The sequence below is a fragment of the Capra hircus genome, chromosome 10 (assembly GCF_001704415.2).
Source record: "Capra hircus breed San Clemente chromosome 10, ASM170441v1, whole genome shotgun sequence".
NCBI lineage: Eukaryota > Metazoa > Chordata > Mammalia > Artiodactyla > Bovidae > Capra > Capra hircus.
Window position 1 is genome coordinate 84040727 of NC_030817.1, and position 71813 is coordinate 84112539.

A 71813-nucleotide genomic window follows, 5' to 3' on the forward strand; every position below is an offset into this window, starting at 1 on the left:
TCAATGGATGCTAAAACTCATGGGCAAATGTATCATGAGAAGCAAAACACGTAGTCTCATAATAGCTTCTCATATGATACCATTTTACAAAGGGAAAGAGAATAACTTTGCACTGGAGAAAACTGGCAGACACCACCTCTAGGGGACCAAGGATAACTTCACCAGTGAGGGGACGAATCATCGTGTCCTTCCTGAGATGACGCCCTGGGAAGGAGAGCATCATTTCTGTGGCAGCCCGCCAATGTTGAGTAACCCAAATCTCATTGAGAGGAGTCATCAGACAAGCCCATATCCAGGGGCATCTGCAAAATAACTGGCTGATTCTCTTCAAAATGTGAGGTCATGAAAATTTTTAAAAAGCTGAGAAACTGTTCCCAGTTAAAGGAGATTAAAGCAACTCAGCAACCAAATGCACACGGGACCCTGCATTGGAGCCTGGATAGGGAAAGGATATTAGTGGGTCAGCTGGTCTGAATAAGGTCTGTAGATGAAATACTACCATAGAATGGCTAATTTCCTGATTTTTGATAACTATACCGTGATTATAAAAGAGAAAGACTAGGTAAACACATGCTGAACTATTTAGAGGCAAAAGTCTCTGAATTTACTCTCAGATGCTTCAGTAAAGTTATATATGTACACATACATGTGTAGCTCACACCTGAGAGTCGAGAAGCCAGAGGTCTGATTTTTCACTCTGCTTTAAACTAGTTGGGTATCCGTGAACGAATCCTAAATGACTTTAGATCTCAATTTCTTTATCCATCAAATGGGGCCCAAAACTCTTGCTTTGCTTCTCTCAGAATTGGCTTAGGAGGAGATGAGGAACAGAGAGCTTCTCTGGAAAAAACAAAAACAAAAACAAAAAAAAACCTTGTACTTTGGACCTTCAGTAGCTCTGCAATGGGAAAATGGAAATCCCACAGGTATGAGATAAGAGGTCTTTGGCTGTCCTATCAAATGGATGAACCGTCCACCCATACACACATCCTTCCTCTCTTCCTTCCACCCATCCATCCATCTGTTCACTCATTCTTTCTTCCACCCATCCATTCATTCACCCAGTCATCCTTCCTTCCTTCCATCCATCCATCCATAGAGCCAGCCAACCAGCCAGCCAGCCAACATCCACCCATCCATTTATCAGGCATCTAGTCATCTATTTGTTTATTTAGCATCCATCCATTTATCCTCTGATTCTTTCATTCTTGTATTCAGCCAGCCACCAGCTGACATCCATTTATCCATACATACTCAATTCTTAAAGAGATGGGAATACCAGACCACCTGACCTGCCTCTTGAGAAATCTGTATGCAGGTCAGAAAGCAAGAGTTAGAACTGGACATGAAACAACAGACTGGTTTCAAATAGGGAAAGGAGTATGTCAAGGCTGTATATTGTCACCCTGCTTATTTAACTTATATGCAGAGTACATCATAAGAAATGCCAGGCTGGATGAAGCACAAGCTGGAATCAAGATTGCTGGGAGAAATATCAATAACCTCAGATTTGCAGATGACACCACCCTTATGGCAGAAAGCGAAGAAGAACTAAAGAGCCTCTTGATGAAAGTGAAAGAGGAGAGTGGAAAAGTTGGCTTAAAACTCAACATTCAGAAAACTAAGATCATGGCATCTGGTCCCATCACTTCGTGGCAAATAGATGGGGAAACAGAGGAAACCATGACAGATTTTATTTTGGAGGGCTCCAAAGTCACTGCAGATGGGGACTGCAGCCATGAAATTGAAAGACACTTGTGCCTTGAAAGAAAAGCTATGACCAACCTAGACAGCATATTAAGAAGCAGAGACATTACTTTGCCAACAAAGGTCCATCTAGTTAAAGCTATGGTTTTCCAATAGTCATGTATGGATGTGAGAATTGGGCTATAAAGAAAGCTGAGCGCTGAAGAATTGATGCTTTTGAACTGTGGTGTTGGAGAAGACTCTTGAGAGTCCCTTGGACTGCAAGGAGATCCAACCAGACCATCCTAAAGGAAATCAGTCCTGAATATTCATTGGAATGACTGATGCTGAAGCTGAAACTCCAATATTTTGGTCACCTGATGCGAAGTACTGACTCATTTGAAAAGACCCCGATGCTGGGAAAAATTGAAGGTGGGAGGAGAAGGGGACAACAGAGGATAAGATGGTTGGATGGCATCACTGACTCAATGGACATGAGTTTGAGTAAGCTCCAGGAGTTGGTTATGGACAGAGAGGCCTGATGTGGTGCAGTCCATGGGGTCTCAAAGAGTCGGACACAACTGAGTGACTGAACTGAACTGACATACGTCATCCATCCAATATCCATTCATCCATCCCTCTGCCCATCTTTGTTCTCATTCACCAAACAGCATGCTTGCTCAGACAGTGAGCTAGATTCTGAAGTGCAAATAACTGAAACCAAATCACAGTGACAGCTCACAGTCAAGAACAGAGTGCGTAAAGTAAAACAAAGCGCTAAATCTGTTATACAGAGTACACAAGGTGCTATTGGAACTTGAAGGTGAAGGCTGAATGGGGATACAGCACTACTCTATTTGTTGATGCAGAAAAGCAAGCTGGAGGGGACAGAAAAAGAACATGTTACAGGCCAAGGGAGCAGTGGCTCCATGGATAAAGCAACAGTGAGACCTGGAGGGTGGGGTGGGTCCAGGTGGAGAGGAGACTCTGACAGGGGTGGCTGAGCTGCTGAAGCAGCCTGAGTAGAGCAGACACGACCTTGGGGATGGCAAAAGGCAAGCTGCGTCTGGTGTCCCCGGTCAGCTCTCTGCCCCTGGAGGAGCTCGGCTTGGCTGCAAACCCTCCTGGCAAGCCAGAGTAGAACCGCTCAGTCCTTGTTGTGTCTGGAACGACTGGAGACTCAGACTGCTCAGCTCCAAGCGGGAACATGGAGTTGGCAGGGAAGCGACCCAGGCCACCAGGTCAGGGCTGAGGTGGGGCTGGCAGCTGCCAGGAATCTGGGTGGCCTGCATGGAATTCTTGGTGGTTCCCTGGCTGGGGAAAGCTGCCCATGCTCAGTCGGCTGGCTGTGGCTGGTCAGGGCCACACCCCAGGAAATTGGATGTTGGCTCAGTGTCTCAGCAGCTTCCTAGATGTGTTAGAGAGAGAGAGAGCAAGTCACTTCACTTCTCTGAGGCTTGGTCCCCAGATCTTTTAAAAGGGAAGGAAGGAGATAGGACAGCCTGCGGGCTCTTCTCGGCTCTGGAATTCTCACTCTGGGACCCGCTGTCATGGACAAGCATCCTTTGTGCTGAGTGTTTTCCTGCAGAGATGGTCCAGTTGCTGGATGTCCCACCATTAGAAGATCTGACTCCTTTGGGGGTCCCCAGATCTCCTTGGGGATGGTGGCACCTTAAGCCACGAGCCTTAACCCATCGGTTCTGTTCTATACCTGGCCCTTCCATGGCACTGCTCCCCCAGCCCCAGGCAACTTTGGTATGAGATGCTGAGAAGACCTGAAGCTGGCAGCTGGGAACAGGCTGCAGAAGGACTGTGATTTGCTTGGACAAATGCTCCTGGGGGAATACAAGGAAATGCCCAAGATCTGAGAGGTGAGAGCTCTGAGCAGCAGGGGAGGGCACCTAAGGTAAGGCTTAGGTGAATGAACTCTGCTCATCACACAGTTGTGCCAGAAGTCAGCCTGGGGCCTGGGGACGCCGCTCTGGAAATTTGAGCTTGATGTCCTGGAATTTATTTTTAAAAACCTAGCTACCAGCTGAGACAGCAAAGGAAAGTTCCGCAAATCCTCAGTTGGTAGCTAATGAAACACACACTGTGACCACCCGCCTGTCTCCCCGCCTGCAGGGCCTCCTGTCTGTCACCTCATCACCACTTCATCTTCCGGCCACGGACCTCTCACCACTGAGCCAGCCATCCTGCAAGGGGGCCCCAGAGGTACTACCCAATTATAGCTGGTTTCCATCTGAATGTGCCTGCTGGGCTTCCTGTTGGGGCCCAGAGATGTGGGCTTCCTTCTCACCTCCTCCAACTCCCAGCTTTCTGCAGGCGAGGCCTCAGCAACTGCTTACACCACCAGCCAGTGATGCACTGGGTCTCCTAACAGATCTGTGCACGCCTGGGCCCTGCCTGTGCTGCCCCTACCCCTTTCTAGAAGCAGACTTCAGTTACAGTAAAAACAGTGGTCCCTGATGATTAGTGAGCACTCACTGTGACCAGGCAGCACCTGAGTCTTTCCCATGAACTGTCCCTGGGGAGCTGCCAGCATGCTCAGTCTATGCCATGCTCAGAGAGGGTGGGCTAGACAGAAGGAGGAGGGGAGAATGATCCTTGAGGAGCCACATGCCCATGTGGCTCTTGAAGAGCCAAGAACAAGATGATGGAGCTGAATGGGTCCAGGATTGTGCCAGGCCATGGGCCAGGGTTGTGCCTACAGGGGTGTCCCCTATAGAAATGCCTCCAGGGGCATTTGGAAAGATCAGAGAGAGAAGAGTCAGACCTGAGAGTTAAGACATTAGACAACCTCCTGTGAGTCCAGATTCTAGCCACCTCCTTGCTCTAAGGTCTTTCTTATAAAATGGAGATCAAACAAGACCAACCCAATTGGCAGGAGGACTAAGTGAATAATCCCTGCTACAAGCTTAGCATGAATTGTTGCTGTTGTTCAGTCACTAAGTCAGGTCCAACTTTGCAACCCCATGAACTTCAGCACACCAGGCTTCTCTGTCCTTCACCATCTCCCAGAGTTTGCTCAAACTCAGTCCATTGAGTCAATGATGCCATCAAACCGTCTCATCCTCTGTCATCCGCTTCTCCTCCTGCCTTCAATCTTTCCCAGCATCAGGGTCTCTTCCAACGAGTTGACTCTTCGCATCAGGTAGCCAGAGTATTGGAGCTTCAGTTTAGTGTCAGATCTTCCAATGAATATTCAGGGTTGATTTCCTTTAGGATTGACCGGTTTGATCTCCTTGCTGTCCAAGGGACTCTCAAGAATCTTCTCCAGCACCACAGCTCAAAAACATCAATTCTTCGGTGCTCAGCCTTTTTCATGGTCCAACTCTCACATTTGTACATGACTACTGGGAAAAAAACATGGCTTTGACTATATAGACCTTTGCAGCATAGCAATATCTCTTTAATATGCTTTTTAATATACTGTCTGGGTTTGTAATAGCTTCTCTTCCAAGGAGCAAGTGTCTTAATTTTGTGGCTGCAGTCACTGTCTGCAGTGATTTGGGAGACCAAGAAAATAAAATCTGTAACTGTTTCCACCTTTTTCCTCATCTATTTGCCATAAAGTGATGGAACCAGATGCCATGATCTTAGTTTTTTGAATGTTGAGTTTTAAACCAGCTTTTTCACTCTCCTCTTTCACCTTCATCAAGAGGCTCTTTAGTTCCTCTTCATTTTCTGCCATTTGAGTGGTATGGTCTGCATATCTGAGGTTGTTGATATTTCTCCAGGCAATCTTGACTCCAGCTTGTGATTAATCCATCCCAGTATTTTGCATGATGTACTCTGCATATGTTGAAAGTGAAAGTGAAAGTGAAGTCGCTCAGTTGCGTCCACCTCTTTGCAACACCATGGACTGTAGCCTACCAGGCTCCTCCCTCCATGGGATTCTCCAGGCAAGAGTACTGGAGTGGGTTGCCATTTCCTTCTCCAGGGGATCTTCCCAACCCAAGGACTGAACCTGGATCTCCTGCATTCCAGGCAGATGCTTTAACCTCTGAGCCACCAGGGAAGCCCCACTCTGCATATAAGTTAAGTAAACAGTATGACAATATACAACCTTGTTGAATTCCTTTCCCAATTTTGAACCAGTCTGTTGTTCCATGTCTGGTTCCAACTGTTGTTTCTTGACCTGCATACAGGTTTCCCAGGAGATAGGTAATGTGGTTTGGTATCTCCATCTCTTTAAGAATTTTCCATAGTTTATGGTTATCCACATAGTCAAAGACTTTAGCTTAGTCAATGAAGCAGAAGTAGTAGTCAAAGAAGTAATTTTAAAAAATAAAAAATCAAAGCTTAGAAAAAATTCTGAACATTTCTACAGAGACCAGAACATTGACTTACAAAGAACCAGACCATGTATTTCTTTGACTGACAATGAAGCAGGATCAGACTGATACTGTAATTCTCATCAGTTTCAATAGAAGACAGAAGAATAACAGCTTACTATTGATGCTTATCTTCCCTGGTGGCTCAGTGGTAAAGAATCCACTTGCCAAAGTAGGAGATGCAGGTGTGATCCCTATGTCAGGAAGGTCCCCTAGAGAAGGAGATGGCTTCTTACCTAGGAAATTCCATGGACAGAGGAGCCTGGCAGGTATAGTTCATGGGGTTTGTAAAAGAGCTGGACATGACTTAAAGACTAGACAACAACAAAATTTATGCTTGCTATGTGCAGGCACTATTTTAAGCACTTTTCATACATAAATTAATCTTTGTCACAACTCCATAAATTAGTACTTTTTAATTTCTGTTTATAGATGAGAAAACTGAGGCACAGAGAGGTTCAGTGACTTGTTGGGTCCAGTAAATTGCAAAGTTTTTATTTGACACTGGTTGTCTCATGCCAGAGACTGTTTTTAATCCTTTTGCTAATATTCTGTAAGTGCTAAGTATAAATGGCTTTGAACCTGGAATTCTATACCCAGCCAAACTATCAGTCAAGAGTGAAGGCAAAAAACCCCTCGTTTTCAGATAGTCAAGGATTCCGAAATTACCTCCCATGCTGCCTTTCTGAGAAGTTATTTGAACATGTATTTCAGCAAAACAACTTGAAAACTGTGAAGGATAAAAGCTAGTAGCATTAACCCAGCAATCTAATATAAAAGAATTCCAGGATGACTGGTAGGCAGCCAGCCCATGAAACCCTCAGAACGGTAAGAGGAGAGAATCAGGGACCCGCATAGAATAAAACTAGAAACAAGAAAGAAACAGATTCCAAGTGGTATATCAAAGGAGGCTGGATGATTTAAGGAACATGGTGAAGTGGCAAGTATTTCTCTTACTGTAGAAAGGAAGAGAAACACCAAGGAGGAAGAGGAAACACCAAGAAGGAGAGAGGAAGAAAAAAAAAAAAATCCAACCAGAAAAAAAAAAAAATCCCCCCTGCCAAAAAAAAAAAAATTATCCAATCAGTAGTCAATGGTTCACATATGAAGGAAACTAAATTTTGAGATGATTTAGAAGAACTGATAGAGAGTAAGAAAGAATTCGTTTAGTGCTGATGTTGGAAGCATCTTCCTGGGAGAGACTCAGGGATAACCATAGTGTAAACATGGAGAAGCTATGATCAATCACAATATACACTGTAGGCTCACAGGATAAAGGTTGCATCGTGAACATAGGGTAAACACTGGGCCTTGGGTCTTTCATAGACAAAATAGGAAAGGCTTGATAATGACTGCAAAATAGAAGTAAATGCTATCAACCTTGATAGGATAAGCACAAAGATAAAAGAGAAAAGAAATTAGGAGGTAGACGGGAACAGAAATGGGAGGGGGGGGGGCGCAGGAAACAGAGCTATCCTTATCAGTGGGCCCAGCAATATGGGGTTATAAATATTAGTTAAAATTTCAAAGTTAAGCAACAGGGAAACTGAAATAGGAACAGAATTAGCAACACTTGGGGAGAGGAAGTGAGCCAGAGATAGGGTATCTAAGTTGAATCCTCATCCATCAATGCTAGGCATCAATAGAGAATGCTTGCTCAACCAGATACCCCCAGTTGACCCAGGACAAACCCATTTACACCTGTTGTTCTGTGGGATTATTGGCTCTGTTCCTCTTTGCTTTCAGCAGTATGCTGGTTGAGGATTAATGATATGACCCCGAATCTAAAATAGATAAATCAAAAAGTATCGACAAAAGATCACGACATGGGGAGAGCACCAGAGAGAGTAAAATGAAAACTCTTTAAAGTGTTGTCTCATGGGAGTTGGTGGGAAGTGGGAGGTGAGGGGTGGGTGAGGGGGAGGGAAATACATTTGTCAAAACTCATCCAACCATACAGTTTAAATGTGTGCATTTTATGGCATGTAAATTATACCTCAGTAAAGTTGATTACACCAAATACCGTGACCTTTGGGGATGGCAGGGTTAGGTGAGAAGCTATTCTGAATTACCTGATTTTGTTTAAACAATGTTCATTTTTCTCAGACAAGATTCTCAAAAATTTATATCAAAATTATTTTTAAAAAACAGAGTTGGGGTGGGCTGCTGGATAATGTCTAAGGCTCTTATTGGCTGGGGTGCTCTCTGAAGCCCCTTTTTTAACCCTTCTGGAAATAAGGGGGATTCAAGGAATTAGATCACTGGTTCTCGTTGGATTTGCCTGGGGAGCTGAAAAGTTACCAATGCCTCGGACTCACCCTCAAGAGATTCTGATTTAATTGGCATTTGTTTATTTTAAAATTTTTTGGCCATGCCACGCAGCATACAGAACCTTACCCTGACCGGGGATCAAATCCATGCTTCCTGAGTTGGATGTGCAGAGTCCTAACCACTGGATGCCAGCAAAGTCCCTAATCGGTATTGGCATATAAATATTTTTTAAATCATTTTTGGCTGCACTGGGTCTTTATTGCTGCACACGGGCTTCCTCTAGTTGCAGTGAGCAGAGGCTACTCTCTAGGTGCAGTGAGCATGCTTCTCCTTCTGGTGGCTTCTCCTGTTGTAGGCACGGGGTTCTAGAGCGCAGGCCAGTAGTTGTGGCCCATGGGCTCACCTGACCCACATAGAATGTAAGATCTTCCCAGACCAGGGATCAAACACACGTTCCCTGCAGTGGCGGGCGGACTCTTAGCCACTGGACCACCAGGGAAGTCCCCTAATCGGTCTTTTTAAAGCCTTCTTGATGGTTCTAATGAGCAGCCAGGTCAGGGATCACTGCATTTGGTGTGGGAGCCCTGGGCCCCACCAGTTGGACAGTTCAAGATGGCAGATGATAGTTGAGCTAAGTGTCACCTGATCATACTCCCTTCCTTTTACAGATGGGGAAATTGTGGTTTACTCACTCAGAAAGAGAGGGGTTTTCCCAACGAGAGGTGGTAAGCCAGTGACCCATTCGAGGCTGGAGTATAGATCATTTGACTCCTAGCCTTGCCCTCACTCCTCCAGAGCATCAGAGAAGGACAATAACACACGTGCAACGATCTGTTGAATACCTGCCGCATGACAGGCTCTGTGCTCAGCCCTGGATGCCACTCCTCTAGTCCTCTTGCCATCTTACTGCCCCGGGGTTAGATTTGAACTGAGAGCTGCACGGAGAAGTTAAATGAGCTGTGCCGCTCTCACCAGGCTCTATGACAATATCTTCCAAAGTGTGGCCCAAAGCAGTATTACTCTCTGGCACCGCCTGACGTGGTTGTTAAGAATGCCAATCTGTAGGTCCCCACCCTAAACCCGTGGAATCAGAATTTCTGGAAGTGAGATTCAAGAAGGTACGTTTTTAGCAGTGTACCAGGTGGTTTGCCAGCCTGCAAACAACTGAGGGACACTGCTCACGTGGGCCTTCTTTGCATCTCCGTGTGTGCATGTGTGTTAAGTCACTTCAGTCATGTCCAGTTCTTTGTGACCCTATGAACTATAACCCACCAGGCTTCCATGTCCATAGGGATTCTGCAGGCAAGAATACTGGAGTGGGTTGCCGTGCCCTCCTTCAGGGGATCTTCCCAACCCAGGGATCGAACCCACATCTCTTAGTTCTGATGCATTGGCAGGTGGGTTCTTTACCACTAGCTTCACCTGGGAAGCCCCTTTACATCTCTAGAGTGGACCAAACCCCTCCCATCTTAAGGCCTTTGTCCCTGCTGTTTCTCCTGCTTGATTAATACCCTCTATATCCGACTCACTCTTAAGTCTCTGCTTCTTCTGGGAAGTCTTTTGATTCTTCGGACAAGGAAAGGTCTTCCCCTATATAGTCCTTTGCACAATAAACCTTCCTTCCATGGTGCTATCATGATGGTAACTTACAAAACAATATTTGTGATGTTCCATTTCATGCTCTTCCCTGATTCTATGGACCCCCAATGTTCGTATCCACTGGGTTTTTCACAGCCTCAGCCCCATTCCTGGTGCCCAGCAGGGTGTAAACAAGCGGCTCAGTTAAGGGCCATGGAGGAATGGAGCTGGGATTCAACTCCAGACCTGCCCGCAGCCATTCTGTTTCTCAGCCTCTGCGATGATCTACCCCAGAAGGGCAATGACACAACCAGACGCAAATCCTAGCCATTTGCTCCATTCTCCAGGCCCCTAAGCCACTCTACTTATACAGAACGAGTAGTTCTTTTTTGTAAATACTGATAGCCGATAGCTAAGGGACAGGTAAGAACTCAGATTGTCTCCCTCAGCCTCAACACCAGGCTCCATGAAGATAAGTTACAGGCAGAATGGAGCCCCACATGTGGGCAGTTGCTGCAAGTAACCAGACAACCAGGCAACTCCCATGAGCTCAGTGAGGACCTGGGTCTCTGTCTTTTCAGATGTTCTGACGGCATTGCCGATGAGAGTTCTACCTGAGTCAACAGTGATAATAGTAATGCTCAGCTATGCTTCCAGTTAGAACAGCCAGAGAAGAATCTGCCCCATCAGTGGCTACACACAGACCATTCAGGAACCAGGTCTGGGGAGCCTTTGCTTGGCTCACTGCATTCTCATGCCTTCTTTAGGCTGAAAATGTTGCCATCAGATTCTAGCTAATTCGTGTATCTTCACTACCCATGTGCCATGAAAACCCCTTTTTAACATCCACTGTACTAATCAATAGACCCTTAATACTGAGGAGAAGTTGGAGTATGGAGTCACTGCCTCTGCAGATGAATTTCCAATTGGCACAATTAGTCCTACCTAGGGTAGAAATGTTGGGGTTTTTTTTGTTGTTGTTGTTAGTTAGGTGCAGATGTGAGAGTTGAACCATATAAAAGGCAGAGTACTGAAAAACTGATGCTTTCGGATTATAGTGTTGGAGAAGACTCTTGAGGATCTCTTGGACTGCAAGGAGATCAGACTAGTCAATCCTAAAGGAAGTCAACCCTGAGTATTCATTGGAAGGACTGATACTAAAGCTGAGGCTCCAATACTTTAGCCACCTGATGCGAAGAGCCGACTCATTAGAAAAGACCCTGATGCTGGGAAAAATTGAAGGTGAAAGAAGAAGAGGGCGGCAGAGAATGAGATGACTAGGGGGCATTACCAACTCAATGGACGTGAACTTGAGCAAACTCTAGGAGACAGTGGAGGACAGGGAAGCTTGGTGTGCTGCAGTCCATGGGGTCGCAAAGAGTCAGACATGACTGAGCAACTGAACAACAACAGGATAGAAGTGAAAGCTGACAAGCACACACATTTTTATCTTTGTGTCCCAAAGGAAGTGCTTTAGAGAACATAAAGTAACTCCGCCAGCAGTAGGTGGCAACTCAGATCCTATAGGCCTTTGAATTTCTGCTCTGTTATTTGAGCCAGTGCTGCTCTGAAGCCTGGACTGGCCCACCTGCTAATTCCCCAGTAGAGCCCTGAAAACACTGAGATTTGCTCAAAAGTTCCCTCTAGTCATGATCTGAAGAGGTTATCGGGCCCGGGCATGCCAGAAGACAGAAGTGGTGTAGGACAGGGCTTATCAAACTTTATTATGTGTCAAGAAAAATTGGGAAAGACTAAGATAGAGTGGGAAGGAGGGAGGGAAAGAAAGAAAGGGGGAAAAAAGACAGAGATTACGGAGTATCCTGTCCAGAGATGCTTTTGGCTTTTGTTTTTTTTTCAATCTTTCATAATCTCAGATATTTTACAACTTTGAAGTTGTAGAAAACTGATGGCTCTGTAAATTATGCTTGTCCAGGAGAATCCCAGGGATGGGGGAGCCTGGTGGGCTGCCGTCTATGGGGTCGCACAGAGTTGGACACGACTGAAGCGACTTAGCAGCAGCAGCAGCAGCAGCAGCATAGACATGTAAATTGTATCTAATGCAATGCAATTGATTATTGCTCTGTGGATTTTTTCTTCCAGTAATGCATCTATTTGTAAATTAATTCAGATTCCTGATGACCTATATTTGTGTCTACTCTTTGCATTCTCCTCTAAGTGATTAGAACATCTTAGTGGTTTCCTCGTTAATTAATGAGTTAAATAAAATCTTTGACCCAGATTCATTTCATGTTTTATGAGAGTTATGAGTATATCTTCTTTTAAAAATTCCACACGTGCATACAAATCACCTGGGGATCTTGCTAGAGTGTAGATTCTCTTCCATGTCTGGAGAAGGGCTTGAGGGTCTGCAATTCTAATGTGCTCCTGGGCGGCACCCATGCTGCTGGTCCATGGACTCACTTAGGGGTCAAACTACTCTTGTGATGATTCACTTTGAAATACCCCAGGGGGCTTCCCTGGTGGCTCAGTGGTAAAGAGTCTGCCTGTCTGTGCAGGGGACACAGGTTCGATCCCTGGTATGGGAAGATCTCACATACCCCAGGGCAACTTAAACTCTGAGCTACAGCTATTGAGCCTGAGCTCTAGAGCCCACGCTCCACAGCAAGAGAAGCCACCACAGAGAGAAGCCCACACACCATATCTACAGAGCAGCCCCTGCTTGCCCCAACTAAAGAAAAGCCTAGAGGTAATGAAGACTCAGCACAGCCAAAAATGAATAAATAAATACAAATTAAAAGTTCCCCGTCAAAAAATAAAATAAATAATAGAATGTGTATGTAAGTTAATTATTACCTATACCTTGGGATTAACTCATTATCACAAAGAATGTTAGAGATCTTTTTAAATGGCCGTGTCATAGGACGTACTGTCCTCATATGAAGGCATGAATAAGGTTTCAGAAATTGGCCAGCCCTTGACCTAGGATCTCACCACATCATCCACCATGTGAACCCCACAGGTTTGCAGAGGCCTCTGTATATTCCCCTGCCCTGTGAGCTCACAGGCTCCCAACCCTGGACTAATCTGATGAAGGGAGCTGTAGAGGAGTGGGAGGAGAGATGGCTGTTAGCTCCGGCAGAGTTCCTGTTCAGCCTGTCACCCCTAGCAACAAGGATGGCAGCTCACAAGTCCCATGGTGTCCCTGCCCCTCTCAGACCACAGACACTGAGCACACACAGGTCTCCTGGGAGCCCTTCAGTAGCTGGGAGGACACACTGGGAAGTTTCCAAGGTTCTGCTGCTCAGGTAGATGGGCTTTCCCCTGTGGCTCCCAGGCTCACAGGGGATGTCCCAGGAAAACACCTTTTTGGGTGATTCTGAACTGTAAGACATTAGCCACCTCGGCTCCCGGCTCTCTGTCCCTGTGGGCTTACAGGCCACCCCTGTAAGGGATCTGGAGAAAGGCATGCTCACATTTTCACTTCACTGAGTCTGGGAAGAGTGTGAAAGGCTGGGTCCCTCGGCCTGTGTCCAGGGAAGGAGGACCAGGTTGCAAGGAGGAGCGTGGGCTTTGAGGGGCTGGCTCGAATCCTCCCACTGCGCTGATCTTGCGTGAGCCACTTTCTCTCTCTAAGCCTCAGATTTGTTACCTGTGCTATGGGGACAATGTTCAGAGCACAGACTTGTGGTGAGGCTGAGCAGACAGGATGTAGGTGATCGTTCAGGCAGAGTTCCTGCCACCTGAAATGCTCATCTCCCTTTGACAGGTCATTTCTCCTCGTTCAGAGGACTTTCTGAATATGCCCATCCCCTTATACTTTTGTTTTGCTTTCCTTTATCATGACATCCATCCATGAGATGATTTATGCTTTTGTTTTCATTTCTTCTTATCTGCTACCCACCCCTTCCCTGGGGCAGGGACCCTGTCTGTCTGTTCAAGTCTGTGTCCCTTTTCCTATTGGGTTGGCCAAAAAGTTAATTCAGGTTTTGCTATACCCTCTTATGGGGAAGCTGAACAAACTTTTTGGCCAACCCAATACATCAGTGCTTGCACACAGGAGGCATGATGAAGGTGTCCAGCACCATTCCTGGCCCTTACTGGTTCACAGAAAGCCTGCATTCTCTCCCCAAGATACTTTGCAGGCACAGCGGGTTCCTACCTCTCCTCGGCTTAAATCCAGGCTCAAGACGGGTTTTCTGCTCTCTGCCAAAGAAAGCAGAGAAAACCAGTTTCCTCATGGCTCATAATTGTCTCAGATTCTTCCAATAAGCCTAAGCCTGGCCTCGAGGTTTCCCGGCACAGGTTGTTCTCCACTTCGCTGCTCTCAGAGTCACAGAGGGGAGAGGCTGTGAGCAGTTAGAGCTGGAAGTTGCCCACGGCGGCTGAGTAAACACCCAGCCCGCAGCAGGTCGCCTACAGATCAGAGGAGGGGCCAACGGGGCCCAGCACCCATGTGTGCCAGTTCATTCCACCCTCATAACTCTGGGAAATCCTTGCCATGCCCCCTTATTTCAGATGAGGAAACAGGTTTGTGAGTTCAGGGTCTTATTCCGTTACCTAGCTAGTAGTACTGGACCAATATCCGAGACCAAGTCTACCTCACTTCAAGGTCAAGTCCTCACCCAAATTAGAAACAGAAAGGGTCTAAGGGCGGAAGGAAAGAGGTTGGGATCAGCTATAAGGAGCTGACCTAAAGGAGGTGGCTGCTTCTGAGCGTGATTTGGCCAGATGGGCATAACCCAGCAACCCCTGCAGCCTGGGACAAATCCTTTCTCTGGCCACTGAGGGCCTCTCTTACATGCCTGATACCTCAGTAGCTCTCCACTGCTTCTGGCACAAAGCCTGGGGTTTGTATGGGGTGTGGAGGCCTTCCACCATCAAGCCGTAGCCTGGCTTTCCAGAATGAGTTTTCCCCAGCACAAGCTACACTCCAGCTTCTTTGTGTGCATGCGTGCTAAGTTGCTTCAGTCGTGTCCGACTCTTTGCAACCTTATGGACTGTAGCCTGCCAGGCTTCTATGTCCACGGGGATTCTCCAGGCAAGAATACTGGAGTGGGTTGCCATTTCCTCCTCCAGAGAATCTTCCCAACCCAGGGACTGAACCCACATCTCTTATGTCTCCTGCATTGGCAGGTGGGTTCTTTATCACTAGCACCAATGGAAAGCTCACCAGCTTCTTTACTGGTGCCCAGATATGCCCTGTACTCTCCACCCCACCCCCTGACCTTTGCTGTCTGCTTGAAACACCTCTCAAAGTCTAATACACCTTATAAGGCTCAGCTCAAAACCCATCCCTAGCATCCTTTCATTGAATCTTCACTGCAGCCCTGTGAAGCAGGTCCCATCACTGTCCCCATTTTACAGATGAAAAAATTGAGGATGGAGGTTAACCATCTCGCCTGAAGTCACACAGTGAATTTGGGGCATCTGGAGGCATCCAAGTCTCTCTACCTCACTCCTCCCAAGCCCTCCTAGAACTGGCCCTAAAGGAGGTGGCTCTTTCTGAGTGTGAGAGCTGGTGATAAGACCAGAGGTCCTGTGCACCTGTCCCTTGCCTTTGATGAGGCAGATCAGGTTATATTTTCTGATCGGGAGACCTGATTCATCCTTGTTCCTCTCCCAGTGGGAGCAGAATCCTCCAGCCCAGGAAAGGTTGACATTCCTTTGTGTCTATGGGGGTTGGAATGAAAGGCGACAGAGGCGGAAGGGGTGAGTAGTTAGTGGGGCTGTTTCATCCCCCTCTCTCCTGCAGGTTTGTTCAGAGAGGATGCTGCTCTCTTCCACTCTGGAGCTGGCTGTCCATACCCTCTTTCCAGGGCCACTGCTGGCCTGAGTGTCCACTCTGCTTCCAGGCTCTTCTCCCCTTCTCCTTCCCTTCTGCAGTCACTCCTGCTTCTAAAAGGAAACTTCACTTTCAAGCACCTCTCTGCCCTTCTTTCCTTCTCCTTCCTGACACCCCTCAACCCTTCCCTCGCCTGCTTACAGAATCTGCCTTCTCACCAAGGTTATCCTTAAAGATCTGCTCCAGCCTCATTTGGACTCATTCTGCTATGCCTCCCAGTAGATCTTTCAACTTTACAGCTTAACAGGGAGGAATGTGTTGATAATGGTGGAATTTCAGGCATCCAGGAGTGAGTTGTAAGCAGCATCTGGCCTTCCAGGCTCCAGCAGACCAGTTATTTGGCATGTTTAGGAGGCTGAAGATTTATTCTCTGTATCTAAAGGCTAAAGGGAGGCATGTCCAAGGATTCACGCAGGTCTGGCTTCTTCTCAGCTCATGGAAAAATACTAGGACTGATTGATAGGGCTCTGGCCTGGACCTTGGTGGAGTCTGATGACTTGGGCCGAGTAGCAAGATCCCAGTTATTTAAAGAGCTGCACCATCTCTCCCCAGCTAGCTGGCTGTCCATGCTGGCAGCTGGCAGAAGAGCAGGCACCTTGGTAACCAATGTTGTGGAGAAGGGGTGGCAAATTCACATGCTTTCAGGGACGAGATAAGTACAGTGAGTATGTGGGGCAAACTGGAGTAACAATAGGGAATGGTGGGGACTAGGGCAACTGGAGGATCCTGCTATGCCTCATGTGATTTGAAGGAAATTGTGGCTGGGCCTCAGGCTGACTGTTTGCCAACATCTGCTACCGCATGACAATTTCCAAAGCTCTTTTCCACATAGTTTCATGGAATTATCATCTCCTTCCTTCCTTACATTAACTATCCCCACTTGGTAGATGAGAAAACTGCACCTTAACAAGGTTACGATGTCCTCTAGACTTGTTTCAGGCAGTGATTTATGGGAGGTGGCTTGAAGAGATGAAAAGAGAGGTCCTTGCCTCCAATTTTGCACCCACCATCAGGTTTGAAGGTTGAAATATGACTGCCTAAGCCAGTCATTATGTTAGGCAGCTAACCCTTTTCTGACTAGGGTTTTCATTCAGAATGTGCCTCCTCTCTCTCCTTCATAAACTAATTCCCTCCCCCTCCTGTGAGCACATCCCATCGTGAAGAAGGATACAGAGGAGCCTGCAGTGGGCCTGGGCATGGAGGGCTAGAGGCTGTGACCACCCCCAAGTCCCTCAGCTCCACACCTGCCCAGCACTCCCCCACATGGAAGAATGGCTGGTCACGGAAACTTGGAAGTCTGGATATAGACCTGCTGTCGTGTGGCCTTCTGAACTTACTAGAATATAGTTCCTTCATCACAATATAGTGATATGGAGGCAATAATAACTAGTGATATCAAATATCCTTCTATGCGCTTTACATATATTAACTCACGTAATCCTCACAGTGTAATCCTACAAAATAGGTATCATTATTAATCCCATTTTGCAGACGAAAAAACTGAGGCACAGTTCATGCTTCCACAAAATTTGGAAACTAAACAGCACTGTGTAGAAGACAAAAGGTGCTCATCAGTTCCGAACCTGGTAAAAATTATCCATCTATTATTCTACAAACCCTGTTTCCAGGCATCAGCCTATGTGCCAACATTACAGTAGGGCATGGAAGCCTAGAAACTAATTATTAGGAGCCCTATGACAAATGGGACATGAGAAATGATACACAAGAAATGTGGGCTGCAGGAGCCCAGAAGTATGGGGAAGTCTGGGAAGGCTTCATGGAGGAGGTGACACCAAGCAGAGAATGAACATTTTCCTAAGTGAGAATGGCCAGTGCAGGGGTCCAGGGCAAGGGTGAGAATCATGACACCTTTGAGAGGCACCAGGAAGTAGTGTGGCAAGTGTGAGAGAGGAAGGGCAAGGCAGTTAAGTTTGGGATTATATTTCAGGCCAGGATCAATGTTCAAATTCTATTCTGTAGCAACAGGCCTTGAAGGAGGTGAATGAAGGCCTGGCTGTTTTAATTTTTTTGTTTGTTTGTTTTTTTGTTTTAATTTTTTTATTCGAAATTTGTTATAGGTTCAGAATTCCAAAAGCATGAAAGGTATACAGTATAAAATTTCCTTCAACCCAGTGCAGCCACCCAGGTTCCCTCCCCACGGTCAACCAATCTCTCGTCTCACACATGCCCTTCTAGAGAGACATTATTTTATTTTTATATAAACTGATCTCTCCCCTACCTTCTCTCTCTCCCTTTTTATCTCCTTTTACATTTTCTAACCCCAAAGACAGCACAGTATTTATGTATCTCCACACCTGGACTCTTTTCACTTTCATAATATATCTCGGCAATCTTCTCCATCATTTGCATAGCTGCATCATGTTGCAGGTTAAGAGGAACTGTACTTTACTTCACCAGCCCCTATTGATGGATGTTGGAGAAGGGAATGGCAACCCACTCCAGTATCTTTGCCTGGAGAATCCCATGGGTGGAGAAGCCTGGTGGGCTGCAGTACATGGGGTCGCATAGAGTTGGACACGACTGAGCGACTAACACACACCCACACACAGATAAATGTTTTGTTTTTTCTAATCTTTAGTTCTCACAGTAAATGTTACAATAAAGAATCTTATGCATGTGTAATGTCTTCCACGTTCAAATACATCTATAGAAAAAAAACTGTCAGAAGTGGAATCAATGAGGCAAAGGATGTATAAGTTTTATTTGCATTAAAAATGTTTTAATTGAAGTTTAGCTTACAAAAGGTAAAGTGTAGAGCTCCATAAATTTTGCACATGTATCCGCCTGTATAACCACCACCCAGATCAACAGATAGGTTACCATAGAACATTTCTAGCACCCCCACATGCCTTGTCCTAGTGGATCCCACCCTCCAGTTTATATATATATATATAAGCCCCATCTCCTTTATCCATTCATCTGCCAATGGACACTGACATTACTTCCATGTCTTGGCTATTGTGAATAGGGATGTTCTGCTATTGTAAATATTGGGGTGTTCATAGCATGAATGTTCAGGTGTTCTAATTCCATTCTTTTCTAATTAGAATTTTCTTCGTAAGGAATGTATTCTTGAGCTTGGTTTCTTTGGTTCAACAGTATGTCTGAGGTTCATCCATGTGTTCAGCTGCAGGCCTTTCTTTTTCATGGCTGTTTGTATTCCCTTGTATGACTATACCACAATTCGCTTATCCATTCAAATCCTGATGGGCATTTGGGTTGTTTCCAGTATTAGACTCTTACTAACAAAGCTGCTATGTACATTCTTTGGGGGAACATTTTAAGGCTCCTGTCCATTGGTTCTGTGTATAGGAGTGGAATGGCTATGTTTATTTCAACTTTGATGAATCTTGCCAAATTGCCCTGCGCAGAGGCTGGTGCGGGAGCAGGGTATGCGTCTTCCCTTGGTCTGCCTCTAAACACTCAGCCCAGCACCGTGCCTGGCACAGTGTCGACTCTCTTCAAAGCCACACAAGCCCCAGCTCCAGAGGTCACAGGAAAATGCTTAGGATCCCACTAAGAACCCCACTCTGAGCAAGACAGTATGATGTTTCCTACTAGCTGGATCAGGTAGGAGTGGGGAGGAGTCAGGAAACCCATTTCCACCCCCTGAGAAACATTTTCATAATAACCCCTTCCGCTTCTGTAGTGCTGGCCTTTCTAAAGCACTTTGATGCACACCAGTGGTTTTTAGCCCTGCTCACATTAGGACCCTCTGGGGACCTTTCCAGAAATACCAATCTCAGAGCTCCACCCCCATGATTCCTATTTAATTATTCTGGGGTGGAGTCTAGACATGGTGTTTTATAAGCTCCCCAGATGATTCTAGTGTGAAATCAGGGCCAGGAACTACTGACTATCCTGAATTAGCATCTTCTGAAATGAGAGAAACTGAGCAGGTGCTGGGGTAGGGGAGGAGTAAGGGGTTATGGAATTAGTGTTTATTGTATTGGATCAGCCAAAAATCTCATAAAGCTTTCCCAGTACCAGGGACAGTACTTGAGCTGTAGAGCCCTCATCTCACTGAATGCCGCATGAGAAAACCACAACAGCTGTCACTCCCGGTACCAAGGAGGAAATGGGTTGAGAGATGGGGAGTGCACTCAAGGCCACCCAGCCGGGCACAGGCCATGCTGAGTCCAGGGGTGGAGCGTCTCACTGTAGACTCAGCGCACATGCTCACGCTTGCCTCCGGGTCCTGAGCCCCCTGATGCCTAGAAAACAAAACAAAAAGGAGGTGCCCCAAAATGTTAATGATGGGTCTCTTCAGCTGGTGTGGTCGTGGGTCATGTTTTCTTCCAGATGCTTTTCTGCATTTTCCAAGGTTTGATTGTCAGTGAGCATGTATGTGCTGGCCATTATGAGCAAATAAAAGTCCTTTCAAGGTGTTGAAGTAAAGAGCTTTTCCATTTTCTGGAGGAGCAAACTGAGGCCAAGAGCATCCAAAGGGAGCGAGTGACAAAGTTGGAGCCATGCCAGTCTCCTGAGTCCCACATTGGGCTCTGGGCCTCTCAAAGGCTTTCCTGGTGGTCCAGTGTTTACAACTCCACGCTTCCAAAGCAGGGGACCCAGGTTTGATCCCTGATCGGGGAACTAAGATCCCACATGCTGCATGCTAAGGGCAAACTGATTGATTAAAAAAAAAAGAAATGAGACAAGTGTGATCTTTACCTCTAGGATGAGACTCTGGAAAGGTGTTAAAAAATGTCCCCAAATAAAAATGATTGCATTGTTCTAAGTTGATTATATAGGCTTTTGTAGAAAAAGGAAAATAGAGCAAAGTAACCTGAAACCTTCAGTTCAGTTCAGTCACTCAGTCATGTCCAACTCTTTGCCACCCCATGGACTGCAGCATGCCAGGCTTCCCAGTCCATCTCCAACTCCTGGAGCTCACTCAAACTCATGTCCATCGAGTTGGTGATGCCATCCAACCATCTCATTCTCTGTCCTCCCCTTCTCCTCCTGCCTTCAATCTTTCCCAGCATCAGGGTCTTTTCTAATGAGTCTGTTCTTTGCATCAGGTGGCCAAAGTATTGAAGCTTCAGCTTCAACATCAGTCCTTCCAATGAATATTCAGGACTGATATCCTTTAGGATGGACTGGTTGGATCTCCTTGCCGTCCAAGGGTTTCTCAAGAGTCTTCTCCAACACTACAGTTCAAAAGCATCAATTCTTCGGCGCTCAGCTTTCTTTATAGTCCAACTCTCACATCCATACATGACTACTGGAAAAACCATAGCTTTGAGGAGACAGACCTTTGTCAGCAAAGTAATGTCTCTGCTTTTTGCTATGCTGTCTAGGTTGGTCAAAGCTTTTCTTCTAAGGAGCATCTTTTAATCTCATGGCTGCAGTCACCACCTGCAGTGATCTGGAGCCCAAGAAAATAGTCTATCACTGTTTCCATTGTTTCCCCATCTATTTGCCATAAAGTGATGGGACCAGATTCCTTGATCTTCAGTTTTTGAATGTTGAGTTTTAAGCCAGCTTTTTCACTCTCTCACTTTCATCAAGAGGCTCTTTAGATCCTCTTCGCTTTCTGCCATAAGGGTGGTATAATCTGCATATCTGAGGTTATTGATATTTCTCCCACAATCTTGATTCTAACTTGTTCTTGCCTGGCATTTTGCAAGATGTACTCTGCACGGAAGTTAAATAAATAAGGTGACAATATACAGGCTTGATGTACTCCTTTCCCAATTTGGACCAGCTCATTGTTCTATGTCTGGTTCTAACTGTTGCTTCTTAACCTGCATACAGGTTTCTCAGGAGGCAGGTAAGGTGGTCTGGTATTCCCATCTCTTTAAGAGTTTTCCACAGTTTGTTGTAATCCACATAATCAAAGTCTTTAGCATAGTCAATGAAGCAGAAGTAGATATTTTTTTCTGAAATTCTCTTGCTTTTTCTATGATCCAAAGGATGTTGGCAATTTGATCTCTGGTTCCTCTGCCTTTTCTAAATCCAGCCTGAACTTCTGCAAGTTCTTGGTTCACATACTATTGAAGCCTAGCTTGGAGAATTTTGAGCACTTCTTTGCTAGTGTGTGAGATGAGTGCAATTGTGCAGTAGTTTGAACATTCTTTGGCATTGCCTTTCTTTGGGATTGGAATGAAAACTGACCTTTTCCAGTCCTCTGGCCACTGCTGAGGACTGGAAATTTTCCAAATTTGCTGGCATATTGAGTGTAGCACTTTCACAGCATCATCTTTCAGGATTTGAAATAGCTCAGCTGGAATTCCATCACCTCCACTAGCTTTGTTCAGTGATGCTTCCTAAGACCCACTTGACCTTGCACTCCAAGATGTCTAGCTCTAGGTGAGTGATCACACCATCATGATTATCTGGGTCTTTACATTCTTTTTTTATAGTTCTGTGTATTCTTGCCACCTCTTCTCAATATCTTCTCTTCTGTTAGGTCCATACAATTTCTGTCCTTTGTTGTACCCATCTTTTCATGAAATGCTCCCTTGGTATCTCTAATTTTCTTGAAGCGATCTCTAGTCTTTCCCATTCTCTTGTTTTCTTCTATTTCTTAAGGTTTCCTGAAGCCTTAACCATCTGATATAAACAGTAGGCAAATTTGAGGATCTATTCTTCCAGACAGTTCTCTCTCCAGAAATATCCACAGAGATTCAAATAAGCACAATTTTCCATCCACAGATCATGCTGTAAGCATGTAGTCTTGCAATCTTCTCTTTTTAGTTCAATACTATGTCAGGTACATGTCAGGGAATAGAGAGACACATCGGACTTGGCAGAGCACTGTGTACATGTGCCAGAAAACATGTAGCCATTCTCCTGATGATGGACATGTGGTTTGTTTCGAACTACAGTTTTTGTGTGTGTTGGTGTGTTGGAAAATGAACATTCTAATGTAGTTCTATGAAAACCTCTGGAATAAAGTTTATTGGTTTGCCTTTGTTTTTGTAGAGTGAACAATGGCTGGGGAATATGTGAGTGTGTGTATGTATGTGTGTAAATGTGGGTCTTTGTGGATTGTAAGTGAAAGTGACAGTGTTAGTTGCTCAGTCGTGTCCAACTCTTTGCAACCCCATGGACTGTAGCCCACCAGGCTCCTCTGTCCGTGGAATTTTCCGGGCAAGAATACTGGAGTGGGTTGCCATTTCCTTCTTGAGTTGTGGGTTGAATTTGATTTAAATAATTTAATTTGAAGAATTTTAACCCAATAGAGATCTTATCAAGCCTCTCCTCCTTCTCCCTCTCTCTCTCTCTCTCTCTCTCACACACACACACACACACACACACACACACCATTTGAGGTGAGAGGTGGTGACAAAATCCTCTTGAGCAGTGCAGGGCAGGGTACTTGATGAAGCCGTGCAGTGGATAGCCAAGGTCAGATGTTGCCTGCCAGCTTCGGCTCTGAGCCCACAGTTTGCTCTTAACAAATGCCTGTGGGCAATGACCACACACACACACACACACACACACACACACACAGGCCAATCTCATTCTCCCTGCACAGAAGGCTCCGAGGTGGTAATGGAATCGCATGTCCAAAGGCAGGCATAATTGAATGGCTGAGGGCATTAAGTCCTTGATTAAACTGGTTGTTCATTTGAAGGGACAATTAACCCAGCTAATATTCCGGGCCAGCCCAGCAGGTCCGTCCCCATCAAAGGACATATTGAGCAGATAATAAAGTGGCTGTATCCCCTTTATGAGGAGTAGGGCTCTGGGGTCCTTACCCAAGGCCCACTGCCCTGTCAGGTGGGGGCAATGGACTCTACAAATCAAGGAGACTCCAAGTCCAGCCAGCCTAGGTTGTGTGAGCTTAAGTTTGTGAATAGCAGAAGATGTTTCTTCTGGGTAAGTTTTCTCTCATAGTTGAAATAACCTCCCACTCTGTTTGTGTCAGCGGCATCTACATATGATGCACGGAGCCTCAGCAGCCACCTTGTGACCATGTGGAGATCTCACTGGCTTTGCTCTATCTCAGGACCTTTTGCTGAATCACAGCTTTCTTATTGTTTAAGCCACTTGAGTTGGGGTTCCCTGTTGCAAGCAGCAGGAAGCATCCTGACTGATAAAGTAGGTTCTACTCATCACCCACCAGCTTCCTGGAAGAGTAGAGGTGAAGAAGAGCAGAGACAGGGAAGAATCTTCCTCCCCTTTCTCTTCCAATGCCTGTTGCTAATCAGAGTTAGGTTTCCCCTAAAGCACAGATATTCCCAGTTGCCTGGATCCTAAAAGACTGAATCCAGTCACTCTTCTTGGTCTGGCTGTCCTATGGGGTACAGGGAAAGGGAAGCAGGGCCTGGCTCGTGAGCTACTTAGGTCAGACAGGGCCAGAGAGTAATGACTGGCCAGTTGCCCGTCTTGGCCAGTGATCCCACAGACTAACAGAGACCAAGAGTGGGCAGGACTTGAAGTAGGTGGGGAGCTTGGAGGGCAACCCCAGCCCCAGCAGAAACAGTAGAAATGAGTCCCATGATGGAAGCATGTCACCATGCTGGGTACCATATAATGGGCTTTGCCTGGATAGCTAAAATCATCTTCATCACACCTATGAGGTGGATACCATTACCTGATTTCCAGACAAAGGAATGGAAACCCAGAGGTATTGGGTTTTGTCCAGAGGCATATCTGAAGATGGAGGCTGATTAAAGTTTAAGATTGTAAAACTCCAAAGCCCTTAACCACCCTTTGTCAACTTAGGTGTCCAGCCAACCAGCCAGCCATGTACGTTCCTCCATTCATTCCACAGAGATGATCTGACCCCCTGTCCTGTGCCGGGTACTGTGTAGATGCCGAGAACTGAGTGATGACAGGCCTTCCTTCCCCGTGCCCTGGGTGGGGCAGTGGCGCCTTTGGCAAAGGACAGATGACTCTATTCAGGCTCAGAGTCGGTCTTTTCACACTATCCAGGCAGGACTTGGGAGGCCCCCACCTCCATTCTGACCCACGTTGGAATGTTCTGAGCCAAGAGATCACAAACCCTGCGTGGGATCTGTGTCTTGGCCCCATCCACTTCTTGTCAGCATATCCTGGAGCAGGGTGTGTTTTCTCTGGGGCCTGTTTCCTCATCTGCAGAGGTGGGATAAAAATAACTTGTGTGCTCTTCACAGGGGTGTTGGAAGCCTTAAGGGAAAGCCTCATCTTAAACAGCTTTGTAAACTCAAGCAGTAAATCCATTCACTCCCTCTTTGAGGAGGTGGATTGTCAAGTCTCAGATAATAAATAACCTTTAAAAGCTTATGGGTCATGCATTTTAGACTGGCCCTGGCATAGGCCATCTGGGAACCCCCTGGAGCCTCCCCTGTGTCATAGCCTACTACCTGACCTCTGTCAGAAGGGACCCCAGGGATATGGGGGCCGAGCTCCTGCTGATCAGTGCAGGCTGTGTTTGCACAGTGATTTCACGACCAAGCTCTGGTCCAGGACCCTGCCCAGCCTTGCTGGCTCCTAGTCGTTCCCAAGAAGGACTGGTGTTGGATCTGGTCCTCTTTGGGGCTCTGCTTCCTGGAAGGGTGTCAGAAAAGAGTATGTTTTTTCTAGATGTAAAGGAGAATGAGCCTGACTCCCTAGTGGCTCTGGTGGGGAGCACCTTATCAGGCAAGGAGCAAAGGGGAGTTTACACTGCTTTACTCATAGCAAAAGGGCACCCTGTGCCTGGGGTGGGAGTCTACAGGAAGGCAAAGCGATCTGAAGTTCCTATTTTTAGAGAATCTATAGACTCCTGGGCTGACAAACCCGGTATTTAAAGGTTAAAAATACCAATTTTATAATAAGGTAAAGGTTGGTTTTCATTTATCTCTATTAAAGGCATTTATAAATGATTTATTGATTAAAAGGATGTGAAAAGAAAATCGCCCTCTCTCCCACTCAAAACCTCATGTCACTATGATTTATCTGATATTAAGGTTTAGGATATCCTGAGCAAGAACTGTGGCTTAAAAAATGCAGAAATAAATTTTTCAATACCAAAGAATCAATGAACTCTCAGGCTGAGACACGAAGCAGTATGTGGAAAGAGCTTTGGAGGCCACACGACCAAGGAGCTGTGTGTTGGCGCGGGTGTGTTTTATGTGTGTGGGTATGTATGTTGGGCGCATCTCTGTACGTATGCGTGGATATAGGTTGTATGTGTGTCTTTGTGTAGATGCATATACGTGTCTATTGTGTGTGCATCTGTATGTGTGTGTGTGTTCCTCTGTGCTCAAGTATGTGCGTCTCTGTCTGTGTTCACGTGTGTCAGTGTGTATGTATATACTATGTCATACACGTGTCTCTGTGTGTCTGTGAGTCTCTGGAGCGTGTGCCTGTGTCCACGTGTTCATGGGTCTGTGTGTATGCACGTGAGCGCATGTGTTTATGTGAGTGAGTGTGTGTGTGTGTGACCTTGGACATGTGCCCTGCTCCTGGACTGCGTCCTCACAATTATGAATCGAGGGGTGAGGCCCAAATGAATCCTGGCTCCTGGTGGGCATTGGCATGCTGGACTGTCCTGCGGGGCCTCTGACAGGATTAGTCTTCCTCTCCTGCTCTGGAAGGTCACCCACTGACCTTTCATCCTCCCCACTTCCTAGCGCCTGGGGAGTCCTTCCTGCTGCTCCCATGCAGCTCCAGCCTCCCTCAGGAGGCCTAGCCCTTCCTCTGTTGTGGGCTCAGCCATCTCTCATCCTTACCCCAGGTGACCCTGGGACAGCCCCTGCTCCTTCCCTGACCCCAGCTTTGATATTCTCAACATGCAAGCTTCCTCACTTCCCCGGTGAGTGGATGGGAGCCAGGACATGGTTGGGGAACTGTCACACCCCACCATGTTCCCTTCTAGACAGGACACTCCTCCAGGACAGGGACACGCATGTCAGGGTCCCAGCAGAGGCCTCGGCTTGGCCTGGAGCAGAGCTGTGGAAACATGTGCATGAAGAAGCTCCCTAGATTTAGGACTCAGAGCCGCGCTTCTGTCTGTCCATCTCTCTCACCCTGGCTGCACCACAAAATCACCTGGGGATTGTTTACAAGTAAAGCTGCCCAGACCCCCCAGACTAAGGGAACCAGAATCTCAAGCATGAGGCCTGTCCATCTGCTTTTTCACAGTTCCTGCATCACTAATGCACACTGTGGATTGAGAACTGGTGCCCTAGTGGCCAGAAAACCTCCGCACTCCAGACTAAGTCTCACGGAGGCTGGATTAAAGCTCTTTGGCTATCACTCTGCTTCCAAGTTTCCTGTTGCACTCATAACAGACTTCAGGGCCACCCTAGAGATTCCAATTACAGGGGTCTGGCCCAGACCTGGAAATTGGCGCTTAAATCAGCTCCCAGTTCCCTGGTGCTGACATAGGTGGTCCCTGGTCCTGGGATCCAGCGATAGAGGCTTAAGTGGCAGGACGATATCCAGCTCACATGCACACCATTGGCTGGGTTAGAATAAATGTCTGCTTAGGAAACCCTAACTTCCCCCACCTCTCCTCCTCAACTCTCAGGCACTGTGGGTTGGTTTTTTTTTTTTAATTTAAACTAGTTTTTATCAAAGTATAGTTGCTTTACGACGTTCTATTAGTTCCTACTGTACAGCAAATTGTATCGGCTATATGTATGCATATATTCCCTCCCTTTTGGATTTTCCTTCCCACTCAGGCCACCACAGAGCACTGAATAGAGTTCGTCGCAAACACTGAGACACGATTGAGCAGCTAACGCACACTCACTGTGTGCTATATGGTAGTTATCTGTTTTATATATAGTATCAAAAATGTCTATATGTCAATCCCAACCTCCCGATTCCTCCCACCCCCACCTTTCCCCTTGGTATCCACACATTTGTTCTGTACGTCTGTGTATCTATTTCTGCTCTGCAAATAAGATCGTCTCTATAATTTGTCTAGATTCCACATATGCGCATTCAGTTACAATGTCTGTTTCTTCTCTTTCTGACTTCCTTCGCTCTGCATGACAGCCACGTCTCTACAAATGACCCACTTCACCCCCTTTTAAGGCTAATATTCCATTGGGTATACGCACCACATCTTCTCCGCCCTTTCCTCTGCTGATGGACATTTAAGCTAAGCGAAGCGAAGCTGCTCAGTCGTGTCCGACTCTTTGCAACCCCATGGACTGTAGCCTACCAGAATCTTCCATCCATGGGATTTTCCAGGCAAGAGTACTGGAGTGGATTGCCATCTCCTTGTCCAGGGGATCATCTGACCCCAGGGATTGAATCCGGGTCTCCCACATTGTAGGCAGACGCTTTACTGTCTGAGCCACCAGGGAAGTTCTTGATGGACATTTAGGTGGCTTAAATCTCAGACATTCTTTGAAAGCCAATCTGATTTTGTTCTTTCCTTCATTCAATGACCCAGATGCTAATCCCTAAAGCAGCATATACAGACTTGTGGGGCTGGGTCCCCTGAGGGGCTCACCTGGAAGCTCTCCCACACTGCAGGGCCCTTTAGGGGCAATTCTCTCTGCTCTGCTCACTCTTCCCCATCTCCCCACCTGGCTGAGCTCAAATCCCTGCTACCCTCTCAGTCAACTACCCCTCTCAACTCTCAGTGCCCCAGGCACAAACCCAAAGTTCTCTACCAAAGCACAGGCTTCAGGAGAGCAGGGATGGGTCGGCTCTACTCCCTTCCCTATCTGGCACCCACACGTCTGCCCAGGGCCTGCCATGTAATAGGTGTTTAATAAATCTTCGCAGAATGAATAGATGACAGCATAAACACGCACTGCTGGCAATTCTTACCCTGAAGAGGTTTTCCAGCCTCACCAAGTGAGCAGGCAGGGACTGTGTAATTGAAGATGCTGAGAAAGTACAGAGTGGCAGCCATACCCTCCATGCCTGTGTATATGTGCGCCCGCACATAGGGTCTGGTAATCAGAGGCTGCACTCGACTGAACCACGGGTTTTCCCCAACAATCATGCAATGGCCCCTGGGAGTCTGGGTGTTTCTCCCTGGAATACAGCCCTCCTCCGGGTGCTTCAGGGTTTGGCCATGCTTGGAGGTGAGTGCCCACAGGAAAGGGGAGAGAGAGGGACCAAATTATCTGGGATTTGACCAGAGTAGGGTTGAGGGGTGATAGAAAGAGAATGGATCTGAGTCAGACAGGAGTGGGTTTCGATCTAGACTCCGCCCTTGCCTTTCCTTGCCGGCCCTGTGAACTTGGCCCAGTTCCTGGTAGTCCTCCTCACTCATCCCAGTGGGAACAATGCCGATGACCCTACAGGCTTGGGGCTGGGCTCCAGGGGGAGGGACCGAGCAGCTGGGGCTGCAGTGTGCTTTGCTCTCACCTTCTCAAAGCAAGGTTTCTTTAGACATCATCCCTTCTTGACAGGACGGGGCGTACAGTTGGTGCTTAGCAAAATCTTGATGACTTGGTGAAACATCCAGCCCAGAGGCTGGCACAGAGTAGGTACCCAATAGTTCCCTTACTCTCCTTGAAACGGCGCTGGGCTGAGACTTCGGTGGGCTCACACCCCGGCCCTGTGAGTGAGTGTGTGTGTGTGTGCGTCCATCCCTGTGAACTTGAGTAACCTCAGGCCCATTGCCTGGGCCTCAACCTCTTGCCAAGTCAAAGGAGACAGCTGAATTCGAGACACTTTGCCCTGTTTTGTGTTGTTTTGCCTCATTAGAGAGGATTCTGCCCAGGAGGCTAGGGTAGACTGAGGTGCTGGCTGCGGCCCCAATCTGGCTGTGTTCCTGGCCCGCAGGAAGGGGGGCGGTGTTCTTTTTTTACCTGCCGATAATAGAAATCCTCTCCTTCAATTGAGCTGTTTCTTTCTTTTGCCCTAAGCTATGAAGAGTAGATTGGATGAAAATTATCAAGCCTCCTCGTCTAGAATAAATATTCTTGAAATGGAGCAAGTTATAAATAAGCAAGCAGCAATATCCTGTGTTATGAATATATAATTTCCATCCTTAATAGCTGACTGGGCCCCAGGGACTGTCTGAAAATGGCCTGTCTGGTCCTGATATTTTATGTTTTTTTAAAAAAAGACTCCCAAACTTTTGTGTCTAAGCCCTTAGAGAGTTCAGTCTCTGGGAGAAATCATAAGAGTGAACCCCACAGTAAGTCCACATGCCAAGGACAGGCATTTTATTTTTGAAAAGCTTGGGGGGATGCAAAAGCTCCCACAGAATCAGAGAATGAAGGCTGGGAGGGGCAGCAGAGCTTGGCTCGTCTCCCGTCCTCTCGTCTCATTTTATAGAATAGGAAGTAGAGGTCCAGAGAGGTGAAGCGACTGGCCCAAAGTCACACCGCAGTGAAGAACACTCTAGAAGTCTAGAATTCAGGCCTGTCTGGTTCACCAGGCTGTTAGCTGGTTTTCTCTTCCAAGAGGCTGAAGGGAAAGCCTGGGGATTCCCTCTTCTGGAGTCCACAAAAGTCACCAGGATGATGTTTTTATAAGTTTCTAAAAAAGTATTTATTTGGCTGCATCAGGTCTCGGCTGCTGCACACAGAATCCCCGCTGCCATGGGCAGGCTCTTCATCACAGCACGTGTGATCCTTCTAGTTGCAACACGTGAGATCTCCAGCCGTGGCATGTGGGATCTAGTTCCTGGACCAGGGATTGAACCCAGACCCCTGCCCTGGGAGCAGGGATTGCAGTCATTGGACCACCAGGGAAGTCTCTGCCAGGATGATTGACAAGGAGGTTTGCTTCCTGCGGCAGCCCAAGCTCTGGATGAGTGGAGTTGCCTTGGCTCAGAGGCAAGACTGTGAAGTCCAGAAAGAACTCGGGGCTGACTTTTATTGCTTAGACCTTCTGGGCCATGTCTGCCTCTCAGCCTGTCATTTAGAGCCTCAGACCCTCTTCCTTTCTGTTTTTGCAGCCCGATGCCAAGGATTACTACAGATTCACATCACTCCTGCCTGGCAAGCAGGCAGAGTTGTGGAAAAGCAATGGGCTGTCAGACCTCACAGATCCCAGTGGCCATCGGCTCCTCCACTTTCTAGCTCTGTGATGCTGAATAAACTGGCTGACTTCTCTTAGCCTCAGTGTCCTCATCTGTCAAACGGCAATGGCAATGGCTGTGGGAATTCAGTGAGATAATATGTATAAGGCACCCGGGGTGAAGCCAGGTAAGAACCAGGTGCTATGAATCCCATCTGTCCTTCCAGGGCTGCCAGCTCTTCTTCCCAGCCTGCAGGGCTAGAGCTATGACTGCCCTTCACTTCAGACCAGCCTCCAAGAGCCCCAAGTTTGAATGAGCCTAATGATTTTGTGTTCATTCATCTCATATCCCAGGAAGAACAAACCTTCCTGAGTTCCATGTCCTCCTCCCAGCTCCCCAGCAGTATGGTATAGTGCTGGCCCCATGTCCGTGTTAGATTCAGGATACCTTGAGTAAGTACTTGATGGGTGCTAGGTACCAGATCTAATGATGGTTATCAGCCATCAAGTGGGACTGTGTGTTGTTCACGCTTCTCAGGTGGCTCAGTGGTGAAGAATCTGCCCACCAATGCAGGAGACACAGGTTCGATCCTTGGGTGGGAAGATCCCCTGGAGGAGGAAATGGCAACCCATTCTAGTATTCTTGCTTGGGAAATCCCATGTACAGTCTGTCCATGGGGTCAGAAAGGGTTGGACACGACTGAGCGACTGAGCATTCGCATCAGCATGTGTTATTCAGAAATGCATTGACTCATTTAATCCCCATCGTTATCCACATCTCACAGATAAGTAAAAGAAGATTTGCCAAGGTGATTAGTAACTTGCCCAAAGTGATGTGGCTAGTCATGGCAGGGCTAATGCCAACCTAATGCCAAGCCTCTTTTCTCTCCTCTCCATTGCCTTCCTGCAAGATAAACTGCTTTCTCTAGGATCGGAGTAAAACTGGAAAACGAATGAATTAAGCAGCGGGTTTCCTAATGGTGGAAGCAGGGGCGGGTGGGGGAGATTGTAATGGCTGTGCAGTGTGCGTGTTAAAATGGAAATGTCCTCTCTTGTGGGTCTCGAGGTACACTCGTAATTATGAGCCAGCGTCTGAGCTTCTGATTTTGATGGCATTAGCTTTAATGGCTTTCTTTTTTTTTTTTTTAAGCGGTTTAATTACTAATCAGTGCTGCCTTGCAAGCTAATATGAGATGCTCACTTTGCATCTGGGGACACGGGTCCTCCTTGGTGGGCAGCTGAGGAACCTGCCAGGGGCTGTATGCTGGGCCAGCTGGTCACCCCCACCCTTCCAGGTTCCCCCACTGGAGTCTCCAACCATCTCTGCTATTTGACACTTGTCTCTGAAATCACAGAATCCCATCACATCTGTGAAGAAGCTTAGCAATTGGCTAGCCTGGCCCCTCACAAAGGGGAAACTGAGGACCCAAGGGGTGCCATGAATGGCAGTGATAGAATATGTGGGGCACCCTTCTTCCTTGCTAATTGATTTCTATCATATACACTCGTTTGCATTCCCAATTTCAATAGTCAAAAACTTTCCAATGCTAAAACCTCATTTTCTGAAGCTAATTTAGGTCTCATTTTCATTAATAGCTTGGCAACAATCATGCAGTGGAAATTTCTCCCAGGTCGAAGAAAGAACCTCGGCCAGGGAATCAGGGTGTCTGCTAGCTCTTGCTGTGTGTCTCCAGACAAGCTGAGTCACCTCTCTGGTCTGTGGTTTTCCTCCACAGTCAAATGAGGGGATTGCCTTATCTCAGTGTTTTTCCAAACACTGTTCTATAAGCCACTCTGTAAAACAGAGCATGCCACAGATATGAATATTTATTATGCAGAAGGAAAAAATTTTGAAAGGTTACATGACCTAGTAAGTTGGGATAATGCTGGATTCAGGTTAATAAAGTTGTTTTCGTTTGCTTGTTGTTGTAAGGACATGGGTACCAGGTGCCTGTATAATATAAACACAGCACCTGTGACCGCCTTAGAGGAGGCTATCTTTTTGTGGCACTTTGTCAGTGTCTTTTGGAGCACCAGAGTTCCCAGGAGCGTGGAGTGGGAAACCTTGGAATGGATAGGTCTCACTCTGCCCTTACTCTTCGGGGCTTCAGTGATTCTGAGAGACAAAAAATAAAGGAGACACTCTTAAGACATCTTCTTAGCTTTAAGATTTGGACCACTCACTGCCCCCACACGCCACCATGCTCTTGTTAGGAGTGCCCTGCGAACTCAATATCCATCTCAGGGCTTTAATTTTGCTACTCCTTGACTAGGAACCCTGGGCTGACCACACCAATGCTCACCACGCCCAGCCTCACTGCCCAGCCAACCTTTGCTTCCCCTTGGCCCAACAGGCTCCTCCAGACAAACATCACTCCTTCCCAACACACTCCAGTCCTGCCCCTACATGAAGCCTTGCTCAGACGCAGAGGTCTCAGTGGCCTGGGATGAGCCCAGGCTTGAAATCAGAGCCAGAATCAAGTTCTGTCTTTGCTGCTTTCTTGTTTTATGGTTCTGGATCAATATCTGGGATAATCATGGCACTGACTGCCTAGCTCTGGGGTAAAGATGAAAAGGAACTGGTATTTTGCCTTAACCTAAGTCTGCTGGAGGCAAACCCCGAAGCCAAGCTTTGTGTCCCACAAGCTTTCTTTGAGGAGTGCAACTCCAGGGACTCAGGAGTGAGGGCAGTGATGAGCAAAGCTGGAGACAGGAAAAACCAAGAGACTATAGGCATACAGGGGCTTCCCTGGTGGCTCCGTGGTAAAGAATCCGCCTGCCTATGCGGGAGATGCAGGTTTGATCCCTGGGTCAGCACGATCCCCTAGAGAAGGAAATGGCAACCCACTCCAGTGTAATTGCCTGGAAAATTCCATGGGCAGAGGGGTCTGGCGAGTTGCAGTCCATGGGGTGGCAAGAGTTGGACACAACTTACCGACTAAACAACAACACAACAGGTGTACAAAAGACTGTGGATCACCCCGTGGTGTCAAATGCAACTGACTGGCTGACCCCATGAAAAGGTCTTTCAAAAGGCTATATGGTGACTGCATCTTAGTCCATCCTGGGGAGAAAGGGAGAAGAATGTACTCAGAAGCTCCTGTATCCCATCATTCAAAGGCCTGCCTTGAGGGGTGTTTATTCTTACATGTTTCCTGGTGGAACCAGTATGGGTGCTGTGTGGATCTTAATTTCAGGACTCAGCATCAACAGGAATGGCACAGACTTGAGATGACATGCTTTGGAGTCATGCCTACGTTAATTTATCAGAGTCACACAGAGCTGGCAGCTACAGCGGAATGTGGTAGAAACAAGTGTCCAAGACCCTGGAGATGGGTGTGTCTAGAAGCTCTGAAGTGGTGCATTAGTATCTGTACATCAACCCTTTTGGCCCCCGATCTTCTTCCACCTTCCGTGTCCTGCTCCCATACTACACCTGGGGCCTCCCTTTTCAGTGAAGATGGGATGTTCTTGCTTCAGTCCCATCCAAGAAGAGGATATAAATCTGATTAGTTACAGAGTCTCCTTCCAATCTCGTAAATGTTAAGGCAAAAGGGTTGTTGAAATGAGGTACAGTGTGGGCTGCTGTAGCCCTAATGGATATTCATTGCCTCTTACCTTCACTGTTCAATCTTCATGTCCCTCATTCTCAACCAGCAATTTGGCTGATCTGTGTTGTTTACCGGGGCAGGAAGTGGGGGAGGGATGTCCCAGACCATCATCCTGAGATGTCTGAACTGCTATTGCTGCAATTGCTCAGTTATAAACTCTCTTCATCGGGCAAGGGGGCACCAAGACAGCCCCAGAGAATCCTGTCCCCTTCAGCAGAACCAACACTTACCCCTCAAAGCCATCAGTGTCGATCACCCTGCGGGTGTGGGAAGTCCTCTCCTCGCTTGCTGGTCCATTGACAAGAGCATGTAAAGTGACAGCTGGCAGTCACAGCTTTTAAGTCCAGTGGGGCTCTTACACTGGCACCTGCAGAAGTATTAGCCCCACAATAGAAATGTCAACTGCCTGGAGACCAAGATCCCTCTACTCATAGAGCCTAGGCTTTGTTGGGATAGGGAGTGTAAATTCTACCCGAGGGTCACCAGGAGTGATGGCAACAGCAGATGAACTTAAAGCCCTTGAACAGCCAGACTGTGAATTTCAGCAATGGGAGCAGCACCATTCACTCCCTACTGCTTAGGTGCCTAGACCACATCCTAAAGAGCAGTATTCCAACCCCACAGGGCACTGTCCCCAAGCTGCCTCCTTAGCTGAGCCTTAACAGGCCACTTCACTTTGTAACCAGGCCCTGCTTCTGGGTAATGGGTACCTGATAGCACCAGGGATCCCTTGACCACAGGCCCATCGTCGCACCTCTTTCGTCATACAGTGATTTCCTTGATGGGAGTCACTGACATGGGAACCTCTGTGGGTGCGTAAGACAGTCCATCAGACTTCCTATGGTGGTGCTGGTGGGAGTGCCGAGGGTAGACAGGATGGTTCTCCCTCACGTCCAGTGAGGAAGAATTGCTGTTGTCTCAGGGATAGGATGGAGAAGGCAATGGCAACCCACTCCAGTACTCTTGCCTGGCAAATCCCATGGACAGAGGAGCCTGGTGGGCTGCAGTCCGTGGGGTCGCAAAGAGTTGGACACGACTGAGTGACTTCACTTCCACTTTTCACTTTCACACATTGGAGAAGGAAATGGCAATCCACTCCAGTGTTCTTGCCTGGAGAATCCCAGGGACGGGGGAGCCTGGTGGGCTGCCGTCTACGGAGTCGCGCAGAGTCAGACATGACTGAAGCGACTTAGCAGCAGCAGCTGCAGGGATAGAAAGGCTCCAGCATGACCAGCTCATCAATAACTGGTGGGCTCGTCTTCTGCATAGATGGCTTCACGCCAAGGGCTCAGGAACACCGCTTGCTGTTGGCAGATGGGCCATCCCAGAGTGGCAGTCATGAGCTTCACCTTAGAGAGAGGGACCCCCAGTGCCGGGAGTACTCATGGCTCCCATCCTTGCCATCGTGGCTGATGAAGTGGCTGGGGAAAGGGTGGCTGACACCCATAGGCTCAGTTGTCCTGCCCTCCCAGTTGTTAAGCGCCTCCCTCCCAGTGGCATTAATGCAAGACCCCAACACCTCCCATTGTGCGCCTGTTCCTGTAGGTCTTTTCATGTGCCTTTTTCTCAGACATTTCTCTCCCTCGTCTTCCAATGCTGTTTTCCCTAGCCCTTGACTAACGAGCCAAGCCATTTCCTGCTGTATGTTTGTGAGTGCTTTCCTCACATCATGGTTCCCTGCAGCTCTGCCCACAAGGGGTTTTCCTTTCATTTCTGTCCCCTCGGGCCACCCAGACTAGGTCTGTAGCATGGTCTGCAGTTAGCATTTCACCTCACGATGACTCGTCATGTTAACCCATCTGTGAACCAGGCCAAAGTGTCCTCCTTCCCCATCAGATGATCAGAGCTCTGCCTGCCCTTTGAAGTCATAGGTGTTCAGCGAGACATGCTGAAGCACATGCATCGCGTGTAAACAGCGTGGGTCACATGCCCTTGCATTTTACTCCTGTCTTCTGGACATGACTGGGCTTGATCCCAAATGTACCATTTCTGTCATAATCACACTACCCAACCTGATGAGCTGGCACATCCAATACCAGCTTAAGATGGTAAGGTCCAGCCCCACAGTCACTCAGAGTCCCACATGTCAATTTCAAGCGGTACCCAGAGCGAGACGTCTCAGCAATAAGAGGAATGGCCTTGCTCTGGAATCCCAGGGTTCTGTCCCCAGAGACTCCACCCAGCATCCTTTTCTGCCATGGAGAATGCCTTCCAGCCTTGTCTTGCCTTCCAGCAACATTGGACCTTCTAGGTCAGATGGACCCAGGGACAGGCAGCTCAAACCAGAGTCTGGATGCACAGCAAAGCAAAGCCCTGTCTCGATCTCAGAAGGTTACTTTGCTTTAATCATGAGCAATGTACCAGATCTAACAGGATACTAATTTTATGTTGCTTTTTCTAAATTTTAATTTTTTAATAAATAAGACATTAAAGTAGTTTCAAAGTTAAAAACATTGGATTTTTAACTTTGGATATAAAAAGATATATAGTAAGCAGCCTCCCTTCTACCATTCATTTCCTTTCCAGCAGAAAACCACTGTGTCTAGCTTCTTATGAATTCTTCCAGGGATATTTTATGCACACGAGAGCAAATAGAAGCATGTGCACACGAGTGTGTGCGTGTATCTTCCCATCTCCCACCATTCATCAACACAACTGATACTTTACACTTCCATCCCTGGCTTGTTTAACTCAACAGCATAGTCTAGGCCCCTTCACACAGCAGCACATAGAGAGGTTCCTCACTGAGTTCCGAACTGTCTGGGAGTCCATTCAGTGGATCTTCCATCATCAGTTTAACCGTTCTCCTGTTGATGGACATGTAGGTTGTTTCTAGTTATTTGGACCACAGTGCATAACTCCCTCCACGTGGAAGTACAGCTTCCCAGGAGGTGTGCATGTGTGATTTTCAGATGACTCCACTTGAGGCTCATATTACTTCGCACTCCCACCAGTAACACAGATGTGTGCTCATTTCTGTGCACCACCACTCTCAGTGGGTGTTTTCATCTTTGCCAATTTGATTAGGAAAAAAAAATATTATTCCAATGTACTTTAATTTGCTTGTAGGCTATTGAATCAAATTCTGGTGGTTTGTGCCTTGCGTCACTAGTCAGATTTAAAGCTAGTTGGGCTTCCACAGACTCTGTATCTTATGTCTTGATGTATAACCTCAGAAACGAGGAGGAGAGCAAGAACCGGCTCTAACTTGTTTGTGGCTCTCTCCCTGCTTCCAAGCATGGTCTGTGGTACTTAGTGAAAGTGAAAGCTGTTCAGTCGTGTCCAACTTTTTGCAACCCCATGGACCATACAGTCCATGGAATTCTCAAGGCCAGAATACTGGAGTGGATAGCTATTCCCTTCTCCAGGGGATCTTCCCAACCCAGGGATCAAATCCAGGTCTCCTGCATTGCAGGCTGATTTTTTACCAGCTGAGCCACAGGGAAGCCCAAGAATACTACAGTGGGTAGCCTATCCCTTCTCCAGTGGATCTTCCCAAACCAGGAATAGAACTGGGGTCTTCTGCATTGCAGGTGGATTCTTTACCAACTGATGCTCAGTAAATATTTGTTGAGTGAATGAATGGATGGATGGATCAAATGTGGTGCTGGTCCCACCTTTCCAGCAGTTTTATAGATTCAAGAGTACTTTCCCCTGTTTTAGCAATTCCATCCTCACTGAGGTCTTGTGAGGGGATGCTAGAGAAGATGATGATAGCCTACTCTGCACAAAGCCCTGTACACTAGCGTCTCACCTGTAGACGCTGCTGAAAGAACAAGGCTGTGTTTCCGTGTTTCATCCTATGGAGTTCCCCTTGTCCTTTGCCTGATTGGACCAAGAGATAGGTACCTGATACAAAGCTATAAGACTGGTCAGCAGCCCATGACCTATGAGAAATAGCTGAAAAAGCTGGGCTGGGCCAGACAGGACTGGGGAATGGGGTTCTGAGTGAAGGGGATGCAAAGCTGAAAGGTCAAGAAGTAGAATTTGAGCCATGGTGGCCCACTGTGGCCCATAAAGCAGCTATGAGCTGTGATGGAGGCCCAGGGAAGTTCTGAATGAGCAAAGGAAACTGGACAGATTCCCCAAGAGAAGCCATTCCCTCATGGGATCCAGAGCTGTGTCCATTGCTGGTAGCTTTCCAGCTGGGCCTCAGGATTTCTGGAGATGAATTTGGGATTCCATGCTTAGATTTCCATGAGACACCTGCATGGCCTGACAATAAGCATTTCTTTACTTGAGCTGCCTGCCCTAACTCTCTGTTTCTTCTCATCAAAAGTCCCAGATTGGCCCCCATTTTACCATGTGGGATCTCTGAGACTTTGAGAAGAGCCCAAGTCCTCTCCCTGCCATGTCAGTGGGCTCAGTGCCTTGCACATGACAGATAGCTCGTATCTGGCAGCAGCGTGATTGGTTGACCAATGTCTCGGTTGCTTAATTTAAAGCAATAACAGACCTTAGCAGAGTGTGGTTTTCAAAGGTGGTAGCAACAGTAACTCCCACCCCACATGTTCTTGGGCAATGCAACCTTGCCACTTGCCTATCCCCTAATCCATCTTCCTTAAACTTGGGCTGATCTTAGTAACTCCCTTGGGATCCACAGAAATGGCAGAAATGATACTGCATGACTTCCAAGGCTATGTCATAGAAAACCTTGAAGCTTTTGCTTGGTCTCTTGGAACACTGACTCTCACAGTGACTAACCCCCTCAGAATCTAGCCCTCAGGGTATGAGAAGCCCCAGACTCACAGAGAGGCCACATGGGAGTGTTCTGATGATCAGCTCAGCTAAGCCCAGGCTTTGAGATATCCCAGCCCAGGTACTGGACAGGTGGGTGAAGAAGCTTCCAGCTGAGGGCAGCCCCCAGAAATTCAGGATTTGAATCTTCCCAGCCAAAGGCTGGGACCCCAGATGTGGTGGAGCAGAAACAAGCATCTCCACTGTGTCCTGCCTAAGTCCCTAAGCTCCAGAAGCTCTGAATTTAATATTAATAAATTGTGCTTTGTTTCACTCTGCTAGGTTTTGGGGTGTCTTTTTTTTAAAACAAAAGGTAACTAAAATAGATGACTGGAACAGAATTCCTTTTCCCTAAAATCATGATTTCACTTCCTATTCATGTCCAGCTAACGGTTAACAGATGAGCTCTAAATCCAGAAGAGATTTCCTTGCATCCATAACAAAGACAGAGCCTTTCCAAGACTGAGACTGGCTACAAAAAGAAGGTCCCTTGATTTTAAGCCCAGAAGAGCTTTGTTCCTTAAAATTGGTGAAAAGAAGTTTCCTGATACCTGAAGAAGTGACATCCGTTTCTCAGGTTAAATACACACACACACACGATGTGTACTGTTTCAGGTACAGACAACATGGGCTCAGTTTTCCGGGAAACAGTTATCCGGTTAGGAAACTCTCCAGTCGAGAACTCTGGCCATTTATATAGCTCTGGGGAGGGCACTGGGCCCAAAGGTTGGCAGAGGGGCCAGCTCCTCCAGCAAGCACCCTCATGCGGATTTGTAACCACCAAGGAGCCCCAACACTGACATGTCCTCCTAAGAACGCTGCAAACTCTGACTCTGCACAGCACTTTGCAGACTATGAAGAACTCTCCAAATGCTCAGCTGTGAGCCGGGAGACCAGAGTCCCAGTGAGCAGCTTAGTGTGGGGGAGTCTATGACATAAAACTAGGTCGCCCTAGCGAGTGGCCGTGGCCGAGGGGAATGACCCACTCAGAGCCCCTTCCTTGTGCTCAGCTCTTTAGAGTTTGCACAAAGACCTACCTGTCTTGCATTCATTAGAGCCTCTCTCTATCAGGAGAGAATAGTGATTTCCATTTTGTTCATGTGAACTTGAAGCTGAAAGAAGCTGAAGGCTATTCTAAGCACTGTATAGCCATTCGGTGGGAGAACCAGGGTGAAACCTGGTTCCCTTATTGCTTGTCGTGTGGCTTTTGCACTGAGCTTGTGGTCATCACGCCTCACATTTGCAGAGTGCTTCACGGTGGACAAATGACTCCCCATGCAGTGCATCCATGAAGCCGTAGGACCTGCCTTGTATCTCCACTTTAAAGACAAAGAACCTGCCCCAGAGTGAATTGCCCCAGTCGCACTGTGAAACAAGTGGCCCAATCAGGCTCTCAGCCGGATCTCCTGGCTCCAGAGCCACTGGGCCTCCCCTGCCGCTGCTTCCAACACAGAGGCACATCACTGAAACCTTTTCATGTGTGTCTCCTTTCTGGCCTGGCTTCTGAAACACACACAAGCCTGGGCAAGGAGGTCACTGCCAGCAGTCTTTTACAGTGATGTTCCTGCGGTTTTTCAACATTTATTAAATAGCCACAGTGTGTAAAGTGCTGACTAGCCGGGGCTGACCACCTCCGACTGACGTGATATTAAAAGGCAGCCGTGACTTGGGCACCAAAGGGCTGGACACACCAGTGTCGGGTCTCCCGCTGTGCCGGCTGCCCTTTCCCAGGCTCCAGGGGCATCCACACCCACCCACCCCCACATCAGAAGGGCTGTGAGCTGGTCTTCTGTGAGCCCAGGTGCAGCCGCCAGAAAGCAGAAACCCTGAGGGCTGCGGCGTGATTAAACTCTGTGTTGTGAGAAAGTGACACTGTGATCTGATTCATACCAGTAAATATGTGATTTACATTTAATTCTGAGTAACCTTTCTGGGCTCGGCGAGGTGTGAAGGAATCTGATGGGGCCGGCTCCGTGGAGGGGGAGGCGATTCATATTCATTAAGACCTCCACATCAGCCGGCTGAAGGCTGACGGCCCCCAGCCCGCCCTCCTCCTGCTCGCCCTCCAGGGTCACGGCTCCGGGGAGGCCTGCAGTCACGCTGGCTGCCACCTGGGGCAGCAGGTGTGGGTAGCCGTGAAGGCCGGAGGCTCGACGAGAGATTCGGAGGAAAATAAACCGTGGGTCCACGGGCGACACTGTCCAGGCTGACAGCACTCCAGATTGCTGCATTAGCTGTATTGATCTCTTGAGGGCGGGGAGGGCATTGCTTGAGGGAGCCCCAGCCGCCTCCTTTGTACATATTTACAAGGCACTGTTCAGCCACCTCTGGTTCATGCAGGTCTGGGTAGAGAGAGACATGCCAGGGAAGGAAGGCCAGCGTCTCTGGGCTGAGAGCACGGGAGGTATTTCTGGCCCTTAGACTACATATTTGAGGTTTGATTACCTGAGCTGGGATCTCTACAGGTGTACACGACCTGCTGAATTTGGAAGGCAAAAGAAGTGCCCTGAGGGGGAAAAAACAATGTGCTTCTCCCTTGGAGGGAAGCCTAGACAGTCTGAGACCCTCAGCTTGCCTGACCTCTTAATGGGAATGTCAGTAATGAGTAATAAGACTCTGAGAGTTGCTATCTGTTGAATACTTACTGGATGCCACACGCCAGGCAGAGGCCTCGTGCACCTTCTCATTGAAGCTTTTCACCAGTTTCTGAAAGAGCCAGTGGTCTTACTCTCACTTTGAGGATGAGGATCCCATCATGATTATGATTCGGGATGGTGAGCCCTACGGGGTATCAGACCAGAGTCAGGTAGCAGCGAGTCAGGGCCTGTTATAGGGGCCTCTTACCCTGCTGGACTGTGGGCCTCTGGTCAGTACCTCACTGGAGTTGTTTTTATTTGCATGAGCCCTATTTCCCAACCACACAAGGCCTGATGCCTTTGAGTAACTAGAAGAAATGAGAATACAGCCTCTGCCCGTCCCCTATCCACCCCGCTGGGGACTTTGGCTCCAGTTGGGGACTGGACCACCCAGAAACCCTTCAGGAAGAGAAGGTCTGGACACTCTGTGGATGCAGATTCAGGTCCCGGTGGTGACATATGGAACTCTCTAGGCAAGGATGACTTGGCCCCTTTCCAGACTGCAGACTTAGGGTGGCGGCTCTGTAGATCCGTCCACCGACATGGCCTGGAAGCTGCCTGAGGGCAGGGTGGTGGCCCTCAGGACCAGACAGTGGCCCCAGTACTACAAGTACTCAGGAAGTCTTTTGGAATAAGTGCTCCTCGATTGTCTCACCAAAGTAGGTGGCGGAAGCAAAATGAGGGTGATGTGGGGATTCCGCCTAGGTCTCCGCTGTGGCCGCCCACCAGCAGCAAGGCAGCAAGCACCCTAGAGGTGTATTCCTGGGACACAATGATGCACCCTGGGCTCTGAACTCCAGGCTGGTCCCTGGACAGGGTGGCCATGGGAAGAGGGCATTGGACCCTCTGGGTTAAAAAGGGTTAGGAGCGAGCCAGTATGGAGCTGTGTGAGAAGTGCCTAGCCCAAGAGAGAGATAGGGAAGATGGGAGCTCTGGGAAATCCCCTGGGGAGAAGGACGGCTGAGCTAGAAGCTGAGGGTGAACAGAGCACCCACCAGCTAGGCCACAAGATGGGGAAGATGGATCATGAGAGAATTAGAACGCCCAGGGCAGACAGTGTGTGTGTGTGGAAGGACAGCGGGGAGTACACCTGTCCCAGGCGCAGGACATGTTGGGAACACTGAACTGCTTTCTCAGGGTGACAGGGAGCTAGTGAAAGTTTGGGCAGAAGACTGTTAGAATCCAGGAGGCATTTTGAAAGCTCACTGTAGCTGTTCTGCAGGGACCTAGGGAAGGAAGGAGCCTGGCCAGGCAACAGAAGGCACCAGCCGGGAGAGGACTGGGAAGGATGAGGGAAGCAGGGCGGGTAAGGAAAGGATCAGAAGCAATTGCTGATCTGCCTGTGAAATGTGAACAGCGTCTAGGACGGTGCTCTGGTTTCTGGCCTTTGCAAATGGGAGGAAGTGGTATCCATTCCTGGCCCAGATGGGAGAAGACCTTTGGGAGGAGGGATGATGTGCCCAGTTGTGGGCACGCTGAACGCGCAGCACCTGGTGAGATGTCTGGAGGGCAGCAGAATGCTGACTTAAGGGGCAGGAAAGAGGTCCACGTGCAAAGGTGTGGGGGTCTTATCAGTTCAGAGATGGCAAGTAAAGATGTGGGAGCCAAGAGCAGACCTCCAAGCAACACCACGTGTAGGAAGAGAGGATGCTGTGCCTGTGATCTGGATGGTGCTGCCAGCAGCAGGGGGTGGGGCGTGCGGGGAGACAATGGTGTCCAGCAGCCAAGGCGAGAAAGTGTGTCAGGAAGAGGAAGTGGTCGGCAGCCTCAGCTCCCGTCCGCAGACCATGTGGGATGTGGAGTTAAAAGCGTCCACTAGATTTAGCAACAAAGAGGTCAGAGGTGGCTGTGAGAGGCTGGCCTCTGGGGCCTGGAGGGACCAAAGCCAGACTGAGGGAGGTGGGAGGTGAGGAAGTGGGAAATGCTTGTGCAGACACCCCTGGTTAAGAGATTTGGCTGTGAAGGGAAGGCCAGGGCGGGGTAATAGCTGGCCCTGAAAGGGATGTTTTCAAGACAGAAGAGGCTGTTGTCCAGGTGCCAGGAGCCAGGTTGAGGACGCAGAAGATAAGGGGCTAATGGGTTGAACGGGTGTCTGCGGAGGTGTGGGTCTGGGCTGGGCAGGGGAACCTCTGCAGTGGAGGAAGGGAGAAGGCAGGAGGGATGGGCATGGAGACACACCCATCTGCAGGTTTGGCAGTGAATTCAGGGCGTGTGGGTCCCACTGTGCAGAAGCTGAGTCCTGGGATCCTGTGCCATTGGCACTGCCCTGTTCCCTGGTTCCCTTTGTGCCAGGACCCATGTCAGCCCCACTCCTGAGAGCCAGCAGGGAGTCAGTGAGCTGGGGGCCAGGGAGCAGCAAGGATGCTTGTGTGTGTGTGTGTGTGTGTGTGTGTGTGTGCTCGCACATGCATGTAAGCTTGGGGAGGCTGAGAAGGAGTCTCACTGCAGGGGGTTGGAAAAAAAAGCACGAAAGCCCAGAAAAAGGAATTCTTCACAGGCCCATGAGGCCCAGGGCCTGAGATGGAGCCAGTTTCCTCTGCAGGGAGCCTTCAGCTCGTGAGTGAGTAATTAGGGATAATAATAGCAAGACGGACTGGTTTTTAATCTGTGCTTGACATCTGCCATGCAAAATGTCACGGAATGACTGTGTGGCGGAATGGGTCCCCAGATGGGCGTCGTCCTGGGCCAGCCGATCACACCCTCCCCCTGCCCACCTCCTTTCTCCATTCTCCAGAGCAAGGCTTCTCTCCTCCCATAGAAGCCACTAGACACGGGGCCCAGTGGGACAAAACAAATCCCCTTATGCTGGGGGCAGGGCTTGGCCGGGTCAGCCGGGTCTGGTACGAAGCTGCCCTTCTAGCTGTAATTGTTTTCTGTGCCCACCTCCCAAGGCCAGATTCTTTACCACTCAGGAGCCAGGTCCCCAAGGCCTGCTGCCTTCTCTAGGAAAGCATAGCTGTGATTCCTGTTTACGTAAGAGTTTTTCCTTTCCCAGCATCTGCCAGGTTGAGGGGAGGGAAGGAAAGCCTCATTTCGTTTTCATGAAAGTTCTACTCTGTCGAAGACTTTGGGCCAGGATCTGGGCTTGGCTGGCCTCCAGAAAGGCAGAGGTGGGGCCACTGGAGAAGCTTGTGCCAGGGGTACACTGCTCAAAGGCACCGCGGCAGGAATGGGGGTGTGGCTAGGGGGCAAATGGAACCTGAAACCCACCCTGGGTCCACTAGCCAGGCCTAAAGCCCTGCACGGGCCGTGTCTGCTGAGAGAGGGCACTGCTTTTCAGTTCACACAAAGGCACGATGTAGGCCACCTGAGTGCCCCAGAAAGGCTTTCAGACCCCTGTCCCCAGCCAGGGTGACCTCCACCAACAGAGGCGTGTGACAAGAACCTCCTGGCAATCTGGATCGGCTGCTCCGGTGGCACAGAGGAGACTTGGGAATCGGAGGGTTTTCATCTTGCCCTCCTTGGAAGGGCAGGGGTGGGTGGGGGCATGTGGCATCAGGGGGAGGCAGGCGGGCGCTTGGGGAAGGCCCAGGAGGACAGGTTCATGCTTCCAGGAAGGGGGGTGAGCAGGGGCAGCACCGGCTGCCAGCCCAGCTCTGCCACGCCCTCCTGGGAGGCTCTTGGCGAATCATTCTCCATCCCCATGCCTCAGTTTCCCTTTCTGACAAACCCAAAGGGAGGGAGAAGGTGGAACCAGAGGGATGATTGGATGTGGAAGCATGAGAAACAGGCTCTGCCATCCACCCACTGGCTCTGCAACTTCAGTCAGGTCATCGGACGCATCCAAACTTCACTTCTCAACAGAAGGCCGCTCAGCCTCAGCTTCTTGGTCACCCAGGCCTAGGTTTGGGTTCCCATTGCCCTTCCTCTCCCCCACCCGCCTGCCTCTCCTTCCTGGGGCGGGGAGGGGGGAAATAAACCAGAATAGGACCTGTCTCTCCTTCGAGGGGAGGGGTTCCGTTTCCATCAGCCCCCAGGGAGCAAGAGGAACAGGAAAATTACAGTATCAGCATGGAAATTACAATTGGAGGCGTCTGATTCACCCGGGAGGGTGACTCGTTTCTCTTTTTTTATTTTTAGTCGCTATTATCTTGGCAAGGAGGCCTGTGCTCATTAACCTGTACTGCTAGAGCAGAGACTCTGCAAAGCCGGCGGGTGAATAAACCTACCCCCTCCCGTTCCCCCCACTCCCACCACTTATTTATAGTCTTCCTTCCCTCTGGTGAATTAATTAACTTGTGCTCAGGGCCTCGGACACTCGCTTTTGTGTTTAGTTGGTGTCCCTTGGAGGCCAGCGTGTAGAGAGACCGGAATGGGCGGGAAGGTGGCGCTGCTGGCTGCAACCCCCAGCCCAACCTCTCCCACTCCAGCGCTGAGCCCTTCCCCAGAACATCCCTGTCCCCAGTCAGTCTGTCCCCATTTGCAGAATTTGAGAATAGACTGAGGGCAAAAAGTCCACAATACATCCCCTTCCCTTAGCAGGGAAGCAAGGGCCCAAACTAAAAGACTTAAAAATTCCCTGGCCCTACAGCAGTACTTGGGTGGGTGCTGAATCGCACAAGCAGGGGTGCATGGGAGAGGGAGGCTGGTGTGGGGGTATTCTGGTGGGTGGTACAGAGAATGCAGGGCACCCCCACAGGGCCCCTGTGAGCAAAGGTGGGGAGAAGAGTTGCACAGGGGAGCATGAGGGACCCTGTAGGATGGAATTCTCAAACCCAGCCTCCTGTTTCACAGATGGGGAGACTGAGGGCCAGAGAAAGACAGTATTTGACTAATTCATTCAGCCAGCCAGCCAGCCATTCCTTCCATCAATACTTATTTATGAAGTCCCCAGCTGTGGATGAAGGCCACCCTGTTCTGTCCCCATAGTGCCCACAATGCCGGCTTTGTCTTGTGTCTCACGAGGAGCTGGTGTGCAGTGTCCACCAAGCTACCCCTGTCCAGGTCTGGCACATTGTAGGGGTGAGTTATCGTTCGAGGACTTCTTTGCCCAAGGTTACTCCTGGGGACCTCGCTACAACCAATGCCACAACCATCTTCCTATTGCCGCATCAGCATGCCCGAGGCCCCTCTAAACACGCACAAATTACGTAGGAAGAGCACCCTGGCCTTGCCAGTGCAGCATCGGCAAGCATCCTCCACATGCTCCCAGCCCCATTCCCCTAGATGGATTCTCCTATGTCCCAGAGTACCCCCCATCCAGACACCCAGGGTCTAGAGAGACCCCAGGGAAGGCATCTGGACCAGGACACACACAGGGCTGAGCTCCTATCACCTCCCACAAGCCCCTTGGGAGCCTGAGGTCCCAGACACCCAGTGTCCCGTTTTACAATCACTTGCTCTCAAAGCAGGTGGCTGATCCGAGCATGGGTTCCCCGGGAGAGGCTGCTCTCAGGACACGGCTCTTGTGGGAGAGCCACAACATGCTTCTTTCTCCACTCAGCAAGGCTGACTCCTAGAGGAAGGGGGCTGAGAGGGGCTAGTCCCGGATCCCACCTCAGGATTCCAGCATCATCTACTCGTCAAGCCACATTGTGCCCCTGATCAGGATAGAGGTCAGCTCCCATCCTGCCCCAGGGCTCCACCTTGCACCCCATGAATGACCTCCCAGATCAGGCTTGAGGTCCAGCCCTCTGTGCCAGTCTGGGAATGGGGTCAGGTGTCTGCCCACTTTCAGCACCTTGAACGACCTTGCTGAATATCAGTAATTAGTATTCATCAGCATTGGGATATTATGAAAATCACTACAATTAAAGCTGGCATGTTGGGGGGCTTCCCTGGTAGTCTAGTGGTTAAGAATCTGCCTGCCAATGCGGGGGACACGGATTTGATCCCTGATCCAGGAAGATCCCACATGCCTCAGAGCACTAAGCCCATGTGCCACAATTACTGAGCCTGTGCTCCAGAGCCGGGGAGCTGCAACTACAGAAGCCGGCACAGCCTAGAGCCCCTGTTCCACAAGAGAAGCCACCACAGTGAGAAGCCAATACTCCAACTAGAGAGTAGCCCCCACTCACCGCAACTAGAGAAAGGCCTGTGCGGCAGCAAAGACCCAGAGCAGCCAGAAATCAATGAATCAATTTGAAAAAATGGCAGGTTGGTCTTCCTCTGTGCTGCAGCTTCTGTGACCGCCTGAGAGGAAATTCCCCACCCTCTGGCCCCACCCCTCCCCAGTCCACCACCTTGGGATCTTCCTGGGCCTGGGACAGACCTTCACACACCAGACGCACTTGCCACAGCTCAACCCCCAGGGCTGAGGCCAAGTTCTCCAGGCACAGTTGTGTGCCTAAAATTACCTCCTTATGCCTGCAATTTGCCATTTGCACCTTCCAAATAGAGTGCAACTGGCTAATTGCCATGGCAATTAGGTAATTGCAGGTGCAATTAGCATCTCTCTAGCAAAGGAGAGGGAGAGGAGATGGAGGGAGAGGGGGATCACAGAGAGGAAATGCAAGAGCGGGCAAGGAAGACCGGAAGTGGTGGGAGAGAAGCCTGGGGCATGGCGGAGAAAGAGAACCGAGTAGGTGGACAAGGAGAAGATGGTTGGCGAGAGGAAAGGGGTGTGTGCTAAGAAAAATACATCAGTAAGCCAAGACCCCTGTCCCAGAAGAGCTGATGGCCAGGATGTGAGGATGAGACCCAGGCATGGCAGGGAAATGGAGGAAAGGGTGACGTAGGCTGGCCGCACCTGTGGGGCCTCCAGGGGAAGCTGAGGCTGGGAGAGGACAAAGGGAGACAGGTGGCCCAGCAGTGCTCCAGCATGAGTGGAGGCTCCTGCGGTGTGAGGGCCCGAGTCTGAGACCTGTGAGCGGCTAGAGGCAGCGCTGTCCAACAGCGCATTCTGCCATGATGGAAATTTCCTGCATCTGCACCATCCACGCAGTAGCCACCAGCCACGTGTGGTGGACGAGGACTTGAGATGTGGCCAGCGCAACTGAGGAACTGCCTTTTCATTTTATTCAACTTTAGGGTAAAATGTCAACAGCCACAAGCACAGCATAGACTGCCAGAGGAGTGGGGTGAGGCTGGGTAAGGGCTCCAGAGACACTGCCTTCCTCCCAGTCTGAGGACCAGGCAGCTGGTGCCAGGCACTGACATGGAGAGGACAGAGGAGGAGCTGAAAGGAATGGACAGGCCCCGTGTTTGGATGTGGACGTCTTCAGTTTGGGTGCAGGTGAGCCACCAGGAGGAGGTGTTCAGTGGGCCTTCGGAAGTCTGGGACTAAAGCCTCTACCTCTGTCTCCACCCATACCCTCAGCTCTGCACAGGTGTTTCCCAACATCGTATCCTGTGGATGCCCCATGGTCTGGGTGGAAGAGAGGCCCGGGCATTCCCCTTCCCCTCCAATCCCATGTTCCCCAGTCTCAAACCCAATCCAGGACTCCGGTTCAGTTTTACAGCAAAACAAGCTTTCAGAGAGCTAAGGCAGATTAGCAGGGTGACTGCTCACACTCACATGCCTTCACACCCAAACATACAACTACATACAGGGTTACACAGTCACACTTGGACATGCTCACATACACACATACAAACACCCAAATGCTTAGGGCAGCTATTCCTAGTGGTTCCGGGGCCACAGACATAGGAGCTTAGAGGTGTCCACTCTGTGCAGGGAGTAAAGGTCATCATCAGCACCTGTAAGAGTCAAGAAGGACTCAGTCGGCTCAAGGTGCAGAGCTTGGCGACCCCCTGAATGGCTGCATTCGGAACCTAGTTGTCACTGGGTCCTTTTTGTTCCCATACCTCGGTGTGGAAGGGATATTCCCTAGTGGCACAGATGGTAAAGAATCTGCCTGAAATGCAGGAGACCGGGCTTTGATCCCTGGGTTAAGAAGATCCCCTGGAGAAATGAATGGCTGCCCACTCTAGTATTCTTACCTGGAGAATTCCATGGACAGAGGAGCCTTGCAGGCTATATAGTCCATGGGGTTGCAAAGAGTTGGACACGACTGAGTGACTGACACTTGGGGTGGGCAGGGCTTCAGGCTGGCTAGGATTGTGAATGTTCGGCTGTCTTTGGGGAGGGGAGTGACCCCGATACTTCACGTGGCATGCCCAGCCTCGCCCCTGAGGTCTCCTGGCCACCTTCCCTTGCCTTCTACCGCACAGCACCCATGCTGCTCACTCCTCAGCTCTGCCAGCCCAGGGCTCCTCCCATTCCCACTTCAGCTCCTCCTCCTCTCGTGTCCTCCCACACAGCCTCTGGCCCCTTCTCTTCCTGTGCTAGAACCAGACATTCCAACCCACATGGAACTCCCACCCAAGGATGACCACACAAGACTTCCAGAACATTCTTTCCTTTGCTGATACAGGAGCCTGCCTGAGAAAGCCTTCAAGGTCTCTGAACTTCAGCAGCAAGATGAGTGGATCAGCCCCCAGGCTGAGAGAGGCAACAGCACACTCTATAGCTGATGAAGGGTGAAGGCCTTTGCACAGTCTGCATCTGACGATATGTGTGTACGTGTGTGTGCGCGCGCGCTGCAGTTTCCTTTTCAGCAGCATCGGGTCCCAGTGTGCAGTGCCCTGGGGAGGTCTGGGGTGGCACCCCTATAACTTTGGTTTGGGTGGGCAGCATTCGATTTTACAGAGCACGGTGGCTGAAACAGCGTGTGACCACAGAGGCGCCCTCCCTTCCCAGAATCCTGGAATGGGATGAATCCTTCCTTGTGGGCCCCCTGTGCCTGATACAGGCCTGGCACAAAGGAGTGGGTCAGCCACAGGGGTCTAGAGATGGCCACAGCCGGAGCCTCTGAATTCCTGGTCTGTCTGCCATCTGTCTGCCCTCTCATGGTTGTGCTACTCAAGCCCAGGCAAGCAATGGGGAGGTGCTCACCTGAGATCCTGTGCCAGGGTGCAAAGCAGGGAGGGAGCAGGTGGGCAGGAAGGGCACAGATTCACATATTCAGCCCCAAGCCCATCTGCCCCCAAGGCCAGGCAGTTGGGACCGCCCCCATCTCCCCAAACCTCATTCTGAGGCTGCACATCCTCATTTGGCACAAACACACACACACACATGCACACACGCCAAGACCTCCCTCGGCGACGATTTCAACTTGACCTCATCTGTATAAATGTCAGGCAGAAAAAGTAGAGCTTAGAGCTCTTCTTTAGAATCCCGTTTGGATTCCCCTACAGAAAATCCATTCAGATGAGGGAGGGTGTGCAGGAGGTCCAAGAGGGAGGGGATACATGTATACATATGACTCATTCACTTCATTGTATAGCAGAAACTAACGCAATGTTGTAAAGTAATTATACTCCAATAAAAAACATCTACTAGTTGTTAGAGGCTGGGGTCAGGGCACATAGAGCAGAGGAAACAACAGTCTGCTTAAGAAGATAAGGAATTTATTATAGGATTTTATCTGGATCACAAAATCAGTTTTTTGGGGGACCAGAGACCCAAACATGGAAGCTTCACAGCCAGGAAACTGAAGCTGAAGGCTACCCTCCATGACCAGCCATGGAGACCCCACAGTTCTCTTAGCCCAGACAATTGGTACCAACCCCGAGCCCTGCCCACAGCACCATCTTAGAAAAAAGGCTGATCCACTGGCATCTCTGCCAAAACAGGTCCTTGCCGCACATGCTTCTGTGCACGCCTGACTTTAAATCCGCGTCTCGTGTGGAAGCATCTGTTGGACTGAGCCAGGTCCATGGCTGCGCCCTGGCCGCAGAGGAGGCTGCAAAACTAGTGTGCTGCCCTGCGGAGGCAGAGACCCAAGAACCAGGACTCCTAGAGGGGAGTTGCTGCTAACCCAAGGTTGACAGACAGCCCAACACTCCAGCCACCCAAGCCTAGTCCCGTCCCCAACTCCACCCTCCCTCCCAGTTTTTCTCAGCCCCACGTGACCTGCCCCAGGGGTCCCTCTGCCTTGGGGCAGGTCTCTAGGGCTTGCAGGAAGGGGCTGGGAGTGGCGGTAAACCACAAGCTGTGCCTTTCTGGTGACTCTTGGACACTTTGTCGTGTGGCCTCTGGGGTTGCTTGTTCTCTGTCCCTCTTAGTTTTTCCTCTAAAAGATGGCAGCCATAGCAGTCAACAGTTGTGGGGTGGTGGAAGAAACCGCTCACAGTTGGGGATGTTAGGCTTGGACACCTGCTCTGCTTTCTCTGGGCTTCCCTAGTAGCTCAGGTGGTGAAGAACCCACCTGCCATGCAAGAGACCCGGGTTTGACCCCTGGGTTGGGAAGATGCCCTGGAGAAGGGAACGGCAACCTATTTCAGTATTCTTGCCTGGAGAATTCTATGGGCAGAGGAGCCTGGAGGGCTACAGTCCACGTGGTCACAAAGAGTCAGACATAACTGAGCCATCAACTCACACACACTGCTTTCTCTTGGCTGTGTGACCTTGGGCAGCTACTTAACATCTCTGAACTTTAGCTTCCTCCCCCACAATATAGGACAAGGAGGACTGTCTATAGGGAGTCTGTGGAAGCAATAAGTGGTAGGTGCTGGGGCATGCCAGGGGTTCAGGAAATGTGGGACCAAGGGCACTCGGGCCTGCCCCACTCAGCTGGCCACTGGGATAAGCAAGCTCACCAGCTCCCCACCCCCACAAATGCCTCAGAGAATCTTGGATACCCAGAGGGTTGGGAGATGCCAGAGTCCTGCCTCCTCTTCCACGGAGCTGTCCTTGGCGGGCATTACACATTTCACCACTCTCTGGGCCGCACTGAGACCACCTCCTGCCTCTGTTCCTATGTGCCCTGCTGTGCCCTCATCACCCAGGTCCCTCCTGCCCTGAGGAAGCAGTCATGCCTCCCTACTCTGGGCCCTGTGGTCCTAGGACCAGTGCTTCCTTTGAAGAGAGGAAGATGGAAGCAGGCAATGCTTAGCCTCACCAGGAAAAGGCCTCTCTCCTGTTGGAATCAAGGATGTTTACAGGGGAAGGGCACTGCTTTGAACAGGGAGGTCCCCCCTTGAGTCAGAAAAAAATCATTCTTCTCAGAGAAGATTCTTTCTCTGGGAAGGCAGTCGATTTTGGATGTGGGTTACCGTGCTGAGCTATGACGTCTGCCTGGAACCCTGTGTTGAGAATTCTAAAATAGTCCCTGATTTAGTGGGAAGGAACGCTGGGATTGATTAGTGATGTCTGCCTTGGGTGTGGGCGAAATACACACATAGCCTGTATTGCCATTCTGGATCTGAATGTCTGCTCAAGAGGTCCAGACCTACTCACTTCCCTCCCCTGTCCCCTGTTGGTCTCTTTCCTTGAAAGTTCCCTAGAAAAAGGGACCTGTCGGGAAAGACACTGTTTAAGCAGAACTCTCCCTGGCCTCCAACCATAGTGTGGTTGTTCTATTTCTCATTCATTCCTCCTCTTCTCCCAGATGATGAGGGTTGAAAGCAGCGGTTCTCAGCTGGGGCAGTTTGCCACCCAGGAGACATCTAGCCAGGTCAGGAGACACTTCTGGTTGTCAAAATGCAAGAGGGTGGGGAGAGAGAGGAGAGAGTGGCTGCTACTGGCATGTAGTGGGTAGGGTCCAGGGATGCTGCTAGGCACTCTACAACATACAGACCAGGCCCCCAAAACAAAGAATTATCTGGTCCAAGATGTTAATAGTGCCTGAGAAATAAGGTCTAGAGAACACATGACTTTCTTGCCCCTTGGGATTGATCTGAATTCACCTGGTGGCTCAGACGGTACAACGTCTGTCTACAATGTGGGAGACGCGGGTTCGATCCCTGGGTTGGGAAGATCCCCTGGAGAAGGAAATGGCAATCCACTCCAGGACTATTGCCTGGAAAATCCCATGGACAGAGGAGCCTGGTAGGCTACAGTCCGTGGGGTCGCAAAGAGTCGGACACGACTGAGTGTGATTGATCTGTTGGGCTCCTACCCCAGCGCTTCTAAACTTCCAAGCTTGAATCAGCTGCTCTCTCCTGCTCACAACCTCTCCATCACTAACCTCACTATACCCTTCTGGCATGGCTCACAAATCCTTCAGTATCTCCCTCCACCCTGCCTTCATCTCTTACCCAAGTGTTTTCACTTGCTATTCCCTACACTTTCCCCTCCTGTTCATATAGCAACCTCTATTCATCCTTAAAAACTCAGATTAGACATTACCTCCTCCAGGAAGACTTCTCTGCCTCAGCCTCCAAGGAGACTGATGTAAATCAACTACCACTTTGTGCTGTTTCTGTGTCTTGCAAACTCCTTACTGTCGTACCTTCGCCTTTCATTTTATTTGTTTTAATGGCTTAAATGACCACTTTCTTCCTGTGACCATCTACTTCTTGAAAGCAGGGACTGGGTTTTCTTCATTTCCTTATTCCCAGAGGAGCCCTGTGCCTGGCACACTGTAAGAGCCCAGTAAAGGAGACTGCTGGGCTGCTGGTCCACTCTTGCCTGGGTGTGAGTCCCAGGGTGGGTCCCTGTTGGTTTCCTACAGTAGAGCTGGTAGGAGAGCGGGCTCAGGCCCAACTCTGCTCCTCACAGGCTGAGTGACCTTGGGCAGGGTGCTTCATCTCCCTGTGTCTCAGGCCCCTCTGTAAAATGAAGATGACAACCAAACCTACCCGTGGTTCTCATGATGAAGTCAGTTAATACATGTGAAGTGTTTACAGCAGCGCCTGTTGAATACATCACAGGGGCTCACGCAGGGTGAACACTGATCGTTAGATGACTACCCTAGTGACGTCACACCATAGCTCTGCCTTGTGTCCGCTCTGGTTGTCCCTTTTCCTCCTGAACATTTCTATCTCGAAAGCATGACTGCCTTTCACTGTGGCTGCCACCTAGTTCCTGTCACGGATGTCTTCCCGAACATTCAAACGTGCCAAATGTGCCAGACTTCCAGGCTGTGCTGCCCCCCTTCTCTCTACTTGAGCTCCCCCAGGCCCAGCCCCCCAGCCCCCTCTGACCCGAGCCCCCTCTCATCAGCCCCCTGGTGCCTAGCAGAGAGCCAGGCCTCTTCCATTCACTGGGGAAGTCCTTGCTGGCTAAGCGAATGACTGATGGGATTTGTCAAGTGGGAGCTGAGGGCTACAGGGAAGGGAGGGGGGAGGCTGAGGCAGGGGAAGAGGGGAGGCAGGCCTCTCCAGAAGGCTCAGGGGCTGTTTCCAGGCTGGCTGATTGGTCTTGACAAGCAGGATGGAGGCTGAGCAGCCCCTTGTCCTCTGCACTTTAAAAGGCCAGCGCCCCTCCCAGAATCTTTCCTTGGAGACCTGCTAAAATAATACATTTAGACCTGCCAAACCCAATCGCTTCCGTCTGTCAGGCTCCCTGCAAATAGCACTTCTTAGCAGAGCTCAGCGAAAATACGATTCCAAACAGCATGGGGGCAATCATACATCAATCGAAGAAAAACATTTTTCCCCTTCCCTTCCACCAGCCCCCATAATTGCATTTTAAAACCGTTCCTGTGTTTCTGGGAGAGACACCACGGTACCTGTTGCTTTTTAACTCGGAGCTGAGCGATGCGGCAAAATGAGGCTAAACACAGCAAAGTTATTTTGATTTATTTCCTAACGTCGGAATTTGGAACTTGCTGCGGGGACTCAGCCGCAAGAAGACGAGCTGATGAAAATGTATTTTTCCCTGTCGTTACTCTTTTAAATAGACGGGTGTTTTATTCTTCCTTTTTGCCACTTTGCTGTGCTAGACTGAGCTTTATGGCTTCCTGGCATGCCTGTGCTTTGCTTCTCAGCATCGGAATGTCTGCCCCCACCCTCTGGCCTCTTCTGCCCATGCCCAGAGCTGCAATGCCCCAGAGAGGGTTCTGCCTTGGGGATCAGCATTGCCCTTTTCAGGGGCCAGTTTTAAAGTAGCTCCCCCACCCCAGAGCCGGAGTGGGATGTCACCAAGGCCTCATTGGGAGCATCTGTAGCATCCTTTCCTCTCTGACTTGGAGGATGGGGAAGGAAAGGGGGGAAGAGAGGGAGTTATTGAGGGGCTGGAAGAAGGAAAGGAGAGAGAAGGCGGATTTGAAGATGAACGTGGACACCTGCCACTGTTTGCCATTGACCAAACCAAACTGGTCAGTGAATTTAGAGGCAGGGAAGCCCTGATCACCACTTAACATGTGGGAGTTGGTCTCGGGCTGGGTCCCACCTACAGAATAGGGTTAAGCATAACCTGCCTTCCTGTCCTGTGAGATCTGGACTTAGTGCCCAATACAATGACCAGAAGGGACTCAGAGCTTTCCTCCGAAGCCTGGCCAGCTCCTGGGTGCTCACTGGGGGCCCAGGGTCCAGCCCCTCTGTCTCAGGCTCTCCATGGCCACAGCCCACTCCTCAGGCTGTGCAGCGGACCTGGCAGCAAATGATGGAATGTCTGGGCATTGGCCCGTGCATCCCACCCTCACTGCTGGCTCGGGAGCCCCAGATCCCCTCTCCCCTCCACCAGGAGCCCTTCTCCTCCTCTGAAGGTCTCCCCTCCTACCCCAGAGGTTCATCCACACAGTTCTCTCAACAGAGATTGTTCTCTTCCCTAGAGGAATGCCAGGGCCAGCTGTAAGGTTGTTTTCCACTTTGAAAATGAAATGAACTAATTAGCAGAGCCTTGTAATCTGGGACCCTACCCTTGCAGGCCCCCTCAGCCCCTGACACCCTAGCACTGGCTGGGGTTTCCTCCGACTCCCCGATCCCTCATGCATCTCCCTCCCCTCTCTGCAGCCCAAGCCCACGAGGATGCCACTCTGGAACACCTTGAGCCCCACATGCCCTGGAAAGCAGGATCCACGCTGGAAGCCCAGCATGGCTTTTGAAGATTGAAGCTGAGGACAGATCCTCCTCCTGGGAGGAGGTGGGAAAGAGCACTTTTCTGGGAGTCAGTCCAACTATCTGTCAGCCCTTCTGTCAACCCCAGCATTACCCAGCCTGCATCACAGGTCGAGAGGGCATGAGATGTCCCTTTGCAGTTGGGGACAGTTGAGGCCTAAGTGGCACCGGTTCCCTCAGACCCTGGACAGAAGCCCCCAGCCTTCTCCGATCCCGGGCTGTCTCCTGCCTGTCCATGTGGAGAACCAGGCAGCTGTGCAGACTGACAGGAGCTGCCTGCCAGCATGGTCTCAAGGGCAGGCCCAGCAGGTTGCCACGGAGATGCCATTATTAATAGAGCTAATGGCCACTCTGTGCAGTCAGCAGCACAGATTACAAGGCTCCGGAGCACCTGCACCAGTGGTCTACTCCTTCGGGCTAGGTCTCTGCCCTCCATATCCCAAGAGGTGTGAGCAGCGGAGCAGTGCATCAGGCTGCCCCAGCCTCCTGCGTCCTTGAACACTCTGTGAGCTTGGGCAAGCTGCCCATCCCCTTCTACATCTCAGCTCCCTGTCCACAAAGTGTGGGTCCTCATAGGGATGTGCTGAGGATTAAGTTAAGTCCTCTCTGTGCCCACACAAAAGAAGAACTCAGTGAATGTAAGCCATGACCATCTAGGTCTCTTGCCTCTGAGGCCCAGGGAGGGCAAGAGTTCAGGGCAAGGACCATGGGGTCCTGGCTCTCACTTAGGTCTCCTCTTTTCTGTACCATGTATTCCAAACAAATCTTGGCTTGTGCTGTTCCCACCCCGCTGAAGCACCCTCCCCACTCTGGTCCTTAAAGGATGTCCTGACCCCAAACCAGTCTTGTAGCCTCCAGGGAGCTGTCTACAAGTTCTTGGGCTCACACTGGCTCCTCCTCTCTCTGACTGTGTAGGCACTTCATCAGAGCCTGCAGTTTCTCTCTGAGTAGCTGTTTCCTTTTTTCCAGATCTTGACCAGCCTCTCACTGAAATCTACCTGTCAGCATCCTGGCCGGACGGTTGGCCCACCCGCTTTGGGTGGTCATGAGCTCACCCGTTACAGTGGGCGGAAGCCTTCTATAAACAAGCCAGGAAATGAAACTTATTAGGCCACAGATCTGGCCCTGTGTGCCCCACCTGTGAAATGGAGGTGACATAGTAGCTACTGGTTTCAGGGACTCACCCTAAGCCAAGCCGTAGTCTTTCTTGTCTTATTCTAGCCTCAGACCTTCTTTTTCAGGCAAGATGACACAGGCTCAGCACGGCTGAGTAACTTGCCCAGCGTCATACAGCAACTTGCAGAGCTGGGCCTTCTAGAACTCAGGTCTTCCTGGCCCATAGCCAGGAGTCAAAGCTGCCTTGGATTCCCTGAGGAAGAGAAGTCAAGGGGGTCAAAGGCCAGGAGCCAGCAAGTAGGCCCAGAGGGCTCTGCCACAACACTCCAGCCTGTCTGGGACTCCTGGGACTTGACCAGGCTGACTTATTTTCCTAGCAGAGCAGGAGGCTGTGGGAGGCCCCCTGAGAAAGGTGTGGGTGGCCGTTTCCATCTCCCTCTCCTGGGACAGTTCAGAGAGGAGCAGGTGTCCACAGCCCCACTTCTGAAGGAGACAGGGCGGTGGGTCCGGCCCCAGTCGGGCCTGAGTCTCTTGCCTCTCAAAGAAACTGTCCTGGCGAAGAGAGCTTCTCTGCTCCTGAGGCTTCCCAGGTGGCACAGTGGTAAAGAATCCACCTGCCAATGCAGGAGACTCGAGAGTCGTGGGTTCGATCCCTGGATTGGGAAGATCCCCTGGAGAAGGAAATGACGAGCTGCTCTAGTATTCTTGCCTGGAGAATCCAATGGACAGAGGAGCCTGGTGGGCTACAGTCCATGGGGTCGCAGAGAGTCAGACACTATGCTATGAGTCACGCTTCTCTGCTTCTGCTCCACCTGGCTCCCCCTCCCTCTCCCTCTTTCCTGCCCCTCGAGGAGGAGGTCCTGGCGGGGGTGGGGGGGTTCTGTGATTAGGGGTGGGTTCTGTGATTAGAGGCTGGTTCTAGCCCACTGGCCCCCACTGAAAGGAAAGTGGCTTCCTCAGGGCCTCAGAGCAAGCCAGTTTCGCTTCAGCACCCGCCTCGGGGGAGTCCCGCAGGCTATGGAAATGATGAAGCTGCTCCCTCGTGACAGCTCGGCTACCTTGCACCCAAGGGTACTGTGAAGAAACAAAACCCATGAGACCGCAGAGACCTTCTAGAACACGGGGATCGTGAGGCCCAGAGAGGAAAGGCTGAGCATTAGATTACAGAGAGAACCAGCTGGGTAGGGGAGTGAGAGCTGCATAGACCACAAATGCAGAGTGAGAAAGATGGGCCAGCGCGGGAGGTGTGGTTGCCTTAAATAAACACCCAGCGCTGGCATCTGGGGCCAACAGCCTTAGCCCCAGGCAGAGGGGGAGAATGTCCATTTGGTGTGGTTTTTGAGAAGTCTTGGGAATTTGATTTCGGTTTTGAAAAGAGCTCAAGTGAAGCATGAACAGGCAACCGGGGAAATATTACAGGAAAATCCCCATTGAGCTGGCACTGGACACTCTGGTGTGGGTCCTGGCTGGCCTGCCGTTGCTGGGTGACTTGACGCCCTTGCCAAGCTTTTCTGCCTCCTTTATCTGTCAAGTACAGAAAATAATCCTACTGCCTCAAATTCCCAAGGGGCTGATGGAAGCTCCAGCACTCAAAAACAATCAGTTAGAAGCCCCACAAACAGAAGAGGCTGTTGTTGCTCATACACACATGAGGCAGGACGAGTCCAGCCTCAGAGAAGGGACCAGGATTTGTCCCCACAATAAAAGGTGTTCTAACCAGAAGCCACACTAACAGAAGGGCTTCCCTAGTGGCTCAGATGGTAAAGAATCTTCCTGCAAGGCAGGAGACCTGGGTTTGATCCCTGGGCCGAGAAGATCCCGTGGAAAAGGGGATGGCAACTCTCTCCAGTTTTCTTGCCTGAGAATTTCATGGACAGAGGAGCCTGGATAGCTACAGTCCATGGGGTTACAAAGAGTTGGACATGCCTGAACTGAGCGATTAACACTTTCACTGATACACTACCAGTCAGCATGGACCAAACACTGCCAGGTGCAGACTGTACCAAAGGGCCACTTCACTCTGGGAACTCACTTTGACCCTTCAAGATGGCTTTCCTTACACCCCTTTTCAGATGAACCATCAGGGATCCAGAGAGGTAACAAGACTTGCTGATGATCACCCAGCTGGTAGCTAAGTTCCTGCGGGTGCAGAATAACTGAGACCCTTCAGCTTCTCAGGCCACCACCCTATGAGATGTTAAGTCTCTGCGTACATCCGTGCTAAGTTGCTTCAGTCAAGTTTGACTCTTTGTGACCCTCTGGACTGTAGCCCACCAGGCTCCTCTGTCCATGGGATTCTCCAGGCAAGAAGACTGGAGTGGGTTGCCATGCCAGGGATTGAACCTATGTCTCTTATGTCTCCTGCATTAGCAGGCAGGTTCTTTACCACTAGCGCCACCTGGGAAGCCCGTGTAACAGAGAGAGAATGGGATTTGGGAGCTAAGGATCCAGCCTGGAGACCAGCCTTAGGGAGCTGCCCAAAGAGATGACTCAGGAGGAAAGAGTGGTCTTGACATCTGCTCTGCCCCATGGGCTGTTGCAAGGATGTACTTACTGTCTTAAACTAGAATCTGAAGCTGTGCATGTGTGATAGTCGCTCAGTCATGTCCGACTCTGCGACCCCATGGACTGTAGCCTGTCAGGCTCCCCTGTCCATGAAATTCTCCAGGCAAGAATACTGGAGTGGGTTGCCATGCCCTTCTCCAGGGGAATCTTCCCGACCCAGGGATCAAACTTGGGTCTCCCATCTTACAGGCAGTTTCCCGTTTGAGCCACCAGGGAAGCCTGAGTCTCTGCATGGTAATCCTAATTGTTAGAATAATAACCTGGCTGCTGAAGTCATTTAGAGATGGTTGCAATGACGCCTCTGCCCAGGGAGGGCTGCACCTGGGCCAGCCAGGGCACTGGGACTATCAGAGAACACTCCAAGATCCCAGAGAGGCCCCTGGCGAGCATGGTTCTCACAACCTTTATGGTCAGGAGCCTACCCTCTCCCCACGCTGTGCCTGTGACTTGCTTCCACCCTCACTGGGAGTTTGTGGGTGGCCTTGACAGGCCAAAGCTGTTTCAGTCGGAGTGGCTTCTCACTCAGAGCTTTCCTGAAGCCTTTCTGATTCCTGCTTCCAGCAGCCCTGGCAGGGAGTGTAGCAAAGGCGCTGGGTGTGGGCGGAGACTGGAAAAGCAGCACGTGGCAGTGGCAGAGGGTTGTGCTGCCATCGCACCCACCCTAGGGAGAGGGGGAGCTGCTGCTCAGCTTAAAGGAATCCCACGAGTGTTGACTTGGGCAGATGGAGGGGGGAGCAGGGACTGAAGGCGCAAGCAGGAACAGCGGCTAAAGCAGAGGTGGAGATGTGGGGATGGAGCGGGAGGATGGAGGAACAAGCCTGGTCTAAAGGGTTACATGGCAATGACAGATCTCAAAAGGTCCAGAAACCAAGGCTGAACTTAGGTTGTCAGCAGGAGGAAGTGAGGAGGCCCCTGCAGGCTCTTGGGCAGGTGAGGAGCGAAAGAAGGGGACCTGTCCATCCTGCCCCTGAGACCGCTGTTATCGAGGCATAAGGGGGACCTGGAAGGGAGGCAGAGGGTGCCCAGGGCCCATCCTCCCCCACAGCCACCAGATGCTGCAGGCCACGGAAGTGGCTGTGTGACAGCCCTTCCATACACACTCCCCCACCTGGTGCGGCTTTCGTGGCCAGCCTTTCAACTGAGCCAACCACAGGCAGCTCCGCCTGAGGTCACCCCCGCGGCGACCCCGAGCTCATGCAAACGAGCATGGAAGAAGTGACAAGGGCACCTGGGAGCAAGGCTTCCTTTCTCAGGCCCTGGTGGGCAGGTAGGCGGTGGGAAGCCAGTAGAGGCCGGGGGTTAGTTTGAACATGGTGAGCTCAGCCCCTTCGTGTCAGGCACCCAGAGACGCAAAGGCTCTGTGTTCAGGGCAGGGATCTCAGTTCTGAGCCTGCCTCCCACACACCAGGCCTCCTGGGCAAGTTACCTCTTTCTGGACCCCTGCTTCCTCAAAACCAATAGAGAGAGGAGGGTAGGTGTGGTGGTCCTCCTGATGCACCGGATGGACTTTCTGCTTCAACCCAGGAGGCCCGACATTCCCGTGGGGGTCATGAAGTCACACGCCACGGGTCTCAGCAGGTGACATAGTGGGCGTGAGGACGCCTGATAGGCAGATCGGGCCTAACTGAGCCTGGTTCCTCCGACTCCAGAGGCTCATGTGGGCCAAGCAGACAGAGAGCAGCCGTGTACCAGCCCAAGGCTGCTGGCAGAAGCCCCTGCTTCCTCGCTTGGGAGCTTCTGGGGGAAATCTGGTGCCTTTGAGAAGGAAAAAGCCCCGGGCAGACAGGACACCTTCCCCTGGAGTGAGCAGAGAGGATCCTGGGCTTCTCCCAGGCTCTGGAGCCTCCATCCCCTGCTGACGACACCTCCAGCTTCCTTCCTTTCTGACCTAGGTCACCTGCTTTCAAATTTCACACCTCTCTGTGCCTCAGCTTCCTCCTCTATGAAATGGGTCTAAACGAGCCTTTCTCCTTTAGGGTGACCACAAAGAGAAAATCAGCTAATCCATGTAAAGCAGCCAGTCAGTACCCAAATGGGGCCTGTTGGTGTGGTAAGTGGGCGATTCTTATTCAGTGGCAGCCAAGCATTGGGCCCCAATTAATACCATTTAAAGAGGAAATGGCTGGGCCAGGAAGTGGTTTTGTGCTCTCCTAGGACTGGCATCCTGGTGCTGATGAAGAAACTAACCTGCTCACCAGCTTCTTCAGTAGGTCTGACTGGCCCCTGTCCATACTGGTGCCTTCTTGATCAGGAGTGTGACGCTCTGGAAGCTCACACTCCCTAGTAAACAGGCACATCAAAGTTAGGGAAGAGGCAGCATGTGGCAATAATCCACACTGGGGTACCTGCCAGCCAAGGCCTTTGAGGGCCAGTGATTCTGAGACAAGATATTACTGTTCCCACTTCACCAATGAGAAAACCAAAGCTCAGAATGGTGATGTGACTTGCCCACGGTCACTCAGTCAAGAAGCTGGCCTAGGAGAGTAGGTTTCTTCAGACAGATATCTGCCACCACAGCTGAGGCTAAACAGCTCTGGGCTCAGTTGCCTCATTTATAGAATGGTCTTACAGCATCCATCCTGTGCCAGGCAAAGGAGGTGGAGGAGGGCAGGGGTTCTAGCCCAAAGCTGGACCACACAACCAACAGCCCCTTCCAGGACCAGGAAAACAGGAAATGGCTTACCCAGGCTTCTCACTCAGCCCTTGGTTCTGGCATCAACTCCAAGCCTGAAAGGGACAATTCTGAGCAGTTATCAAAGCACCCCTTATCTGTGTCAGGAGCCCAGGGCTGCGGTGGGTTATACACTGCAGACAACAGCATTTGAGAGGGCTGGACACCCTCTGCTATGGCATTCCAGGGGTCTGAGTCCTGCTGGTGAGGTCTGAGGAAGGATCTCAAGACAGCCAGATGATGACGGAGCAGGCCTGGTGGGGAGCTGAGATTTCAGCAGCCAGCGGAGTAGGGGATCCCCAAGGGAGGAGGCTAGATGACATCGCCAAGACCACAGGAAGCAAAACGCCACCCTGTGTGAGTAGAGCCTGGGAGGCTGGGTGGGAACCTCCGGGGGCCTGGAGTCCTGACCCCAGGCCACACCCCTTGACCCTTTGACTCCACAAAGGGAGGGCTGCAGCCCGGAGTTCATACCCAGTGTGTCTCTGCCTAAGCCCCAGCAGCTGTGCTGTGCACCCCTTTGGTCCATTTATTGGTGCAAGTATGTGACATATCCTTAGGATCGATGGTGCAGACCCGCTGTAAAGCGTCAAAAGACGCAGAAGGATATCCCACGCAAGCCGAGTTCTTTCCTTCCCCAGGTACTCTCATCAACTCCCCTCCGCACAGGCCTCCAGTTCAACTAGTTTCTCCAGAGCCTTCCGGATACTATTACGTGTGCATTTACCAACATGGTTGTGCACACTACCTGTGCGTGTGCACGTGTGTGTGCGCATGTGCATATCCTTCTCCACTCTTTTCACCCAAATGGTAGCGGATCTTGGAGCCTGTTGGTTATCAGAACACAGAAGCCACACCCTTTTTCAGCAGTTTCAAATAGTAATTCTTTTGTGTGCTTCTGTGTGTCGATTGTGTATGGTTGGGAGGGTGCCTGTTTCATGTGGTGTGGCTCAGGGTCCCCTGTGCTGGTTGTGTGTAGAATTCTGTTGTGTGGACACCACCGTTTTTTTAATACCCCCCCATTGATCATTTGGGCTTCCCAGGTGGTACTAGGGGTAGAGAATCACATGCCAGTGCAAGAGACATAAGAGATGTGGGTTTGAAGAAGATCCCCTGGAGAAGAAAATGGCAACTCACACCAGTATTGTTCCTTTTATTTTTATTCTTTTGGCCACACCACTTAGCACGTGGGATCTTAGTTTCCCAACCAGGGATTGAACCCAAGCCCCCTGCAGTGGAAGCAGAGAGCCACTGGACCCCCAGGGCAGTCCCGCTCAGCTGACTGTCCACATTTTCCTTTTATAAATAAAGCCAGGATGAATGCAGAGTCCACACTTCATACGTTTATCTGAGGGATGCTGGCTTGGAGCTAGGTTTGCTGGGTCAAGGGGAGGAGCATGTGCAGCTGTGGTGGGTTGCCACTTGCCCTCCCCCAAGGCGGCCCTGCCTCCTGTTCCTGCCCACACGTCCCCCCACGGCCTCCCCCTACACCCTCTCTTTCCATCCACGCACAGAGCTGCCGCACTTTGATCTTTCCCATCTGACGGTTGAAAGAGGGTCTCTCCTTGAAGTTTTCATTTGCATTTCTCTTATGAGGAAGACAAACTTTTCATGTGTTTAAGAGCCATCTATATATTCTTTCAAAAACTGTCTTCCTATCCTGGGCCCATTTCTAGAACTGGGGCACTGGTGCTTTCTCCTTGCTGGGCGGAAACTCCTGGCCCTTTAAAGACATCAGTCGTGTCTTTGCAATAGGAGCTGCAGTTTTGTTTCTCTTGATTGCTTGTCTTTATGCCTGGGGTCACCCCGTGCTTATCCTCTGTGGCCCCCTTTAAAGTCCAAAGTTCTTTGGCAGGAGGAATGAGTTCAGTTCCTAATCCCCAGTGTGGCTGTGGGCCCGGGGCTTCCCTGGGCTCATGTTCTCATCTATAAAATGGGTGGGAGCATCAGTGGTCTCTAAAATCCCTCCCAGTCCCACTGGTCTGAGATCAAGGTCTAAGCTCTGAATGACCAGACCCAGGGCGAAGGGGCTCTGAGCGCCAAGAGGGTGATGGGAATGGGCTGGAGCAGGACAGGGCCAGAGAGAGGAAGCGCGTGAATGAGACGGGTAGCTGGCCTCAGTGCTGCCTCGGGCGGGCTCGTGACGCCCCCTCTCCCCAGTGCGTAGGGAGCAAGGGGCCTGGAGTGCCAGCCAAGGTCCAAAGGGGCCTGGAATCTCAGGGCTATAACCATGGAGGCCTCTGCCAACCCTGGGCTTGAGAGTCCCGATAGGAGGACACAGGGGAGCTGCTGGCCCTGGAAGGTGGCCTGGGAGACCCTACTCCGGCCTGGCTGGGCTCCAGAGATCCAGTCCCCAGCATCATCCTGTGAGAGGAAGGCTGAGGCCCAGCCACTTGAGGGACAAGCTGGGGCCCTCCACCTGTGGGCAGCCACACCAGGTGAACCCGGGGTCCCTGTTGTCATTGTCCTATTCCACACCTTGGTCGAGGCCTGGAAGTGATAGGATGAGTTCCTATCCACAGAGCCCTTGCTTGTGTTCAGCTCCATGCGTACACTTGACCCTCAGCCATCGCAACCCCAGCTCACTCTCTCCAGCAGGTCCCTGGGGGCTCTGCTGTGCTGCCTCCCAACACATGAAGAAACCGGGGCCCGTCTACACAGACACACTCAGGGAAGTGGGGCGAGAGGAGGCAGCAGCCACTGCTCAACAGAGAATGCCTGTCTGAGCTCCATTCCCCCACCCCCTGACCACCACCACCACCATGGAGGCTGAGCACAGGGACTGGGCCTTCCTTCCCAGGCTGGTCCCCAACGTGTCCTTGAATAAATCCTGAGAACAGCACTGTCTTCCACAACACTGCACCCAGCCCAGGACCTGGCCCCGCCTATTGCTCTGTAACCTTTCCCATGTGAATCAGAAGAGTTTCTGGGCCCAGGAATCATAGAGAGGGGGCACAGCACTGCACGAAGGGGCAGGACTCTGGCTGGGGACTGGAGGAGAGGCCCCTTGGATAATCTTCTCCTCTAGCCTCAGCTGCCTAAGAAAGGATCTGCTCTGAAATTACTCACTGTGATTCAGTGCCTTTTTAAAATGAATTAGTTTATTTTTTTGGCTGCCCCAGGTTTAGTTGCAGTATGTGGGATTTATATGAACATATATAAATGCATGTACGGACTTCCCCGATAGCTCACTTGGTAAAGAATCCACCTGCAATGCAGGAGACCCCAGTTCAATTCCTGGGTTGAGAAGATCTGCTGGAGAAGGAATAGGCTACCCACTCCAGTGGTCTTGGGCTTCCCTTGTGGCTCAGCTGGTAAAGAAACTGCCTGCAATGCGGGAGACCTGGGTTTGATCCCTGGGTTGGAAAGATCCCCTGGAGAAGGGAAAGGCTACCCACTCCAGTACATAATTTATTTGCTTATTTATGGCTGCACTGACTGGGCTTTCTCTAGTTGGCCGCGAGTGGGGGCTACTCTTTGTTGCAGTTCCAGGGTATCTCGTTGCAGTGCCTTCTTTTATTTCAGAACATAGGCTCAATGGCACGCAGGCTTCAGTAATTGTGGTGCACAGGCTTAATTGTTCCAGTTCGTGGGAACATCCCAGACCAGGTATCAAACCTGTGTCCCTGCATTGGCACCAGGGAAGTCCATGTGGGATCTTTAAGTTGCAGCATATGAGATCTAGTCCCCCAGCCAGGGATAGAACCGTGGTCCGCTGCACTAGGAGCACAGAATCTTAGTCACTGGACTACCAGGGAAGTCCCTGACCCGTGCCTTTTTGGTAACAGGTAATGGGGGTGTACAGGCTGTTCCCTCTGTGAGGGGGTCAGAGGGACTCGAGAGGGACTGCTCAGCAAGGAAGTTTAACTTGACTGCTTTGCATTGGGCTGCTTTGCCATAGAACACGTAGGGAATGAGATCATGTTAGCCAGAGCCCTTCCCCAGAGCCAAAGCCTCCCTGCTTCAAGCTCACCTCGAATTCCTCCCTGAGCAGGAGCACTTACATTTCATGCCCCAGAGAGGAGGCCATGCTTGGTAGAGGGCAAGGCTTGGATGGGAGTAGGTGGAAGCAAGCAGAGGCACAGTCTTACCAGCTGAAGAGCTCCCAGGGCACCTCCCTCCCCAGCCCCCTAGCCTCTGTGCCTGTGCAGGTGCTCCATTTCTGCAAAGCCAGCAGCTCCCTGCCTTTGTCCGCCAGATTACTCCGCAGGGCCAAAGCCCTCATCTGCTTTAGTGCTTTGCAGATTGCTCATGGGAAGAGGCTAGGGGGTCAGAGCTGGCCTTGTCGCAGCAGGGGACAGGGGATGAGGGAGAAGGGAAGGGACCATTCCCACGTCTGGTCCTGGCTTCTCAGAGTCCAGCAAGGCTGGCAGGCCTTTCTGGTAGGTTTCCTTCATCTTGTGGCTGCTGGGGAAGGAAGACTAGAAGCAGATAACGGTCACGGGCTAGGCAGCAGCCAGAGGCAGACAGCAGAAGGCACTGGCCTGGAAATCCGGCCTGCGGAGCCAAATAGCACTGTGGGGAGTCCCAGCTCTGCTCTCTCCAGGCCGAGCAGCCTTGGGCACATGACTTAGCCTATGTGGCTTAGCCTCTTCATGTCAAATGGAGATAACATAACAGTTTCCACTCCACAGACGAGCGAATAGCTGTGAAACTCTCAACATGAGCTATTTGTATGAGTCTTGGCCTTCTCCGATACCTTCTGCCATCCCATGGATCTAGTGCCCACCTGTGACGGCCTAGGCAAGGCACTTCCCCTCCTTGCCTCACAGAATCCTCCTCCCCGCTGCATGAGATAGGACTATTATCTGTTTCCCAGATCAGAATGACTGGCTGAATCATTTGCTCAAAGTCACACAGCAAGGAAAAGGCGGAGGTGAGCAGACCCCAGATTTGCCATCTGGAAGGATTGGGCCCTCTCTGTGAAGCTGATGTTCTCCTGCCCCTAAACTCCCCGTGTGACTGTGGACGAGTCACTGGGTCTCAATTTGTTCATCTGTGAAATGGCCTAGCTGCCATCTCATGCTTAGGTCTGGTCGGTGTGGGCACTTCACTTCCAGCTGCCTCGTCTGTGTCCCCTAGGGTGCATGGACATGTTCCTCCAGGGGAGGAGAAGGAAGGAGAGTAGGTTTAGACCCTGATTCTCCCCCATTTGGTTGTGGGTCCATGAGTAAATCCATTCCTCAATAATTCAATAAATATCTGAGTATAGCAGAGTGGAGTGGGGGCCGGGAAGACGAATAGGAAACAGTTCTGCTCTCATGGTTTAGCAGATCCCTTAGCTTCCCTGGGCCTCGGTTGTTAATCTGCGCAATGGGCTCACTGCCTCTGGTCTTCCAGGTGGGTGTTCTGGCCTCAGGGTTCTAGATGCGACGGCTGCAGATCAAATGGGAGTGGGAGGGGGCCTTCGGTCTGGACAGCCCAATTTTGAGGGGGAGCAGTCTCACAGGTGGCCCTGCAGGCTGCTTCCCTCATCCATCCCACAGAAGTGTGTGCCATGTTCCCATTTCTCAAAATAGCCTTTTTTTTTTTTTTTTTTTAATGAAAACTGACCCATCTTCCTTCCTTGGAAATGTGAGCAGTAGACGAGCTTGTTGAGAAAGAGACAGATGGTGGGCTAGGCTGCATCATCTCTTGTAACTCATGAATATCCAACTCATGAGTGGATGTCTGACCTCTTCTCAGGAAGCTGGTTCTGTGAAAGGCTGGCCCTGGTCCCCTCTCTTCCCAGAAGAGGAGACCCCTTTGCCCTATGGACCCAGTCTGTTACCCACAGACCAGCAGGCTCCTCTGAGATCACTTTAGCCCCAAACCCTTAAGGTCTTCATCTCTCCCGTCTTCTCCAGTGCAGGTAGACTCTTGTAAATTTCTAGGATTCATTTGAACTGACAGAGGAGTTGAGTTGATTCGTTTTGAATCTAACTGAAGTGAATTGACTTTGATGCCAGATTACAGGCTTCATCAAAACCTGTAGAAATTTGGTTTTTCTAAATGCTGGTCCAAGGATTTCCCTGGTGGAGCAGTGGCTAAGACTCTGTGCTCCCAATGCAGGGGGCCAGGGTTTGATCCCTGGTCATGGAACTAGACCCACCTGCTAGAGCTAAGAGTTTGCATGCTCTAACTAAAGATCCAGGATGCCACAACTAAGACCCAGCGCACTCACATAAATAAATCAATTTTTAAAAAATAAAGAAATAAATCCATAGATCCAAAAGGCTCCAGTTTTGGCCCCTTGTTTCCATTTCCTTCTTGAGAGGAAGTGAAGGGGCAGGAGGGATGTGGGGGACAGGAGTGGGGTTCAGTGATGGCTTCCTTTGGGAAACACCACCTTCCAGCCATACCCTCCCACATGCTCTCAATTTGCGCTGAAAGATGCCAGAAAGGCTCATGCCCAGAAGCTGAATAGAAGCCACGTTCAGGTCTTTGCTTTGTTCTGATTGTCGGTGGCACCCTTGAGTACCAGCAACGCCCAGTGGGTAAGCTCTGGCTCAGGAAAAATTGGGACCTGTAGAAGGGCATCTGGGTGTCATGGGCAAGGAGAAGTTTTCTGGCATCCTGTGAGCGAATGACGAGTATGTGGGCTGAGATACCAGCCAAAACATTTTGACGTCCACTTCCTTGACCTCTCAGAACCCAGCAGCGGTGACCACTTCCTCTTGGTAAACCACGGAGCGCAGGGGTCTGTGTTTCCTTCTCAGTGTCCTTTGCAGGCCAGACCTCCTCCTGAGTGGTAAATGCCCACCCCTACTCCACCTGAGTGCATTCCATCCACTTCAGCCTTGTGGAGGAGGGACAGGCTCCTCATCAATTGCTTCTGAGACAGTAGCTCAGTGACCACCCAGACCAGACAACTCAGAGGGGGCTCTTGGCAGATTTCACAGTCACACCAAGACTGGAACCCAGAGAGCCACTCATCTGTGTACCTCACAGCCCCTCTCAAGCTTAAAATTTCCTCTAGTGAATCCACTGGGTAACTTCTTCTCCAGCCCTCCCCATCTCAGTAACCAACAGTGTCCACCAAGGCACCCAAGCCACAGAAAGCCAGACATCTCTTTCTTCATGCTCCAGAGCCAAACCACCTCCAAACCGGTCATTTTACCATGCAGATCCCCCTACTCATCTCTGTCTTGGCAACCTGAGACATCCCTTGTTTGGAAAAATACATGCATGGGTGCGTGTGTGTGTCCTCAGTCATGTTCAACTTTTTGTAACCCCATGCACTGTAGCCCACCAGGCTCCTCTGTCCATGGAATTCTCCAGGAAAGAATGCTGGAATGCATTGCCATTTCCTTCTCCGGGGGATCTTCTTGACCCAGGGATCAAACACACAGCGCCTACATTGGCAGGCGAATTCTTTACCACTGCGCCACCTGGCACATACCCATCTTCCTAGTACCTGGTTAAATTCACCCCTCAAGTCTCGGCTCATGTTACATTCCAAGAAACAATCATGAGACCATCACCAGGAGGATGGCTGGCAGGGGACATTGTGCATTGAAACATTTTTCTACCCCGTATTGAAAATTGACTCAATTCCCCACAGCCTCGTGGTCCCTGCTAGACAGAAGCTGAGTGATAAAAGCTTATGCTGTGGTCATATTTCCAGAGGCAGAAACTTTCCCACTCACAGCGGGGGTGAGGTCTAAGAAATCTCCAAATTCCGTCAGCCCTGCTGAGAATCACATCTCGCTTCACCAGAAAGCTCCCAGGAAATGAACTGGAAAACTTGCTGAGCACGAACCGGGAGGCTGGGCTCCAGCTCAGGGCAAGGGAGGCTATACATTGTGATCCGAGGTAAGTAAAGCCTTGGAGGTTCCCTGGAGGAGCAGGGGAGGCGTGGACCCGCCACCACCTTAATGATGCCAACATCTCATGTACAGAAGGGACTTTCAGAGGCTGAGTTCATGACGGGAAGTGAGGCTGGGTCTGGCTTAAAAGTCAGGCACCTTTGAGGCCTCTGAGAGCTTAGGCAAGGTTTGGGGCCCAGGTGTGACACCAAAGATGAGAATCGGGACAGTCCCTGCCATGAGGGTAGAGAAAACATCAAGCCCCACATCCTGGCCATCAGTTTATGAGTGCTGAGGAACATTCCAGAGCATCAGCAAAATCTTCAAACAGCAGGGCCAGTAAGGACCTTAGAATTCATCTCGTCCAATCCTCCGGTTGATAAGCAGAGAAACTGAGTCTAGAAAGGGCAATGGACTTGCTCGGGACAACTAAAAACTTAGTGTTGTAATTAGAGGCAGAAACCCAGTCTCCTAGATTTTTCTGCCACATCAAACTACCTTCAAATTTGGATGGCTCAGAACTGTCACCCTGCCTGCCTGTCATTTCTGCACGCTGATGGCCACCTGGGAAGGCCAAGGAGAAGCTGGTGGAGAGTTGGAACTGGCCTCTCCTGAGCTGGACATGTGCTGAATGAATGCAGGAAGAGGGCACACCCTGAACTAACATTTACTGAGCACCCAGCACGTGCCAGATACTGTGCTGTCTGTGCAGGACCTCATTGTGCTGGATTGAAAATAGCTACACTTTTTTGCTTATTCTTCCATCAAAAGGTAAAATGTAATCCTTAAATCCAGGCTGGTCTTAGTGACTTACTTGACCAAATAACAGATCTCTAGAATGCAGTGGAAGCGACATGTCAGGACTTCTGCAGCTCAGCCATGAGATGCCTTGCAGCTTCTGCAAGGGTTTCTTGGTCTCAGGGTACACCCTCTCAGCACCCCACTTTGTGAGAAGCCCAAGCACTTGGGGGAGGCCACATGTGACCGTTTGGGAGGACAGCCCCAGCCAAGCTCTCAGCCAAGAACCGCATCAAATGGCAGCCGTGGGCGTGAACTCAGTCTTCCTTAAAAGGCACAAGCCCAGGGCAGCAAGAGTGAAGGAAACATGGAAATGAAGCAGGGAAGGAGGAAAAGCAATACAAGGTGGGGTGTCCCAGTGTGTCCCAGCCACGTGGTATATCTTCAGCGTGTGGAATTGCTGAGCCTGGGAACAAGGCATTGCAGGGGAAATGGATGGGAGGGATCTATCTTCTGGCTCCTGTCTCTCGAAGTCTAAGGTTAGCGCTACAGGAAATTAACGTGCGTGTGTGCGTGCTGAGTTGCTTTAGTCATGTCCAACTCTTTGCGACCTGGTGGACTAGTAGCCTGCCAGACTCCTAAGTCCACAGGATTCTCCAAGCAAGAATACTGG